The sequence below is a fragment of the Camelus ferus genome, chromosome 9 (assembly GCF_009834535.1).
Source record: "Camelus ferus isolate YT-003-E chromosome 9, BCGSAC_Cfer_1.0, whole genome shotgun sequence".
NCBI lineage: Eukaryota > Metazoa > Chordata > Mammalia > Artiodactyla > Camelidae > Camelus > Camelus ferus.
In genome coordinates this window covers 12,253,227-12,314,174 of record NC_045704.1, presented here as the reverse complement: position 1 = coordinate 12,314,174, position 60,948 = coordinate 12,253,227, and the positions used below count along the sequence as shown (strand labels likewise).

The window sequence follows — 60,948 nt, the reverse complement described above, 5'->3', positions numbered from 1 at the left end:
GCAGAGGAGAGGACACACTGGGAGTAGGCAGTGCAGGCAAATCACGGGGCACACAGGAGGCACATAGTTACTGCTTGTTCCCCTCCCCAAAGAAGGCCCAGAGAACACAGGGAAGGAGAAACTGGCAGAATGAAAGGGGCAGGGAGAAACAGGCAAGGGGAGATGAGGTGGGATGTTGATTGCCTGGCATACAGTAGGTGCTCCATAATTGCTTATTTTCTTTCCTGAGAAAGGGTGGATGGAGCAGAAGGAAGAAGTCAGAGATGAAGGAACAGGGAGAATTGAGGGAGAACGGGAGTGTGAGGAAATTGCCCAGCACACAGTAGGCACTCAATAAATGCCCATTTCCTTCCCTGGCAGAGAACAGAAAGGTGGAGGACAGCAGAGACCACAGGTCAGTGGAGACGGGAGGGTGAGAGGAGAGGAGAGAAAGCACAAGCCATTGCTTGGCATACCATAGGTGCTCAATAAATGTGTGTTCCTTGCCTTGGCAGAGAGCAGAGAGCCCAGAAAGATCAGGAGAGGACAGCGGAGAGACAGGGGAGAAGGAGGGTGTGGGGAAGGGGGAGAAGATGTGTAAACTGCTGGGCACACAGTAGGTGCTCAATATATGTCCACTTCCTCCCCTAGGAGGGAGCAGAGTCAGAAAGGAGAGAAAATGAATAAGGAAGGAAGAAAGGAATTGGGAAAGAAGAATGTAATAGAGGAGACAGTGTCTGTAAATTCCCTAGCACGCAATAGGTGTTCAATAAAGGCCCACTTCTTTCCAGGAGAGACCAGGCGGAGCAGCAAGAAGTAAAAGGAAACAGGAAGGGACTGGAGAGCAAAAAGAGTATAAGGTGCAGAAACAGTGTATGGAAATTGCCTGGCAAACACCAGGAACTTAATAAATGCCCCCTTCCAAGGAGGGGAGCCAGAAGTGTGGGAAGAACAAGCAGAGGGCACAAAGGGAGGGGGGAGACAAGAGAGTGTCAGGAGGGGTACAGAGACATTTCAGGTACATAGAGCAGGTGCTCTGTAAATGCCTGCCCCCTTCCCCAGCAGAGCAGAAAACAGGCTGGGAGCCGGCAGAGACCCGGGAAGGGAGGCCAGAAGGAGGAGGGTGAGGGAGGCAGGCGGGGTAGTGTGAGGGGAGAGGCAGCCGCCCGGCTTTTGGTGGCTGCCCCTCCCCCCGGACCTAGCCCATCCCCCAGCTGCCCCGTCGGAGCCAGGACAAGGGCCCCTTGTCCTGGGCCTGGCACAGCCTGGCAGGAGGGGGAGGGGGGCGCCCAGCCCTGTCGGCTGTGCCTGGGGGGATGCGGGCACTGCCTAATCTCTTGTCTTTCAGCCTCCGAGTCTCTGTGTCTCTGCATCTCTCTATCTCAGAGGTTACTCCCCCGTCCCCCAACTCACTCTCTGGGTCCTGCTGTCCCACTGGCTCTCCCGCCTGAGTCCATGCCCCCCACCCCACCCTACGCCATCCCGGTCTGTCTTTCTGTTTCTCTGCCACTGAGTCCCTGTCTCTTGCTGTCTCTGGATCTCCCTCTGCGTCCATTTCTCTGTCTTTCTACCCCATCTGTCTGTCTATCAGCCTCTGTTTCTTGTCCTCTCTGGGAGGGAGGAACCTCGACGCTGACCCCAGCCCCAGGTTCCCGACCCCCACCCAGCCGGGACCAGGGCGGGGATGCCGAGCTCAGAGGCAGAGGGGTGAGGAAGGAAAGGAGGCAAGAGGAGCAGAAGGGTCAGGACAGAAACAGCTTTATTCAGCAGAAACTGCAGCAGAGAGCCTGGTGGCCTCCGTCCAGGGAGCTGGAGAGGTCGGGTCAGAGATGGGGAGAAGGGGTGTGGGAGAGAGACAGAGAGAGAAAGTTAGGGAGAGAGAGGGAGAGACAGACAGGACAGGGAGAGATTGAGAGAGACCAAGAGAGAAGTAGGGGGAGAGACAGACACAGAGACAGGGGAGAAGGGAGAGGGTGGAAGGGTCAGAGATGGAGAGAGAGATGGGGAGGGAGAGAGGGAATAAGGGAGGGAGAAGTGGAAAGAAAGAGACAGGGAGAGAGAGAGAGCGAGAGAGGGGGAAAGACACAGAGAGATGAGAGAAATGATGGAAGAATAGAGGAAGAAGGAGGAACAGAGGCAGAGTTAGCAACGGGACAGGAAAAATGGACAGCAGAAGGGTCTGGGATGGGAAGAGACAGAGAAAGACAGATGGAGGAAGAGAGAGAGAGAGAGAGAGAGAGAGAGAGAGAGAGAGAGAGAGAGAGAGAGAGAGAGGGAGAGGGAGAGAGAGAGAGAGAGAGAGAGAGGAGAGGGAGAGAGAGAAACACAGAGAAACAGAGAAAAAGAAGCAGAGAGAGAGAAAAAAACAGAGTAAGAGATGGCAACAGAGAGAGAGAGAGACTGAGAGCCGGAGAGGCGAGCCGCGGTGCGGGCGGGACGGCGGGGAAGTCAGGAAGGAGCGCGGCCCCTCTCACCTGGCGTCGCCGGCGGCCGCCCCCCCTGAGCCCAACCGGCCGATTTAAAGGGCGCCTGTGGGGCGGGGTCGCTCCCCCAACTGCCTTATCTGGCCAGTCCCGGGCTCTGCGAGCTAAATCGGGCCTCAGCTGTCAGCACCCGGGGGGGCGCAGGACAGCTGTCACCTCCGCCGGCACCTGCCTCATGACCGCGGCCCCCTCCTCCCTGCCTGCCACGGGGTGGGCACTGAGAGGCCCCTGCGGCTCTGCATGGGGCGCCCTCAATGGGCAACTGGGGACCCCCAGGAACCCCTCATCCCCCAAAGCTCTCAGACCAGCCTGGCTCAGGTGTTGTGAGAAGTGGGGGCCCCAGCAGGTGGGGGCCAGCGAGGCTGCACGGGGTGGTCTGCACCCACCATTAGGGGCAAACAATAAGCGCTCGATCCGTGCACAGGTTTGGCCTGTTGGTGCTCCAGACTGTGCTAAGCGGGAGGGGTTAGCACAGGAGCGGGGCTGGGAGCAGGAGGGAGGCTGCTGGGACCCCCACACCAACCTCCCCTCCCCCCCTCGCCCTGTGGGCTCCACTCAGACCATATTAGGTCACAGCTGAGGCGGCACCTGGAGAGGTCACTCAGGCCCAGGAATAGAAACACTCAGGGAGCCCCGCCAGGCTGTCTGGGACAGGATGGGGCAGGCGATGGGCACAGGAGGGGGCCCCAGAGGGCTCAGGGAGACAGACTCAGAGACAGAAACTGAGAGAGACACGGACAGAGAGAAACACCCAGAAAGAGAGACCAAGAGGGGGACACAAAGGGAGAGACAGAGGGGGTCAGAGACTGGGGGTGGGGGCCGCCCCCAGAGTTGGGGTGTCCTGGGACCCTGACAATTTCCCCTCGTGTGCTGTTTGACTTCTCACCTTACAAGCTGCCCTTTGACCTCAGGAAGTCTTGGGAACCAGAACCCTCCAAGTCCAAGTACCCCCATCGCCACGGGCCACCGGGTCCTGCTGGTGTCCGCTCCCTGGCTACCTCTGGAGGCCCTGTGGGCTGTGGGGCCAGGATCCATCCTTGTGTCTTATCACCTCCTCAGACAGCTACCGGGAGGAATTACTCCCCCAGCATTCCAGGGCTAATTCCCGGTTGTTTCCAATTCTGGAATGCCCAGTCTCCCCTACCACTGGCTTCCTGGAGAGCCCCCCTCAGCCTTCTAGAGCCAGCCCAGCCCCATCACGTCCCCCCACCTTCCTGTGGTCCCCACATTGTCTCATGAGACCCCTGTGAAAGCCCCCACCACTGGGACCAGGGGTCTTCACATCCCCTGTGTTTTCCTCCCAGCCCAGGAGGGTGAGCACCCAGCTGCACAGGCCAGACCCAGAGCTGCGGCTCAGGGAGCTGGGTGTGAATGGCTGCCAGGACAAGGAAGCTGCAGGGAGGGACACTGGGCCCTGGGGAGGGCACAGAACAGGAGAGGGGCTGCTCAGGTGAGAATGTGGAGAGAGGACATCTAATGGGAGCCTGTCCTTCCTCTGCTCCAGTCCCACCGGGCACCATCTTCCCCCTCCATCACCTCTCTGCTCTCTCTCCCTACCTCCCTCTGCTCCAGCCATGCCGGCCTGCCTCAGGACCTTTGCACTGCCTGTTCTCTGCCTGGAATGCTCCCGCAGACCTCCCTGTGGCTCCCTCCGTCCCCTCTTTCCAGTCTTTGCACACTCCTTCTCAGTGACACCTTCCTCTGCCCTAAAGAATTCTAATGTTATATTAGTTTCCTCTGGCTACTCTAACAAACTTAGTGGCTTAAACACACACTGATTCTCTTATACTTCTGGAGAGGGGAGGTCCAAAATGAGTCTCACTGGGTTAGAGTCAGGATGTGGGCAGGTTGGTTCCTTCTTGGAACCTGGGGAATAATCTGTTTCCTTGCCTGGTCCAGCTCCCTGAGGCCACCTGCATTTCCTGGCTTCTGACCACCTCTTGTCTTCAAACCACCCTTCTGCCCCCTGCCCCCTGCCCCATGTAGCATCTCTCTGACCTGGCTTCCTTCCACATGTCTCTTTCTCCAACGTTCCTTCCCTGTTTCCTTCTCCACTTTTAAGGACCTCGGGATTACATTGGGCTGACCCGGACCAGGACAGTTTCCCGATTTTAAGGGCGGCACATTAGCAACCTTCGTTCCCCTTTGTCTGGTATTCAAACATATTCGCAGGTTCCAGGGAACCTCATGAAGGCAAGGATTTGTGTTTTCCCTTAGGGCCTCCACCCCCTCCTCATGAGGAAACTGAGGCCCTAAGAAGTGAGTGACTCCTGTGAGGTGGCCAGGCTGGGAGGTGGCAGAGGGCCCAGCTGCTGGCAAGGCCTGCCTGGGCCTCTTTGATAAACTAGAGTAACTGAAGGCAAGGGGCCCCACCCCGGTGCAAGGCGGGCCAGGCCAGGGGCAAATCATCAGGTTTATTGAGGCAGCCGTGGCACTGGGGAGCAGGGAATTTGGAGAAGGGCCTGGGGCCTCCACTAGGTCCATGAGCTGTGAGGCCTGGCCCCTTTCCCGGAGCTTGGGAGCCAGACGTGGACGTGCAGGGTCCATGCCAGGCTGGCAGCCGTGGTCCCCTCCTCCTCGGGGTCAGTCTGTCCGCAGCCAGGAGCCCTTCTCCTCCACCTCCTTGGTCACCACGAGCAGCACCTCGCACAGGCCCTGAGCCATCTCGGCCGCCAGGAAGGCCCTGGGAGGAGAGATGGGGAGACTGAGGCCTGGGGGAACTGGGGGTTGCCTCCCAGGGAGGGGGTTCTGGCGCCTGGCCCCACCCCAGAGTCACTCCCCCTCACCTGACGCCATCCTCGTCCCCCAGGATCTCGGGCGCCCGCAGCTTGGAGTCCAGATTGTAGTAGATGCCGTCCACCTGGCGCAGGGCCACCCAGTGCCGCCGGCGCAGTGGCAGGGACAGCAGCCCCAGCGACACGGGTGAGGGCAGGTTCAGGATCAGCCCCAGCACCTGGGGCAGGGCCAGCTGGGACAGGGGCCTGAGTGGCGGGGCAGAGACACCATGGTCAGGGCCCGGCCCTCAGTGTGTGCCTGCCGGCCTGACATTACAGGGTGTGTGGAGCCCAGGGACTCTCTTCCATCTGCCCACCCTTTGCTTCCTTCCACTCATCTGCCCCCCACCTCCCGAAGCCTTCCAGGCAGCCATCTACCCGACAGCTTACCCACCGTCCACCGCTGATTCTACCCATTAGCCATCCATTATACACTGCCCACCCATCAAACCCCTCAGCTGTCTAACAACCACTCACCGTCCAACTACCCATCTATTATTCACCCAAACATCATCCCCCTCACTGATGCAATCAACCATCAGCCAGCCAACCATCAACCCAACTTCTCCACCAGCCACCCAACTCCTCAGCCACCCTTTACTCATCCACCCATCCGTCCGTCCGTCTGTCCATCCATCCATCTACCCAACCACCTACTGGCTATCCACTGCCTATCAACTATCCATCCTTTATTCACTCAACCACTCATCCATTCATATATCCCATCACCCAATCACCACCTACCCAACACATCCAACCATCCATCCACCATCCACTTAGTCACCCAGTTCCCATCAATCTACCATCATCCATCCATCAATTCATCCCGTTGACCGTTTAATCATCCCTCTGCCATCTCCCAGCCATCCATCATCCACCCTTGCAAATCTTCCACTCATCTCCCCCTTCCTTCCTCCCTCTATCCACCCAGCCCCTCCTCTTGCTCTATCCCACCCTGACTGCCATCACACTGCACCCACTGTGCCAAGCTCAGCACACATGATGCAGCACTTTGGGTCACACCTCCTTCTGTCCCACCACACGGCAGCTAGGCCCTGTCCCTGCAGGGCGGCCATGATCACGTTGACGTCATAGTTGCCAGTGCCCAGGAGGCTGCGATGGGGGTTCAGCCGGGAGTCTGGAGCCAACCTGGTTGGGAGGTGGTCAGGTCCTGAGTTGGTGGGTCCTTGGAAAGGCCTCACCCTCCCACAAAGCCCCAGGGTCCGTAAGTCACCCAGCCTTTGGACTCTTCACCCTCTCTTCTGCCTCCATGACTCATCAGCCCCAAGCCCTGTTTCTCCTGTCCCCAGACTCTCTGCCCTGTCCTCCAGGATTGGTGCCCTGTCCTCCAACCACATCTCTCTGCTCAGGCCTTGCCCTCCTCTACCTGGACCCTCACTTGGCTTCCAATCTCCCCCCTCCAGTCCTTCTCCAACAGAGGCTGGGGGCTCTTGCTACACTCAGCACTGATGCTGCCCCACCGCTGCTCCCAGCCCTCCCTGGCACCCCCATCACCCCAGAATAGAGTCCCAGCCTCTCGGCCTGGCCTTTGAGGCCTTGCATGGTCTGGTCCCTGCTGGCCTTCTAGCTTCAGTCCCGTCACACCCCTCTGTAGTCACCTTGTCCCCAACCACATCTCCTGTGCTCCTGTCTCCCTGCCAGACTTTCCTCCAGCGGCCCCCCAGCCCAGAAGGCCCACCCTGCCACCACTCTGGGCCCCACCTTGTCTGGACAAGGGCACCTTTGTTCTGTCTTTGGGCCCTTGGTGGGCAGGGCAGGGGGAGGGGTGGGCGAGGGGAAAGTTGTGTATTCTTTTTCTGTGGATCTGTTTCCCTGGCTTCCCTTGGGACAGGGCTCATAGCAGACTCCTCTCTGGGTCTCCAGCCTGGCCTTACCATGAAAGAGTTGGTTGATCCCTGTTTTGAATGATAGGAGAGGAATAGATTCAAAAATAGTCAGAGGGGCTGGGGCTCTGCCTGAGGATGCTGGGGTTGGGGGCATGGGAGGGCTGTGAGTAAGAGATAGGGAGACAGGGTCATCTCTGGGTGTAGGATCAGCAAGGGACTGACTGCAGGGGAGGAACTGAAGGCTGAGGGGAGGGTCCAGGAGACGATGGGACCAGAGCTGTGGAGACGGAGAGGAGGGGATCGGGCAGAGAGATAATAAAGATGTAATGTTTGAAATCTTGAATAGTGAGGAGCAGCATTCCAGGCTGCCAAGAGCAGGAAGCTGTGCCAGGCAGATAGAACAGCCCGTGCAAACACCCAGAGGCACCATGAGGGGGTGCTCATTGAGGGACTGGAGAGGAATTAGTTTGAGGGGAGCAGTGAGATATGAAGCTGCAGGGGCAGGTGGGGATCAGAGCACATAGGGTTTTGGTATCAGAGTGAGGAGATTGGGGCTTCTCCCAGGGGTGCTGGGGAGCCACAGGAGAGCTGGGAGCAGGGGAGGAGCAGGGTCAGTGCTGGAGCTCTGTGTAGCATGGACTGAATGAGATAAACCAGAAGCTGAGAGGCCAGAGGAGAGTGGGGAGTAGGGCCCAGAAAACAGGATGAGGCCTGATCTAGGGGCCAGACCAGGGGGACGAACATGTGCAGGAGGCAACATCTCCGTCTCTGAGTCCCAGAGTCCAGCCCAGGCAGATGGGGCAGCAGAAAGGCCCGGGCTCTGCCCCTGCCTTGCTGTGCGGCCCAGGTGGATTGCTCCGCCTCTGTGAGCCCTGCTTCTCCAGGGGTTAGGGTGGGTGATGGTCACCTCTTGCAGATTTCATCAGCAGCCTCCTGGCTGAAGAGCCGCTGCTGCAGGACGTTGTTGAGGGCGTGGACGGCACAGAGCTCCAGGCGTTGCCGTTCGTGGTACACGGAAGGTTGGCTTGGCTGAGCTCCTGGGGCCTGGGACATGCCGTCCTCGGCTCCTGCTTGGGGGGTGGGGGAGAAGGTACTCAAGGGCCTGGGATCTGGAAGCCCAACCTACCAGCAGGCCCTGGGGGCACTGTCATTGACTGGGGGCTCGGGCAGCCTGAGGCGACCGTGGGCCCCTGACTCTGCTCTCCTGGCAACAGAGTACCTCCATCGCCTGTTTCTAGAAAACTAGCTCTCTCTTCTGCTCACTTAACAACAGAGGATCACTCCCGCCACATCTTTAAGTCAAAGGGTCCTTATGGTGGTCACCTAGCAACAGAACCCCCCCTCCCCTGTCCCTAGGTAACAGGCTTCCTTTCTGGTTACCTAGCAACAGAGGGCCACCTCACCCCCACCACACTAGGTAACCAGTTTCTCCTCTGGTTACTTAGCAATAAAGGAATCCTCCTCTCCTGTTTCTAGGTAACAGGGTCTCTTCTAGTCGCCTAGCAACAGGAGACTCTCCTCCCTTGTCGCTAAACAACAAGAGTTCTCTCCTCCTGTCACCTGGCAACAGGGCCCCCTCCCCCGACACCAAGTAACAGAGACGTTTCCCCGACCCGTACCCCAACCGCGGCGCTCGCCCGTTGCCTGGCAACGCCCCTCACCCCGCCTGACTCTCTGTTCTCCCGAACTGGGGGCTCCCGCATTCCCCTGGGCGGCGGCTCTGGGCTCCGAGAGCTAGGCGGGCGGCACCGCGCTGACTGGGCAGAGAGACGGACTACGGCTCCCGGCGCCGCCTGCGAGCCGGACTACGACTCCCGATGACCCTCGCGAGAGCGTTTGCTCCTCGCGGAACGCCGGGCAGCGTGGCCCGGAAGTCAGCTGTCGCCCTGAGAACGCGACTACAATTCCCGTCGGTCCCTGCGTTGAGTCCCGGCAATATGCACTACAGAGGCCTCTCCTTCGCACGCTACCACGCCCCCTGCTGCTCGGAGGATTCTGGGAAACCGAGTGAGTAGGCTCTCGCGATAGTTTCAGGCATGCTGCTTCCCATATGCCCGCTCCCATATATGCCCCCACCCGGTGGTGCTGTTATGCCTAGGGTGAAGACACAGCGTGACGTCACAGAGGCAAAGAAGTGATCAGACACCAAACCACTCGGGGAGAAGAGCCTCCAATATTTACTAGGACAGGAGGGAGGTCTGGGGACACTGAGGCCAGGGCAGCAGCAGGACCCTGGTGGTGGGGAGGTAAATGAGTTGAGGATGTCCTCTTGGGAATGAGGAAGCTTCTCAGCAGAGATGGATCCCCGGCTTGGAGGGGAGCTGGCAGCAGCCTGTTGGGGAGATATAGGGAATGAAAAACCAAGACAGAGAGATGAGGAGTGACAGATACCTGGAGGAAGGGACAGACCAAAGTGGAAATGGAGGAAGTCCTGGCCATGGGGGACAAAGACCCAGAGAGAGGAACCAAATCCCAGAGAGAGAGGGACAGAGACACACATGGTAGGGTCCCAGAGACAGGGGAAACAGAGGCTCAGAAAGAGGAGACTTGGACAATGATAGAGATCTATAAAGATTCAACGTCGTGGAGTAGGTGGTTAAGGAGACAGAAATAAAGATCAATCAATCAGTAGAGGCAGAATCAACCGCAGACTCCGACAGACCCTGAGACACAAGCTCTGCAGAGCACAAGAGCCCAGGGCTTGGGAAGAGAGGTCACTAGTACTGGGGAGGGGCCTGGCCGCACCCAGGAGGCTGCGCCAGAAGGTGGTGACAGTGGCAGAGCCAGTGACAGCGCCTGGCTCGGCAGGGTTCTCTCTGTGGGTGTGCACAGCAAATCTTCGGCCTGTGGGGCCCGGGGGTCCGCTCAGCTCCACATCCACCACGTGCATGTCCTTGAGGCTGGGGCAAGCAGAGTGGTTAGTCCTACTGGCCTGGCCCCGGCTGGGAACCCCTCCCAGCTTTGCTCACCTGAAATCAGCCACAAGCACCCCGATCACACGGTCGAAGCCCAGGCTGGGGGCGGCCAGGGCAGCAGCCGCCATGGTGTTGGAGTTTCGGGGGGCAAAAGGGCAGAGCCCACGGACAGGGCCTTCATAGAGCACAGTGCGAGGCCTGGTGCTGTGCGCTGTAGCCAGGGGTCCCTCGAGCCGGAAGCCATCGGGGTGTGTAGCCATGGTGACACGGAGGCTCTGAAAGTGAGAGCCTGAGTCAGGGAGACTGGGGGCTCTCTGTTGGCCCCCTCCCATTCCTGGGGAGCCCAGCAGGCCCTAACCTGGAGGCCCCCGGCTTCATCCAATCTGGTGATGTCCTCAGTGCCCCACAGGGCTCCCCGGGCCACAAACACAGCATGGCTCCAGCGATGCGAGGCCTCCAGGAGCTGCTGCTCTGTGGTCTGGTCAGCCAGGGCTGAGGGGGACCCCACCTGGGGCAGATGAAGGTGGAGAGGGGCTGAGGTCAGGGGACGAATCCCATTTTAGGGTGGGGTGGTGGTGCCAAAGCGGAAGAGGCAGGGCTTACCAGGAGATCGGCATAGCGCAGGATTTCTGCCCCAGATTCCTGGATTATTTTGGGATGGGCCACTTCCACCACAAGGTCAGGGTGCCTGGGAGAGGGGAGAGATGGGGGAGGGCCTTGGAGAGGTATTAGGCCTCCCCTCCTCAGATTCCCTGAGTCTCTGGAGGCCTGTCACTCTTCACCCTGGCCTGGGAGGGGAAAGGGGATGGAGGCTGGTCCTGTTTTATATTGGGGTGAACCCAGGCCCAGAGAAGGTACGGGACTCGCCTGAGAGCACACAGCACCTAAGGGAAACCAGAACAGGAGCTTCAGAAAGTCCTGCTCTCTCATGGCGAGGTCACTGACCTCTCCCCGAGGGCAGCAAGGCTCTGGAGCTGGAGGGAAGGGGGCACGCTCCCCGCCATTCGTCCTGGGTCACGATTCCAGACAAAAACAAGTTCTAGGCCCAGTTCTGGTCCTTGAGTCAGCAAGTGGGAGACAAGGGACTGTCCTGGGGAGAGGGAAAGAGATTCAGAGAGAGGGGGACGGAGAGAGACCCAGAGGAGGCCGGAGCCCTGCGGTGCGGAGTGGAAGATGCTTACGCAAAGACAGTCAGCCAGGCCACAGATAAAGATGTAGATGAAAAGTGTGTGGAGGACCCCGGGGCTCTGGAGGTTTCAGAAAGGGGCCTGGGGAAGAGGCCTCAGGGACTCACCAAGGCGGCCATAGCCCACTATCCCCACCTTCCTCGGGACCGTGCTGAGAGCCATGTCCTTCCGTTTGCTGGTCTGTGGTCTAACCTCCACTGGCTGCTCGCTGCCGCCCCCAACCCCAACAAGGTCTGGGCAGCGGCTGATCTTTGGACATTTGACCCTTGAGCCTCTCCTGAACCTTCCTCCTTTCCTGCAATGGCCCAGAGAGGCGGGTGTGGGTATGCTGCTTGGGGGCAGGATGAGAATCCTGGGGGCCGTGGGCAAGACGGTTTTGGATTCTGGTGCCCTGTGTGGCCCCCTTATACCCGGCCCATTCCTTCTCTGCATCACAGCGTCCTCCCTTCCTGCTGATGTGGAAAATTTCCTCTGCAGTCCCCTGCCCCCCTTTTCTGGCTGGCCAGGTTGTCATGGAAACTTCATCCTGCTTGGGGTGGGGTTAGAGAGGGTTGGGAGCAAGGGAGAAGAGATGGTGGCAGGGGATTCTGGGCTCTGTCTGTCCCCTTGCTCCTGTGTTTCCAATCGCCACCCTTGTGGCCACCCTCTCTGTGACTTGGCACATGTGTTTCTTGTCAACATTCATCCTCTGTATTTTTCTCCCTTGGTTCTCTGCCTCTGATCTCTTGTTCTCATCACGGTCTCTCCATCTCTCCTGGAGCTCCATCCCTCCAGCCCCCACCCTCACCTCCTCTGGGCTGGTTGCCATTCTGTCCCCAGCCAGGCCAGGCCCTCATCTCCTCCCTACCCCAGGGTTTGAGGGAAGCCTGGTCTGGCAATGCCTGTCTCCCCACAATACAGCAGGAGCTGGAGTTCAGCTCATCTAAGCCTCAGTGGCCCTTGTCTCCCCTGGCTTCCCCAAATCCAGTGGAAGGATCCCTTCCCCCAGCCCCTCTGGGTAACCTCCCTGATCATCTGATCATCCCTCAGTTCACCTTGACTTCTCACCTTTTATCCTCCCCTCCCCCAGCCATGATGCTACCAGCCTCTGCGCCCTCTCCCCCACTTTGTATTCTCACTCCCATGCCTATCCCTCCTCTCCTCCCACGGCCAAAGAGAAGCCTGTGAGGCCCCGAGTATCCCCCCAAATGAGCCCCAGCCACTGTGCCTCGCGGGTGCCTGGCATCGGAAATGGCGGAGGCTGCGGCAGTGTCGGCTCCCTGCCCCAGCCACCACCTGGTACCCGCTGCAGTGTTGCCATGGCAACCAGGATCGGGGGGGGGGGCCCTGAAAGAGGACGAGAGAGAAAGAGAGCATGAAAGAGGGAGCGAGGGGGAGCCAAGCATTGCTCAAGAGGAGAGTCCAGACTCGACAAGCCTCCAGAGCAGACAGGCCAGATAGATAGAGCCAGGGACCCCAGACATGTCCCAGAGGCCGCTGCCACGGCCGATAAAGGAACAATTTGCTTTAAGAGCCCTAAGTTGGGGAGAGATAAGATGCCGTGGTGCAGAAACAGCCTGGGAAGAGGCGCAGGGCCAGGCACAGGGACTCGGTCCAAGCCCTCTCAGAGCACCCAGAGCCTGAGTGGGGTCGTAGGGGATTCCTGCCTGCCCTGCCTTCCATGCGGGGACTCCACTGGACCTTGCTGTCCTGCACATGTGTCAGACCTGCTGTGTCTGCAGACTGGGCTGTGCCAGGAGCGGAAAGGAGGCTGGGACCTGTGCTGCTCTGCGGCTCTGTCTATCCAGAGCAGGGCCTCTTCCTGAGTGAGGAAGGTGCTGTAAGGTCACTCCTGCTTCCACGGGTCTCTGCCTGTCTAGACAGCTCTGGAGGGCCCCAGCCCTCTGGAGCCTGAAACGCCAGCCCCTTGGCCTTTCCCAGGCCCCCCAGCGGCTGCCCACTGTCCTGGCCGACCCCTGGCATTTGCTCCCACTCGCTAGCTCTGTCCCTCCGAGGGCTCTGCGTGCGTCCCCTGCCCTTCTGAGCTACAGTGTAGCCCCCTCCCCCTCTGTGGGCCTGGACTCTGCCTCCTGCGCCTGAGTTAACAAGACCGAAGTGCAGACCCTTGGTGCCCCGCCATCCCGGCTGCAGCTAGAGCATCCTTCACAACCCTTGCATACCCAGCTCACTCCTTCCCTCCCCTTCAGTGTGACCTGCTTTCTCCGTGGCAGTGTCTTGAACGGATTTGCAGTGGAGACAGACCCTCTCTGGTTTGGCTCTGTAATGGGTTGAATTGTCTCCCAGCAAAAGATATGTTGACATTCTCACCTCCATGACCTCTAAATGTGACCTTATTTGGAAATAGGGTCTTTGCAGGTGCTCAAGTTAAGATGAGGTCATACTGGAGTAGGGTGGTCCCTAATCCAACATGGCCAGTGTCCTTATGAAAAGGGGATATTTGGACACAGAGACATGCACAGAGGGGGATGATGTAGTGACACAGGGAGAATGCTTTGTGGAGATTGGGGTGACGCGGCCACAAACCAAGGAACATCTGGGGCAATCAGCAGCTGTACGAGGCAGGGAAGGATCCTCCCCTGCAGATTCCAGAGGGAGCACGGCTCTGCCTGCACCTTGATCTTGGACTCCAGAACTGAGACACTCAGTTTCTGTTGTTCTGAGCCACGCGGTCTGTGGGACCCTGGAACAGCAGTGCTAGGAAACCATAAAGGCCACCCTCGATTTCTGCCGTGAAGTGAGAGGCAGGGGGAGGGGACCCCCATACATGCCTCAGAAGGGATGCAGGGAGGTTAAGTATGAGTGCCAGGTGTGCTGGGTGACCGAGTCCCTCTCTGGGACCTCTGGGGTGAAGGGTCAGGGGCTTAAGACCACCCGAAGGTGCCAACTCCCTCAATGACCTTCCAGATGGAGCCTATGACACTTGGAATTTTCCATCCTCTTTCTTTGCTGCCCACCCTCATTCCCCCTGCTTTCTCTCTCCTCCATGCTTTCATGACCCCAAAGAAAAAATTTTTTTTTACTTTTTCCGTGTTTTTTTTTTTTTAAAGTAATTACAGAGCAGGTAGTCGTTGACGCAAACCTCCCTTCAGTATCAAAAGAGTCTGTGGGGCAGGAGAGGGCTGAGGGCGATGGTGCCAGGCGGGTTGAGGCCGCCCCGCCCGCAGCCGAGGGGGCCAGGGGCTGGGAGTGGACTCCCCCAGGGCAGGGCCAGGGTACTGGGAGGCTCTGACGTTGTGGCTGTCTCTTCAGTTTCAAGGGCGGAGGGATTGGGGGGGACAGGCGTCAAATTGCAAAAAAATGAACCGTAAAAGGGGGGCTGTTGGGGTTGAGGGGAGAGGACACCCCTCAAAAAAGCTCCTCTCTCCCCTAGAAGGCGGCGGAGGGCCGGGAGCAGTTGGTCGGGAGAGCGAGGAGGAAAAGCGGAGGGTTCCGGCCACTTCTCCTGCGTCACCTCCTGTCACCGGGGAGGAGAGTGAGGCCGGAACAACGGGGGCTCCATTGCCAGAACCCCACCCTGTCCTCGCTGGGGCCAGCCGCCCTGGGGTCCGGACACGGGTGGGGCTCCAAGCTGCCTGCCCCGACCTTCCCTGTGCCCGGGGGCTCGGGCTGTGGGGTGGGTCCCAGTCCGGCCCCAGCCCCGTGGTTCCCCCCACCCTGCCCCCGGGGCTTCAGATCTGCGTCTCTTGCACGTTCTCCTTGGAGCCGCTCTTGAAGAGCAGAGGTTCGTGGATGGAGTTGAGGCCCGGCGGGCCCTTGCCCCCGCAGCCCCCGCCGCTGGGGTTGCTGCTGTAGTGCGCCTTGAAGGCGGCCGCCACGTAGTGGTGGTGGTTGAGGTGGTCGCGCTCCAGGGCAGGCAGGGCCAGGTGGCTGTCCCCGCCCCCGCCGCCCCCGCCGGCCACGGCAGCGGCGGCGGCCACAGACACCGCAGAGGCGGCGGGCAGCTCGTCCTCCACGTTGATAATCTCCACCGTGCGCGTGGGCCCGTGGTGCTTGTGGAGCTGGTGCTGCTTGCGCAGCTTGTAGAAGGCCACGAGCATCACAGCGGCCATGAACGTGATGGCCACGAAGCAGCCGATGATGATCTTGGTGGTCTTCATGACGTCGTCCAGGTCCTTGAGGGCGTTCTCCGTCACGTCCGTGATGGGCACCGTGAACGCCTTCTCTGTGGGCCGCGAGGAGCGCGGGGCGGGCGCCGTGGTGGACGACGAGGCCGGGCCGGCCGCCTCCCCGGGCCGGCGCCCGCCCCAGACGCCATCTGTCGTGGGCCCCGGCGGCTCCTTCTCCGTCCCCCGCGGCTGCAGGGCCTCCTCTCCGGGCTGCGTCTCCAGGGTCTCCACCGTCACCGTGGTGAAGTAGGTGTAGCCGCCACTGCCCCCTCCGCCGCCCCCTCCGCCCCCGCCTCCACCGGCGCCGCCGGCCGCCACGGGGTCCACCGCCGAGACGTTGAGCGTGGCCGAGGCGGTGGTGTTGCCGGCCGAGTTCGTCACCATGCAGGTGTACTGGCCCGTGTCCTGCACGGTGACGTTGGTGAAGTTGAGCGTGCCGTCGTGCAGGACGGAGATGCGCACGCGGTAGGAGCCGTGGGTCATGAGGGTGCCGTTGGGCGTCAGCCAGTTTACGGAGGTCATGGAGGTGCCCGTGCGGCACTTGAGCTCGGCAGCCATGCCCTCGGTGACGTTGAGGTCCGTGGGAGGCTCCACGATGACCGGCGCGTAGCAAGTGAAGTGAGACTGGTCCAGCTCGCCGATGTAGCGCCCCTTGAGGCCAGCAGGCGCGTGGCAGCGCGCGCAGCACGTCGTGTTGCTGGGCACCGTCTCCTTGAGCCACCAGCTCAGCCAGAGCACGTCGCAGTTGCAGTGCCAGGGGTTGTGGTTGAGGTGGACGCGCTCGAGCCTGTGCAGGGGCGTGAAGAGGTCGTGGGGCAGCGACATCAGGTTGTTGTGGGACAGGTTGAGCTCCTCCAGCGACTTGAGGTCGTCGAAGGCGTTGCGCTCGATGGTGGCCACCTGGGCGTGCATCAGCCACAGCTTACGCAGGCTGGTAAGGCCCTGGAAGGAACCCGGGCGGATCAGGTCCAGCCGGTTGCCCGACAGCTCCAGCTCCTCTAGGCGCACCAGGGCCGTCAGGTTGGGGATGTCCTTGAGGTTGCACATGCCCAGGTTGAGGTAGCGCAGGTTCACCAGGCCCTCGAAGGCCGCCTCCGAGATGTATTCCAGCCGCTTGAGCTCGCCCAGGTCGAGGCGCCGCAGCGAGGGCACGCGGTTGAAGGCGTAGGAGGGGATGCTCTCGATGGGGTTGTTGCGCAGCCAGAGCTCGCGCAGCTTGGAGAGGTACTCAAAGGCCTGCGTGGGCACCGTCGTCAGCCGGTTGTCGAACAGCTCGAGCGTGTTGAGGCTGGGCAGCCCGTTGAAGGCGCCCACCTCGATCTTGCGCACCAGGTTCTTGCTCAGCTGCAGAATCTCCAGGTGCCGCAGGTGCTTGAAGGTGTCGGTCCGGATCACCTGGGGTGGGGGAGGGGAGACACCATCAGTGCCACTGATACTTGTAGGGAGGACCACAGAGTTTGGAGTGCTGGCAAAGGCGCCGAGCCTCCCTGACTCTCCATCTTTGCCGACGGGAGTGTGGAAAGCGGTTTGATGGTTTCTTAGAAAGCTAAATAGAGAGTTAGTTACCCAGGACCCAGCCACTCCACTCCAGGGTATTTCCCCAAGAGAAATGAAAGGGCATGTGCATCCAGCGGCCTGCGACGGGGGCTCCCAGCATCTGTGTTCATTACAGCCTAAGCTGGAAACCCAGTGTCCGCCAGCAGGTCAAGGACACACTCGGTGTCTGTACAATGGAACACTACAGCTCCCCAATGAAAAGGAACAAACTTCCAACATAACGACTTGGAGGGATGTACTGAGCAAAAGCAGCCGGACACAAAGGAGCACGTGCGGTAGAAGCCCATCCAGTCCTCCAGGGGTCCTCTGAGCCTGTGTGTGTTGGGGCAGGGAGAGGCAGGCTGGGAAGGGGTGTTAGGGAGGCTTCCGGGCTGATAGAAATGTCCCTAATTGGGGTGGTGGCTACAAGGGTGAATGCAACTGACAAAACTCCTCAAACTGTACCCGTAACACGGGGGCATATTATTCTATGTAAATTACACCTCAGTCACACAGATTAAAAATGGTTACACCAGCAGCTAACATGCACCGGGCACTTTTTCAGTGCCGGATCTCGTTCTCAAGGCTCCATAGCCAACAACTCAGTTAATCCACCAAACCGCCCTGGGAGACAGGTACTTATTCAACACCTGCAACCGTGAAATCCAGAGAGCTCCAAAAACCAGAAGGATTTTCGTAAGCTTGGCACCAAATTCCATTTGGTGGCAAAACCTGATCAGAACCCATGGGGAGCTGTTTAAAGCTTTTATTGATCCTACTCATGTGACTATTCAAACATTCCACCCTAGAAACAGTCCCACATTTGGTTAGGGTATATGATTCACTGGGTGCTGTAAAAATACATTCTGTATATTAATATTTTCCTTTTAAAATAATTTTAAAATTAAAGTAGAGTTGGTTTACAATGTGTTCGTTTCTGGTATACAGCGAAATGTTTCAGTTACACATACATATATTCTTTTTCATGATAGGTTATTTCAAGTTATTGAATGTAGTTCCCTGTGCTATACATTCGAACCTTGTTATTTATCTCTTTTATATATAGTAGTTTGTATCTGCAAATCCCAGACTCCCAATTTATCCCTCCACCCCCTCCTTATAAGTTTGCTTTTTATGTCTGCGAGTCTGTTTCCGTTTTGTAGATGGGTTCATTACTGTCTTCTTTTTTCTTTTTTTAGATTCCACATATGAGTGATATCATATGGTATTCTTCTTTCTTTTTCTTGCTTACTTAGTATGACAGTCTCCAGGTCCACTCATGTTACTGCAAATGGCATTATTTTATTCTTTTTTGTGGCTGAGTAGTATTCCATGGCGTATATATCTATATATCACAACTTATTTATCCAGTCACCTGTAGATGGACAATAGCTTTCTAATGTCAGATGCCCAAACACACTTAGCCTCAAGGGTTACACATGAGGGATTATGAATTATCTCCATCCAAGTGGGAGGAATTGGAGGTACAGAGAGGTGTAGTGACTTGCCCAGGGATGCGCAGGAGGGGATGGCAGACCTGGGATTGGACCAAGGTTGTCTAGCTTCAGAGTCCTGACTCTTAATTCCTGAACTTGGCTGCCACCTCTCAGGGCTGATGCTAACGGACCACAGAAGAAGCAGTGCTGGGCTGGCCATGAGAGGCAGAATCTTACTGGATTCTCCCCACTGATTACCATGCCAGGTACACTGAGGCACAGAAGACCATGCAACCATCAGATGGCATTTCTGATGCCTAGTTAATGCCTCAGAGAAATGCTTGCATTAATATTATTAAGGGGAGGAGAGAGGGTGTAGCTCAAGTGGTAGAGCACAGGCCTAGCATGCATGAGGTCCTAGGTTCAATCCCCAGTACCCCCTCCAAGAATAAATAAATAAACCTAATTACCCCCCAAATAATATCAAGGGAGAAATGGAGAGCAGCCTACTGTGTGCTTGTGACCTTGTAGATCTTTAAAAAGCAGCCGAGGAATCAGGACTCTGCGTACATGCACCAAGAAAAAACTGTAAGGAAATGCTCCAGACTCTTCTTAGGGGTAAACTCCAGCTGTTGGGAATTATGGGCAATTTTTATTCTTTAGTTTTTCTTTCTTGAATGAACAAAAATTACTTTTAAGTCAGAAGACACTTAAAAAATATAAAACAAACAAACAAACAAACAAATGAAAAAACCAAATCACTGCCTAGCATGTGCTTAGCATGCAGAAGTTCCTGGGTTCAATCCCCAGTACCACCATTGACAAAAAAAAGACTCTGTCTGAGAGGCATCCAGCACGAGGAACAATAATCTTCCTGGACGGTCATCCTGACGGCCACTATTTATGCCTGCGCTAGCCAACAGAAATACCTATTTAATTGTAAATTTCCTAGAGGCTGCATTAAAAAAACCAAAAAACAAGACAGGGGAAATCAGTTTTAATAATGTACTTATGTAGCCCAGTATGTCCAAAGTATTATGATTTCAACATATAATCAAGAGGAAGACGTACAAATGAGATATTTTACACTCTTTTCACATTAAGCCTTCCAGGTCCGGTGTGTGTTTGACAGTTCGTGCCCTTGGCAGCCGTCTCGGTGATGCCTTAGGAACACAATCGTGTCTTTTTAAAAAATATCTTTCTTTTCTATTGTCATTTAAAATACTAATTTTGTTTAGAGGGGGCAGGAGGTAATTAGGTTTATGTATTTTTTTTTTTTTTAATGGTGGTCCTGGGGGTTGAACCCAGGACCTCGTGTACCCTCTACCACTGAGCTAGACACCACCCACCATCACATTTTATTCTCCAGCTGCCTTGTGGTAGAGGGCTGTTGTTGCCCAGTTTCAGAAAGGAGGAAGTGGAAGCCTGTGGAGGTGGTGTGACTGGTGGGTCCCACCCCGCATGGCCGCCTTGTGCCTGCAGCATCTCTGTTACTATTCGGCAAATGCAGAAACTTGGGGTCGAGGGTGTGGCAGTGGAGACAGAGTCCCGCTCACCTCCAGTCTTCCCCTCCTGGCTTTGGGGCCTGTCACTTGAGCGCTGTGGGTCTCCAGGCCCACAACTGGGCTGGCCACGAAGGGAGAATGATGAAAACCACTTGGCAGGCAGTTAGGAAGATGAGAAGAGGTCACGGTGCGGGTGTTAAGGCGCTTAGAAACCCTCATCTTGCATCCTTATGATTATTGTTATTCTTGGCCCTGAGTAACCAGTGTGACACCGATGGGATTACAATCCTGAGCCTTTTAACCAAAGGCCACACCACTGCCACCTGCGGAGGGCAGCTCTACGGGGCAGGCAGAAAGCCTCTTACTGCACCTTCAGGCTGAAAATTGGGAGAAAGTCAGCCTGACACTCACTGGTGCCTGTCTGTCCCCCAGCCCGGCCCTCTGTCCTCTGTCTCCCTATTCTGTCCCCGCCTCTCCATCCCGCGGCCCCAGGCCCAGACTAGCCTCCTTCTCTCCCACCTGGATACTCAGCCTCAGAAGGTCTGTTTATACCCGCAGCTCCCTGGCACAGCCCCCTCGTTCCCAGCACAAGAGTCCCCTACTCCACACCATGCTGCAGACGGAGGGGCCAGTGACAGTGCCATCCCATAACGAGACATGTTCCCCGCCCTCCAGCAGCTCAGCAGGCCGGCAAGGCCTTCCTGCCTTCCTCTTCCACTGTCCTCCCCCTCATCTCCTGTTCTAGCAAGTCTCTGAACACAGCATGCATGCCCCTCCCTCTAGGCCTTCGCACTTGCTGTTCCCTCTGCCGGGACACCTTTCCTGCTTTTTTGTCTGGCTACTTCCCATCTGCCCTTCAACACCCAGCTGTAGGCACACCAGCTCTGGAGTATGTCCCAGCCCCATCTCCTCCCACCCCTGCCCCGTGGCCCCTCGCCCTGGGCTCCACTGCTGAGCTGTCTGTCTGCCTGTGTCTCACCCCAGAGACCAGAACCTTCCAGGAAGGAAGGGAGCTGGGCCTCAGCCACAGGCTTGGAGCATAGTGATGCATGCTCAGGTTTGGGGTTTGTTTGCTGCATTTTGTGATGGAGCGCATCTGAAAACAGCCCCTCTCAGAATCTCCTGTCTGGGGGCCCTTCCTGACCAGAATTAAGTCCCAATCTCTGCGCAGAAACCACATTTCCTGAAGATTCGTAAGACAACCCCGGGGTACCTTGCCTGATGAGGGTTCTTTGTGGCCTCAGGGTAAAAGGGACAGATGGGGAGATACTTTGGGGCTCTTAAAATGGTGGCATTCTTAGGGCACTTTGAATGGTTTTCAGGGACAATGGGATGGAACTGGGGTAACAGAGGAAATGCACAAAGCAATGCACAAGTGTCCCCTCCCGTCCTCCCCCTCTTCACCGTTAATAAACATTAACTGAAGTCTCCGGTGGGCCAGGCCCGCAGTGGGGACCACGTTAGATAGAATGACTTTCCACTCACAGTTGGCTCTCAGACAGTGTGGGTTTGAACTGCACAGGTCCACTTATACATGGATTTTTCTCTATAGTAAATACTACAGTAGTACATGGTCTGTGGTTCATTGAATCTGCGGATGTGGAACCGCGGATACGGAGGAACCGTGCACACTGAGGGTTGGCTCTAAGGTACACGGGATTTTCCGCCGCCGGGAGAGTCGGCGCCCCTAGCCCCTGCGCTATTCAGGAGTCCACTGTCCCTTTTGCCCTTCTGATAATAGTACTAGATACTCATTTTACAAATAATGTAAGAAGAAAAGAAAAATCAGCTATAGGGCCTGTCCCCAGAGTTAACAGTTTGGTACTCATTTTTCTGACCTTTTGTCTATGCATACCATGCAGCAATATATATTTTTTCCATCATCTTTTAAACATTTTTTTACAAAGTTGTGTTGATATAATATACTCTGAGTCGTGCGTTTCCCCTAAATAACATGGTATTGTGAGCATCTTCCCATATTGTGAATATGCTTCTAAAACATGACTTTTGTGGGCACCTAGCATCCCTTCCCAGGGCTACCTACCCCTCCTTTTGGACGTTGAGATGGAACTGACAGGGTTGATTCCTTATTTTCCTTACTGTGCTCCTCCCTCTTTCATTTCCTGCAGTGAACACGGCTAACCTTAAAACCTGGACCAGGATCACGGGGGTTCAGGAGGCCCTGGGCTGGCCTGGGGGTCTCGGCAGCCTGACGGCAGGGCGTCCGTGCTTGTGGGCAAGGCTGGGGGTGTGTGGGGGGTAGCGGCAGATGAAGAGGGGGCTGGAGAGCGTCTGGCCTGGCTGCCCTCGGGCCCTTGGGCCCCGGCTCCGCCACGTGGGCTGCTGCAGCCTCAGTTTCCTCCTCCCAAGGACCCCTGGGCCTCCCAGCCTGTCCTCTCGCAGGCCCATTCCCTGAAGTCCTGAACAGCAACACAGCAAGACGCTTCCCCGATCATGCCTTGGAGCCTGTGTGGCCCCTCTTGGAGACTCCAGTGTGCGGCGGGTTGGGTTCCAGGAATTCTTGTGGGGAAGGCCGTTTTGCTTTGTGTGACTCCCGGTTTCCCAGATATAATAACCACAGATCCCTTCTCACAGGGGTGCTTTTAATCACCGCCCAGGGAAACGCGGGAGGAGCCCAGAGTGGCTGTTTCTATTAATGATAGTAATAATAATAATAATAATAATAATAATAATAATAATAATAATAATAATAATAATAATAATAATAATAATAATAATAATAATAATGAGGAGAGTCGAGTCATCACTAATCACCAGGGAGAGAATGAGGTGGACCCTTCAAAGGTCAGACTTGAGGGTTTGGACTGAGAAATTGAGAACAAAGGGATAGCTGGCCCAGGTGCTGGCAAGAACTCCTGGGAGTCGCCCCCTTGCCTTGTCTTTTATTAAATTTAGTTCTGGGACCTCCCCAGTTCCCAGCAAACCCACCTGCGTGCCCCACCCTGCTCTTCCCTGCTTCCGGGGTCCCTGTTCTCATTGCGGCCCCTCCAGCCCACCTGCCCAGTCAGAAGTGGCTCTGCAGCCTTGAAACTCACACCACCCATGGCCTCACCTCATTAGGGTTAGGTCAGCCACGGCTTGCTGATCTGTCCCTTTGGGATGTCTTACAGCCATCTTCTCTCTCCCCACAGGGCCTTGCTACACCCAGAGCTGACTCTGCCCTGCTCTAGAGCCTTCCATGGCTCCTCAGTGCCCTCCGAGGAAATCCAGCCTGCCTTGGAAGCCCTGCTTGGCCTGGCCTGTAGGCCCCCTCACCTGCAGTCCTCACTCCAACTACAATTCAACCAGAATCAACTCTGGGAACCATCTCACAGCCACTCTACCTTTGTATATGCTGTTCCCTCTGCTCAGAATGCCCTTCCCTCTTCATCTACCTGGAAAACCCCTGCTCGCCCTTCTGGACCCAGCCCAGTGTCTGTCATCCATCCATTGCTTATCTATTGAACAGGGAAGAAGCAGTTCCGAAGGGGTAAACAGAGGAGGACCATTCTCTGTGAAAGGGCATCACAAGGTCAATCCTGCAGTTGTTTCAAGGACACAGGTAACAGGTAATATTTGCTCAGCACAGGGTGCCCGGGCTGGGTGTCCCCACTCATCAGCTCAGCTTGTCCCCACTACCCCAAGCCCTGCGGGACAGGTGTTGTTGCTTACTTTTCAGAGAAGGAACCACTCAGCGAGGTTCTGTGATGGGGAGGTTTGAACCTGGGCAGCATGTAGGTGACCAGGAGCTGAGGCAGCTCAGCAAAGGCCAAGCGACTCAGCAGCATTCCAGCCTGCGCCTCCCAGGTCCTCTGGACAAAGGGACTGAAACCACACCACGTCTGTCCATAAAGGGGTGTCCTGGCAAAGCTGGAGGCTGCTTCTGCTCTGTGAGTTTTGTCCCAGCAGCGATGGGAAGGGGATGTGTGAAGGGAGATGAAGGGGCACCCCCAAAGTGGGTGGGGTCCCCTGACAGTCACTTGAATGATGCATTCGTGGAGAAAAAGCAGGACGGGGGTGTTGCTGCGAAGGGAAGCCTGGTTTTATTGAGGATGTGCAGTAGGGTGGCTTTAAATAGTGAGTCCCTTTATTTTTAACAGGATTCTAGTCTTTTCTCCCTCCTCTTCTCTGCAGGGTGACTGGGAGCAGCCTAGTGAGGGGGCGGGGGAGTGGCGCTGGGCTCGATCTGAATCCAGGCGACCAGCTTTGTGAGCTTGGCTGAGTGTCCTAATGTCTCTGAGTCCACGTTCTCACAGGTCCCGCAGGGTTGTTGTGAGGCTTGGGGCCTGGCCAGCACACAATAATATGTATTTTTAAATTGCTGATTCAGCTGATAATGATCATTAACATTTGTCCCTCCTCTAGGCTTCCAGTTTCTTTCCCAGCCTCTTTCCTCTATGTCAGCCATCAGAATTGTCTAAAATGCAGTTCAGACCCTGCCACGTCCCTGCTCAAAGGCCTCACGTGGCTCCCTATGACCCTTGACCTGGTGTCAGAGGTCCTGCAGGAGAACCTGCCCCACTGGCCTCTCCTCTGCTCAGCCGCAGGGAGATGTCGGGGGTTCCTTATGCTCCTCACACTCTGCCCAGCTTCTCTGCCTTTGCATAGGTTGTGCCCTTTGCCTGGAACGCCGTCTTCCTCCTAGTGTCCTGGGACATTCTGACTGCTTCAGCTGGGAGGCCTTCTCTGGCCTCCTTCTCACTGACTCATCACCTGCATCTCTTATCAGACCCTTATCACCCTGGTTCAGTGCATTCGTCTCCTTGTCCAGGCTGTGAGGCTGTAGACGCTCCATCTGAATCATTTCTGCATTTCCTGCACTCAGGTCAAGGCCTAGTTCACGGTGGACTTCAGCCAAATTCTGTTGGGTAAACAGACTGGAATGGGCAAGGCTTATATTTGGAGAAGCACCCACAGTGTGAGATGATGTGTCTGCACAGCTCCTGGCCTGGGTGACAGCACCAAAAATGTTGAAACCCTTAGTGACAGAACTTGGGAGCTGAAAGGGCACCAGTATTCTGGTTTTGGTTCTGGTTTCAACTTATTCTTTTTGACTTAAAGTCCGTGTGTCTGATATTATTAAAGACACATCAGCTTTCTTTTGATTAGTGTTTGCCATCATTTTTGCTTTCATCCTTTCTGTCCTTACGTTTTAGGTAGGTCTTTTGGATTTTGTTTTTAATTCAGCCTGAAAATCTCTGTCTTTTAACTGGAGGTTTGGTGCATTTACATTTATTGCAATTACTAATCTATTTGGAATTATTCCTGTGTTATTTCATGCTTTCTATTTGTCCTAATTTTTTGAAGCCTATTCTTTCCTCTTTCCTATCATCTTTTGCTCTGACTAAGTTTCTTATTCCATTCTCCTATTTACTATTTTAGAATTTATGTATTTTCTCTTCTTTTAGTGGTTGCTCTTAAGATTTAACATGCATACCTAAAGACCAAAGCCAATCAATTCCTTTCCTCTCCTCCCAAACAGTACAAGGCTGATCCCACCTCTGTCTCTGACAAAGAGCCATCTGGGGCAGGTTCATTAGGAAAAGGGGGGAACCATTGTTTGTTAAGTGCCTAGTATGTACCAGACACTGTGCTAAATGCTCTGAGGTCATGATCTCCATTAATCCTTGTGGCAATCCTATCACCGGGAGATTATCAACCACATGTCCCTGCCTTCCCTCGTATTTGATGGTTTACAGCTGAGGAAATGAAGGTTCAGAGAGGTATAGTCACTTGCCCTCAGTCTTACAGCTCCAAAGTAGCAGAACTAGGACTCAAAAGTCTGCTTCTCCTGAAACGAAACAGCGGGTCTCCACCATGCCCACCCACCGAAACCGAGAGGGTTGGGCATTTGTGGGTTTTGATTTGTTTTTTGAGCTGCTGAGCCCGTTCGTTATTCAAACATTACCCATGTGTTGATCTGCTCACTTGACATATATTCTTTGAGTGCCTGCTCTGTGTCATGCAGGGCTCTGGGGATCCAGTGTAGACAAGATAGCCACGGCCATCTTCCCACAGCCTGACCTCTTGAGGGGAAGAGACACTAAACACAATAATTGTGCAAATGATCATTTAAGTGGTAATAGTGTAAACAGATCTCAGGAGCTGCCCTGCTCCCAGGTGGAGAGGCAGGCCTGTGGCCTCTCCACGGCACAATTTGAAACCCCCCAGCCCAGGTGATCTCAAACCTTCTCTGATGCTGTGGGCCAGGTCACCCTCATGGTCACTGACACAGTGTAGGGTGAACAAGGTGGGACTGGTTCTCAGAGCAGACAAATCCCCTTGCCCTCCCAGCCTGCCATCTTTGGCCTGATGGGATGCTGACATCCTGTGATACAGCAGAGGAACTGGGCGTGGGGTCCTAACCGCCCAAGTGCCCCAGTCCCCTCTCTCCTTTAGCCCACCTTTGCTGAGCCCTCCCCCACCTGCCTCGGTCAAGTGTCAAGGATACCAGTTCCACATGGGAAAGTGGCCCCATCAAGGACCACATCCCCACTCTGATGGGGGCTTCTCCCCGCTCCTTCCATCCTGTAACTTGGCCTATTATTTAAGGGACTTCCCACTTCCTTTGGGGGTAGGTAAACATTACTAACACTGAAAAAATCCCCACTGTGTTCTGTTGGGATTTTTAAGAAAATAAACTGTCAAGAAATCCTTTATTAAAAGTTTAACTGTGGTCGGAGAATGATTAAGTGAATTGTTCCTCTTAACACTATTAAGATAAATTGTTTTTATAGGTTTTGAATGTAATGAAGCAATAACACAAGTTTAGTAAGCTTACTGTTGGAGTTTTTTTCCCCGTTAATTATCTTATGTTCACAATTTAAAAAACATTTTTTTTTCCGTACCAACTGTTTTATGACAGCTCCTCCTATTTCTTCCTTCTCTGAGATCAAGGACTTGTGTCCCCCTCTTCAAGGAGGATTTCCCTGACCTTCAGGACATGGCCAGACCTGGGCAAGCATGGGGGTCCCTACTTTGCTTACTGAGCCCCTCAGGCCTAGACTTGGCCTCCCAGGGCCTCAGTCTCTCTGTAACGTGGGGACAAGCGACCTGAGGACTCGAGAACAAGCATGTACTTCGGCAACACAGCCCAGCCCAGGGGCAGCATGGCCACTGAGAACACAGCATCCTCCTCCTTCAGTGAAGTCCGTTATCCATCATCTCACCCCTCACCGCTGACAACAAATCCTAAACTTGCCCCTGCTAGGAGGTTCCAGGCCATGCCAGGTACAGCCCTCCACTGGGGTAGGCAGAGCCTGAAGGCTCCGTGCCCCACGCCCAAGGAGTAATCCTCTCAGCCTCCACCACAGGCCGGCCCTCCTTGGCAACCCAAGGCGGGCAGGGAAAGGCTCTGGCCAGAGTGGGAGAGGAGAGAGCCTGAACTCCGCGGGTCCTCAGCACCCCGGGACGACTGCTGTGCTCAGACCTGTCTCATCCCTGCCCCCCAGCCTCCCAGCCCCGCCCCCTGCCCGCCCAGGCTGAGCCCTGCGACCTGGTGATTAAGGCTCTGGGGTCAGACAGCCAGAGTCCTGATTTAGACTGCCCTTGACTGCTTCTGTGACTTGGGGCAAGTTTCAGACCTCTTTGGGCCGCTTCGTCATCTGTACAATGGGGCTTATAAGATCCACCTCCTAGGACTGGTGAGGATTAAATGCCTTTGCACATGCCGGGGGCTCAGTGCAGCGCCTGGCACCCTTTAAGTGCATCATTCATCCTCCACCTCCTCCTCCTCCATGCCTGAGCTCATGCCGGCCCATCACAGAACACCATCCCCACCTCTGCGCCTGGTCTGGGTCCTCATCACTCACGGCTGCTGAGAAAAGTCTTTTCACTAAGCCCACTTGCTCATCTCTGCCCGGTGACCTCTTCCTCCCAGATGCCCACTCCCTTCCTTTATGTGACCCTCCATCCATGCACCTGTCTGTCCTTCCTCCCTTCCCACTCCCCCAGCTCCTTCCGTTCCATCTAGGAGTTGCCTCCTGAGGCCTCCCAAGCCAAGCCAGGGTGCTGAGTCTGGCCTGATGCCCCCAACCCAGGCGCAAATAACGCAAGGGTAACATCTATACCAGAGGGACATGCCAGCAGCCAAGCGCACCCCAACTTGGCCTAAGACAGTGGGTGGGGCCCGTGGGGATGTGGGGTTAGGTTTAGGCTTAGGCCCCGCCCCTCTCCCTCAGCCCCGCCTCCATCCTGCTCGGCTGTATCCCTCAGCTCTCATCTCTGTCCATCGGGCATAGCAAGCATAGTGCGCACACACCTGTATTGTGCCGGGCGCCTCCTGTACTGTCTCCCTCACCCCAGCTCCGCCAGGGCAGGGACGTGAATCTGTCCTGCTCCCTGTGACCAGAGTAGCGCCTGGCACACAGTAGTTGCTCAAGAAATGAATCAGGTACGTGAACCGGGTGCTCCAGATGGATTAGCCAGGCTCCCCGCTCAGGGCCCGCTTTCAGGTGGCGACTTCATGGCAGCGTCGTGAGGACCAGACTCTCGATATCTGTGACCCGTGAGGGAGAGCACCTGCCTGGGCAAGTGGGGAGGGCACTATGGAAGTTCAGGGACAGTGTGTTTTCTGAAGGGCAGGAAGGGTGGGGCTGGGGCGCCCCTGAGTGAGGTCTGGCTGGGATGGGAGGGCCCAGTTCAGGAAGGGTCTGTGGTGACTCTGGCAAGGGGCGAAGGGGACAGACTGTGGCCAAGAGTCTGGGAGGAAGCTGGGACAAGTGTCCTGATGCAGGGATGGGCTGTGCGGACAGAGTCAGGACTCAGTTATAGTTACGTAACCAAGCCCGGGGTGTGGAGCCCAGGTATTAGGAAGGTAGCCAAGAATTAGGAAGCATCAGCGATAGCGCTGAAGAAACCCAGCTTCTCCCCCATCTTCGGCCTCTAGGGCCTCAGTCTGCTCAGCTGAGAGGTGGGGATGAGAGCTCCTGGGGCCGTCCTCGCGAGGTTCAAGGCCGCACGGCTCCGCAAAGATGGCAAGCTGTTCTCCGATTCGTTAATTTCATGGTTGTGTTTGGAGACCTCCAGTCTGTCAGGCTCTGGGCCGCGTGCTGGGGCCAGCGGCGACCACAAGGGTGATCAACAAATTCGGGTGCTGGAGGGACCCGTGGGCCTGGCTGGACTAGGGGCTCAGAGGAGATGCCTGTGAGGCCGAGATGTTTCTCTAAGTCAAGAAAAACGATGGTGACCAACCGTGATGACAGTCTCACCATCGACAGTCCCTGGACTTCTCTGCGCTGACCACTCACCAGGCCCTCGTCACACGTGTGCTACCTCGTCTGACCTGCTGAGGCTGCCCAGTGCCCAGGGCCTCCAAGAGCGCCGGGCATATGGTGGCGCTCAGTCCCTGCTTGTCCGAATGTTAAAGACATTGACTTTCTCGACAGCTCTGAGGTGGAAGGACTGTTATCCCCATTTTAATGATGAAAAAACAGATCCAGACCGATTCCACGATGTGCCCAAGGAGTTACAAGTCAAACCTCAATGGTCCCCCACAATCATAAGTGCTGGTGTTAACTAGGTGAGTGCGAGAGTGGATTCTGGAAAGAGGGAACAGCACGTGTGAAGACGCTGAGCTAGAAGGGAGCAGGAGAGGGCCAGTGTGATGGCCTGAGATGGAGGAGGCTGGAGAGGGAGGGGCGGGGCTGCGTCCTGAAGGACTCTGCCTCCCTCAGGGTGGTACCAGGTGGAACACCCAGGGTTCTGAAGTTCAAAGAAGCAGACAAGCTCGCTGGCATTGGACTTGCACCGTGAGGCATGCATCCTTTCCTGAGCCGGCGCACTGGACAGACTGGAGTCTGAGGCAGCCTTGGCGCCCCTCCCAGCCCAGCCTAGCTTCGAGGCACGCAGGCTACTCTTCTGGAATAAATGGCAGAGGGGCTCCACCTCCATCTCCTCCAGCTCAAAAAAAAAAAAAAAAAAAACCAAAACCAAAAACAAACAACAAACAAAAAAACCCCCAAATCTAAAACCAGGCAGAGTGAGAGCCCCAAACTGGAGACAATCCCAATGCCCATCAACAAGAAACACATAAAGAAATCGAGGTGTCTGCATTGGACAGAACGTCATCCAACAGGACGAAAGTAACAGAGGAAAAGCCACGGCTCCGGGAAACAATAAGGATGCATCCCAGCAGCCATGTGGACAGAAGAAGCTGGGCATGCAGAATGTAGGCACCTGATTCCGTTGGATTGAAGGTAAGACTCAGGGAAGGTGGTCTCTGGGGAGAAGGAGGAGGGAATGGGGGGAGGGCACGAGGTCTTCAGGGGCCTCTTTATGTTCCATTTCTTGCCCTGCTGGCATTTGTGTGGCCCTTCTCTTTATGATAATCATCTGAGTGGACATTCAGGTCCGTGTTGATCTCTGTGTGTTACACATCATAATAGTAAGTAAGGAAGAAACTGACAAGGTATCACCAGGGCTCCAGTCTGATCGCTGTGGAAACTGAGGGCCAGGAGGGCGACGGGATTATCCAGGGTCATGGGGGTGCTTCTGAGGGAAGGAAGGAAGAAACTGGAATTGGGATGGAAATCCGAGAGGGGGAATTAGGCATCCAGTCCTGGGGTCCTGGACATGGCCACTAAGGCTGGCGGCTCCCTCCTGTGCAGGTGACCCACTGGCCTGCAGGCAGGGCTGCCCTCACTGACCTCCAGAGAGGGCTGTTCCCCACCCTCTGTCCACCATTCCCTTCTTTCAAGGGCTCTGGCTGGGAAAAGTCTGGCTGTTCAAAAACTCCCTGTATCTCCTGATGCCAGCAGACTGGCCCTTGGAAATCGCCGTCAGGTCATTCAAAAGCCATTTCCGGTGTATTCCGCGGTGATGTACCATGGCGGGCTCTTCTCTGCAACAGACTGACTTTCCTGAGGCTGCACCCTGGCTGGCTGGGCTTCCTTCTCCATGCCGGCTCCTGGGGCTGAGGGCAAGCCACGGGGCCACCGCCGTCCAGGGGACCTTGGACCCGTGCCTCCGTTTCCACATGCGTAAAATGGGAGAAGCCATCCCACTGCCATCATGGGAACAAAAGAGTCAGGGCGAACCCTCCACAAATTGTAGTTTCTTCTCCCATCTCCAAGGGAAGGGTGAGCAAATCCCAGTGGAGACTTTTTTCTTAGGTTCCTGTCACATTTTGTACTTATTATTTTGAAGTTTTGTTTTTCCTGATTACACAGAGTCTTAGTATTTTATTTTATTCATTTATTTTTGTTTTTGTTTGGGGGGTAATTAGGTTTATTTATTTACTTATTTATTTTAATGGCCGTACTGGGGATTGAACCCAGGACCCCGTGCACACGCTAGGCATGTGCTGTCCCACTGAGGTCTACCCTGCCCCCTTACATAGAGTATTAGATGCCCTCTCCAAAGAAAATTGAGACTAAAAAGAAAACGTAAAGAAGAAATTAATAGCCTATGCAACACTAGTGCAACAGAGATATTGGGAACCTGTCTGGGGGGGTCTCTGGTTTTTGTTTTTGTTTTAAATGACATTTTAAAAAATTCTTATTTTTTACTGAAGTGTAGTCAGTTTACAATGTTAGTTTCAGGTGTACAGCAAAGTGATTCTCTTATGCATATTTTTTCAGATTCTTTTCCACTATGGCTCATTACAAGATATTGAATGTAGTTCCCTGTGCTATTCAGTAGTCCTTGTTCATCTATTTTATATATAGTAATGTGTATCTATCAATCCCAAAAAGACATTTTCAAAACACATTGGATGTACGACTTGCCTCCTTTGAAAGCTCAGTCTGATCTTCTAAGCATTTCTCTCTGTCATTCGAGATTCTTCGCAACTCCATCTTAATTGCTGTGCGATGTTCTGTCATAAGAACGTGCAGTGATTCACGTAACCGATGCCCTGATCACCAGGAACTGAGGCTGCTTCTACTTTCTGGCTGTTGGGCCATCCTTCCACACTGATGTCTGAAACCCTTCTGAGTATTTCTTTAGGATGGGTTGATTGGTTTCTTAGGGTGGAAACACACTTCATTGTCCTTCACACACATCGCCCACAGGACCTCACAGCCAACTCCCGGAGGGACCAGGGCAGCCCCCTAAGAGCCTGGGTGGGTACTTAACTTGGTGAGGTTAAGTACATCATGTCTTCTGATCCAGCAATTCCCCCGGGTGCATTCCAAAGCTATTAATCACACAGCCCCCAAAGGCCTCCTGAGGGAGGATTTGTGGTGAAGGCAGCTCAAAGCTTCCTGGGGGTGGGGGGCAGGAAGGGGGGGCGCCCACCAAGGGGAATTCTGTAGCAGTTAAAGTAACAGAGTAGACACACACACACACACACACACACACACATACACAGTGACCGGGATGGCGCTGAAACCCTCAGGCCAAGTGAAAACACTGAGACAAAGAGAGCCATCTACAACGCGGCTTCATTTCCATAAATTAGAAATACGTGGGCACCAAGCAACAACAAGCATTTTGCAAACACACACGAGTCGAAAGGTCCAGAGTAAGCGCTTGAGGATGGCTGGCTCTGCGGGGAGAGGGGGGCAGAGTGGGGACCCACAGACATGGCCATGACAGAGGAAGGAGGCCCAGGGAGGACCCGCACCGGGCTGAGGAGGAGTGAGCTGGCTGAGCCCAGCCTAGGGCACAACTTCTGCCCGGACCCAGAGGAGATGGAAGAGCAGGGGTGTCTCTGGGCCTGCCAGGTGGCGGCATGTGCCCGGCCTGAGCGGCATCGGGGCTGTGGGGCAGAGGGAAGGCGAGTCCTCCGGCCTTTGCTTAGAAAGCATCTCTGCAGGCTCAGCCCCTTTCCCCCGGGCCACTCGTGCACTTGGAGTCTCCATGCTGCCTGTGATCCTCGCCCTCACTGCACTGCAGGCCAGGGGCGAATGGGAACCTTAGGGCTGCCCCCTGTTTTCAATGTGGGCGCTGCAGGATTTGCCTCCTGCTCCCGCTCTTGGATGGTCCCTGGCCTCTGCTGGGTCCCCTGAGGCTGGCCTTCCATTCCTTCACAGACAAATATCTGCTAAGCACCTACTGTGCACCAGACTCTGGTCTAGGTGCTGGGGTACAGCAGGGAGTAGGGTGAAGTCCCTGCCCTCATGGGGTGACTGTCCATGCAGGAGCCAGAGGACAAGCAGGTGACCGTGGACAAGGAGGGGCTCTTGAATCTTCAGAATTCAGGCCATCTCTACGGAGCTTTGGGGCCAGGACTCGTGCGTGCTCAGGTGTGCGTGTGTGTGAATGCGTTTTGGGAGGTCATAGCTTCTGATCCACAATTCCACTTCTAGGAATTTATCCCAAGGGCAGAATCCAGAAAAATACAAAGAACAAATACCGAGGATGTTCACTGCAGTGTTATTCATATCAATTAAAACATTGGAAATAAGACGGGACTAGTTAATTACCAGGACACCCACCCACCGGAATCCTATGCCGTCGTTAAAATCCATATAATAGACAAGCATCAGAGCCAGGGAAAAAGATGTTCATGGTTAAACTCTGAGGTGCCAAAAGCCAGTCGCAAACCAGTATAAAACGGCATAATTCCTTTTTTTCCTTTAAAAAAAGGAACAAAGCAAAAAACCCGTTTACAGACCCGAGCCTATCACGGACACGCGTGTAGAGTATCTGAATGAAGACAGCAAAAGTTAAAGGGAGTTACCTGTGGCTGTCGGGTTACACTTGGCTTTTGTCCCTGTGTCTTATTTTGGTCTATTCTCTAGTTTTTCTCTATTAATTTATATTCATTCTCTAATACAGAATTTAAAAACCACACTTACACAGGCACAGTAAAGAATCGGGAAGTCTTTAAAACAAAATGTAAACAAGAGTTATTTATATCTAGGTGGTGGGGTAGGGGTGAGTTTTAAAATTTTTTTATCTGGATAATTAAAAAGTTATTTTGTAAGACACCTCTCATTGCTCCCGAGGTGGCCCCACTCCTCCCGATTTTTCAGAATCACCTGTTTTTAAAAAAAAATTTAAATTTATTATTGTATTATTTAATTATTTTATTTTGGCAGGAGGTGGCGGAGGTAATTAAATTTATCAATTTTTTTCTTTTTTGTGTTTTTAAATTTTTTAAATAAAATTTTTTTTTCTTTTTTTTTTTAGGTTTATTTATTTTTAGAGGAGGTACTGGGGATTCACCTGGGACCTCATGCATGCTAAGCCTGGGCTCTGCCACTGAGCTATACCCACCCCCCTCATGATGGCCATTTTGGGGTAAACTTTACAATATACACAATCCATGGATGCCTGAGACCTTTGCAAGACTTAGTAAATTTGTTTACTAAATAAATTTTTATTACTTATTTAGTAAATAAATTCACGTATGTCCACAGGGCACACGTGTATATTCTGACAAGGATGTCAGTCAAATGCTTTGCAGGCCAGTGGCCTGGGAGATGGGGTGACAGACACACCAGCAAACAGGTCGTACCAAGAGGCCAACTCAGACCTATAGAGTCATCATCTTCTGCCTTTCCCTGCATTGCTCTGCTGGAGAATCCTGTCATCTCCACCTTCAAAACAGACCCAGAACTGTCCACTTGTCACCACCTCCACTGCCACCAGCCTGGGCTGAGCTGGACCACCAGAATCTCTCTCCTGACTCTGCAGCAGCCTCTGAACAGGCCTCCCCACTGTCACCCTTACCCTGGCAGTACCCCACCAGGCCCCTTAGCCCCCTCTTTGCCCTCACCTCCCCCTTCTTCCCCGGCTCGCTCTGCTCCCGCCACACCAGTCAGCCTCCTGGCTGGTCCTCCTACACACCAATCAGTCTCCACCCCAGGGCCTTTGCACTTGCAGGCCTCTGCCTGGAATGCCCTTCCACAAGGCTCCCACTCTCACCCCTCCAAACCTTTGCTCAGATGTCACCTTCTCCACAAGGCCATCCTGGCCTCCATATCTTTATAGCTGCAGCCAGCAATTCCTCCCCTCAACCAGTTCCTTTCCCCACGACCCTTAGCATCTTTAATGCAGCACTGGTTACTTCTAGACAGAGATCTAGAATTGGGCTCAGGGAGGGTGGGGCTGGGTGTTCGGTATTTTTCACTGATGCATCCGAAGTGCCTGGACCACTGCCTCTTACACAGATGACAACCGAGAGATACTGAACAGACAGAAGCATCAAGGGCAAGGACAGGGGTGTTGTGGGTTAGGGGGCTAGGGGCCCAGAGAGGAAGGAGGTGAGGGGAAGGGAGGCTGGGGGACCCCAGGGCTGTAGAAAGGTGTGTTTGGGTCCCAGAGGGATGCTCTGAGCTGGGAGCTGGGGGCTCAGGGCTGGGAGAGTGACTGGTCATCCCAGTAGAGCTGTGGAGGGTTTAAGCCGAGGGCACCATGAAGCTTTTGTGGTGGTCCCTGGGAGGATGGGTCGGTCTAGGGTGATTATATGTCGGTGCCCTGCCCAGGTCCGTGGGCAAGGGAGCCTAGCGCGGGCTGGGCATTCAGTTGCTGTTGGTGAGACTGTGCACCCTCAAGAGAAACTGGTCACATTCCACCAAAGGGACGCTGCTGGCCTTGGGTGGCCGGTGGTGTGGACCCCGCATCTCCTTGTCACAGATGCACTCCCTGACGCTCGAACATCCCCACTTCTGGCTCCCATTCCCCAGTTATCCCAGCCTGGCGTGCTATCCCATTTTTTGGTTCATTGCGTCTTCTCTTCTAGAATGTAAGCCTCGCAGGGGCAGGGAAGGGCTTGGCGGTCTTGGTTATCACCTACAAAAGGGCTTGGCCCAGAGCTGGTGCTGACAGCATCTGTTGACTGTCACACGAATAAATGAAGGATGGATGGAGCCCAGGGAACAAGGGGGCAGGTGTGCGAAGAGAGTGACCTGAGAGAGTCACCCCTTTAAGGGACAGACAGTGCAGCTTGAGGGATGTGAGAGAGATTCAGAGTGCACTAGTAGAAAAGGTATCCGCCCTCGGGGGGAGGTGACTGGTGAGGAGGGCCTTAAGCCCGCAGACACAGCCTGCAGGAGCAGGGGTCAGGTGATGTGACCTCAACTCCGGCTTCAGTGGTCCTTGACCCATAGCCACCCAGGAAGGGACAGCCTTGCTTTTGGCAGCCCCTTGGCACTGCCCCCAAAAAGTTGCCCTCTCTCCCCTACAGAGGGGGGCCCTGGTCCCCAGGCTATCCCCAGGGGACCAGACCAGGATGTAGAGTTGGGGTGGGGAAGGTTAGCTCTGAGTCCTCTTCTCTCCTGCCTCTGCACGGGGGCAGGGGATTAACCTAATGCCTTTACAACAGTGGTTCTCAACCAGGGATGATTCCCCTCCTCCCCAGGGAATCTCTGGCAACATCTGGAGACATGTTGGAGCTGGGGGCGGGGCGCTATGGCATCTAGTGCCGGAGATGCTGCTCACCACCCTATAGCGCACAGGACAGCCCAACCCCCCCACACCAGGGATGATCCAGGCCAAAAGTCAACAGAGCAGAGGGGGAGAGACCCTGATTCAAAATAGCACAACTCTACCCCCAAAGCATAATTTATGGCCCATCTTAATCAGAATAGCCATCAGACGGCAACTGCTCCATCCATCCATCCATCCGAGCACCAGCCAGGTGGCCACGTGGCGCCAGGTACTAGGGCACACTCAGCTCTCACACCAGCCCAGTACCGCGCAGCAAATGAGTGCTCGTTAGGTGCCAAGATGACTCTAAAATCCTTGAAAAGTATGAGGCCCATCAGCCCTCGTGCCAACCCCTTGGGGTGGGGCTCTTATCATCCCCATTTTTCGGATGGGGAAACTGAGGCGCAGAGTCATGCCGCCACGTGCCCAATGCCACACTTGCAGGCAGCACAGGGGCCTTGGGGAAGGGTCACTCCCAGCACGACCTGTGGCTTAAGGACCAGGCTGAGGGCTAGCCTGTCCTGTGCCATGGGAGGCAGACAGGTGGTCCTGCCCTGGGGCCCCAACACGCTGGTGCTGGCACAGACACAGGGAGCCTTGTGCTGAGAAGACGCAGACAGCCTGGCTCAAGTTAACACGATGCAAACAGCATCCCATCAGTGCCCAGGGGACGGCGCGTGAAGAGCTGGTGGGAATGCCCAGGAGGCTTTCTCCAGCTCAGGGAGGAGGGACTGGCCACCACCTGTGCCCCTCCCCCAGTGCCACCTGTACCCCTCCACCCCCCACCAGCCGCCAGCCTGACTCACCTGGATGCTGTTCTCCTGCAGGTTCAGGTACCGCGTGTTGACGGGGATGCTGGCTGGGACCTCGGCCAGCTCTCTCCTTGTGCAGATCACCCGGCTGGCCTGGTTGCTGCAGGAGCAGGCCGAGGGGCAGGAGGTGGCTGGCGGGGAGCCCCCTCCAGCGGCAGATGTCATGGCCACGCCGCCCCCGCCGGCCCCCAGGGGTGGGGAGAAGAGCCAGAGGAAGAGCAGGGCCCCATGGGGCCAGGACATCCTACCAGGCGGCAGTGGGGGGCACAGGGAGCCGCGGGCGCGCGCCATCCTCAATGTTCATGCTCCGCGTGGGCACTGGGGGGCTGTCGGAGGGGAGGGGAGAGAGGGAGAGGCTCAGTGAGGGACCCTGAGTGGCCCAGCTCCTCCCTGACAACCAGGCAGCTCTGCCACTGCTGCCAGCACTGTGCCCTCCCCGCCCCATGCTCAGGCCCCTAGGGGGCCGGGCTCCTGAAGCCCCCCTGTGGAGGGAGAGGCAGCCGGGTGAGGACAGTCCAGGAGGCCTAGGGAGGCAGAGAAGGGGGCTGGCCCTGCTGGGCCTGCGCTCATTTCATCTTGTCCTCTCCAGTCCGGGAAGACTTTATGCCCATTTCGCAGAACAGAAAACTGAGTCTGGGGGGAGAGGAAGTGCTTGCCTGAGGGCGCTGGGCCAGCAAGGGGAGGAGTTGGCCAGATGAAAGCCTTTGTCTTTGTTACGAGGCAGACGGACAAAACACAAGCGACAGAGAGGGTGAAGGGCCAGGCCAGGAAGTCGGAGCAGGGATCTGGCCCGGCCCAGCATCGCCCAAGTCTCTTCACCACCTGCAAGCACCTCTGGTGGGGGATCCAGCCTCCTGGACCCCTCTCCCTCACCTCTCCCTCCCGGGAGTGTGTGCAGAGGCCAAGTTTCCCCAGTATCCTGAGCACCCATCACGCTCGGCCCAGCTGCCCAGACTCCTCTCTCCCGTCACCCTGGTCCAGGCCCTGTGGGCCTTGCTGCAGCAGCTGGAGGGACTTGAGTTAAACTCAAAGGGGGGATTGAAGGAGGGGAGGTGTCCGACAAGGCAAGTGTGGAGGGGCCGGCAGGTGAGGCCGGTGGGACAGGAGGAGACTGGAGGCAATGATGGGGAGGAGGTGGCCGAGGGTGGCCTGGGGTGGGCAGGTACTCGAGGCGGCAATGGCAGCTGATGGGCCCGTGCCAGCAGCTGCTGCAGGATGGTGCTGGGGAAGGGGCTGGTGGGCTGGGGGCCCCGAGCCTGAGCTCGGGGATGGGGGTAGGCAGCATGAGGTCAGGCTCTCCCCTCTCCTATTTCTACAGGATGAGATGGATAGGAGACTGGGCTCATGGTGACAGTAACAACGATAATAACAGCTCTGGAATTCAGAGTAAGCCCCTTCCATGCACCAGACTCTGCACATGCTGGTCTCCTTTAAGCCTCCCAGGAACCGTGGGAGGATGCTGTCAGGACGCCCAATTTACAGATGAGGACACTGAGGTGCTAGGAGGGAAAATGGCTTGTCTCAAACATGGAGCTGGCCGGGTCCTGGCAGAGGGGGATTGTGGTCCTGGCTTTACTCCGCGGGCTCCCCACCCTCCCTTCCACGCAGCGTCTCTTGTGTACACAAACGCACCCACGCGCACCCACGCTCGCCAGCTCTGCTCCAGTACGGCTGACCCCAGAGTTCCCCACTAGCGGGGAGGACAGGGGCACGGGGAGCCATCTGCACAGACACGCACACTGGCAGTGGTGACAGAGGCACCCCCTCACACAGTGCACTCTAAGACCCACGGACACAGGGCCACCTGCACCCTTCACAAGTGTGTGCGCGTGCAAAAACACACACGCATACTCACTCCCTCCTACAGTTTCCAGTATCATTTTAACTCAGATAAAAATGCATGTGCGTATGTCTGTGTGTTTGAGCTGAGAGACAAAGACACAGAGACAGAGACACAGAGACAGAGACGGAGATGGAGAGATGGGAGTGGGCTCCGGGGAGGGTTGACACTGTGTCTACATCCCAGACTCATTTTCCTACCTGGAGGGCTGGGGGCTGCATGTGCCTCTATCTGTGTGTCCTGTGAGGGCGGTGGGGCCTTTGCGTCCCCGTGTGTGACAGGGAGGTCTATGCTCCGTCCTTGTCCTCAGCCCACCATTCTGGTTCCCATCTCCCAAGACTGGCGATGACCCATCCCACACCCTCTAAGCCAAGGGGCCGGCGGCACAGCCCAACGGGACGAGGTCTTGAGGCTGGAGGACCCACAGGCCAGGATGCCCGCAGCGCCCACCCCAGGTCTGGACCCGCTGCTGTGTCTCTCTCTATTTCCACCACTGTCCCCATGTCGCCCGCTGCCAGCCCGCATTCCCCCCAACCTCCATGACGGCTTCTGCAGTGCCTGGGCCTCCCTCCCCTCCCCTCCTCGCCCTCCCTCCACCATCTCCGTCCTTGTCTCCCCCAACAGTGAGGGACACTCACCCCAGTGGCTCGGCTTCCGCTGGGCCTCTCCCTGTGCCCCAGGCCCCCCCTCCACATGCCTCCAGCCGCCTGGGGCTCTGCTTGCCCAGCTCTCCAGGGCTTCCTGTCGAGGTTGTGCTGGGGGGGGCGCAGGGGCTTCCTGGGTCTCCCCGCGCCCCCCCCTCGCCTGTCACCCTTCCCACCCCCCTGGGGGCTGTCGAGGCCACTGCAGCAACCGTCTCCTCCTCCCCTCCCTGCTCGCCTCCTCCTGTCTGTCTCCTACCCCCACCCCCACCCCCACCTCTACTCTCCCCACACCGCCAGCCTCTCCTCTTCACCCACTGACCCCAGCCCCCTTCTCTCTCCCAGCCCCTCTGCCTCTGGTCCCTGTCCACCTCCTCAGGCCCCAACCCCCTCCTCAGGCCCCCCCCTCACTCTCTCCCTGCCCTTGGGACCACCAGGCCCCCCTCTCCTTCGCCTCCATCTCCTCCTCACTCTCGCTCGCTCCCCATCACCCGCTTTATGTAGGTCGGGGAGCCCGTCTGGGTCAGATTCTCTGTCTCTCTGTCTGTCTGTCCGTCTGTCTTGGTCTCCCTCAGCCAGGCTCTGTCTGTTTCTCTCTCTTTCCCCGCGATTACAATTTCTAGTCACACGGCAGTGCAGAGCCAAGCAGTGTCTCAGCTCCCTCCCTCCCTCCCCACCCCCTCCCTTCTTTCTCTCCTCCCAAAGGGGGAGGGCACCTCTCCTCCCTCCTCCTCGGGCCCCCCTGCCTTGCTCCGGAGGCCTCCCCCTCCCCCGCTAATCAAAGGCTCTGTTATCTAATTAACCCATTGGTTCTGGGCAGCCAGGGAAGGTCGGGGAAGCAGGGGAGGAAGGTTGACGGCTGGGCAGCCCAGGGAGTAGGGGGGCTCTGGGCCGTGCCAAGCCTGGCCTTGTGGTTCAGACGGCCTCATCAGCTGCATAACCAGGGCTGGGCCACCACTGACCGCCCCCCACCGCTGGCCACACCCCCCCTCCTGCACCTGCCCCCTCCCTGCCCCAGGGCAGACAACCTAGCGCAGGCTCTGCTGCAGGTGTTCCCCCCCGACCCTGGGACCCCAGGAGCTCCCCAAAGCCCCCACCACGCCCCACAGCCCTTTACTCCGACCCCTACCTCTGACAGACCATTGACCCTGGGCCAGCACTACTGTCACACACCCCCCCCCCTCCCGTCCTTCAGCCGAGGGCCAACCCCTGTTTGTGCCACAAAGAAACCCACCCCCAGGTGCAGCCCTCTCCCCTTAGCCAGATCCTGCTCTCCGCCTCCAGATACACTTCTGCAAAGTGGGCTGGGCCGCCTCCTCCATTCATTGTATTCATCAGTCCATCCATCCATCCAACAGATATTTTCCGCATCCCTACTATGTGCAGACACTGGTATAGATGCTGATAAATGCTACCTCCACACTCCAAACCCAGGACATCCTCCAGCCACCCAGGGACAAGAAGCAATGGGAGAGCACACTGATTGAGAGCCAAGAGGCCTGGGTTGGAATCCTGGATCTGCTGTTTATTTGCTGTGTGACCTCAGGCCAGTGACTTCATTTTTCTGAGCTGCAGAAAAATGTTGTGTAGCCGGGAATAATGGGATCTATCTCACAGGGCAACTGGGGAACTGACCGTCTCAGTAGATGGCTCTGTCTTTACAACAAATGCAGACCCGACCACCTCTCATCCCCGCCACCATCTCTGACCTGGACCACTTCTCATCCCAGCCACCATCTCTGATCAGATTCGCCTCCTCGCTGGTCTCCCCACTTTAACCCTTGCTCTTCTTTCCCAGACTGTTCCCACAGGAAGCCAGAGGGGTCCTCTCAATGTCCAGGTCAGACCCCTACCTCCTCCCCTGCTCACTCACATTGGCCTCTGCACTGTTTCCAGTACAGGCTGCGTCCACTGCTGTCTCAGGGCCTTTGCACCTGCTCGCCTCAGTTGTCCCTATCTTCCCTTAGGTCTTTGCCCAGAGATCACCTTTTCAGCCAGGCCAGTCCGACCACCTTGAGTCACATAGCACCCCCGCCCACACCAGAAAAACTTAAAATGTCTCCCTCCCCAGTTTCCCTGCCGTCCCTGTTCAGTCATACAGAGACACCCGCTCAGCCACATGCCCAGCTCTGTACTCCCAGCCCAGGACATGCCCTGCCAGCTGCACATCTCACATCACAGACATCCCCAATCTGGGGTCCTCTCCCATCCCAGGAGGCCAGCCTGGCGGAGGCAGCACATCCATATGCCATAAACACAACAGCCTTCAGCTGGACATCTGTTGCCCATGTCATGGCGCTGCCTGGCTGGCTAGTTTCCAGATACTATACCTGAGGTCCCAAACAGCAGGTCCTCAGGGAAGCTGCACACACTCCACTAATTGCAGGCCCTGTGGGGAGCCATGCCTCAGTTGCCTCCTGTGTGGGCTACACTTCTGGACATGGCTGTGCGCCCAGGGGATTCCTAGCCCCACATAGATCCCTCCAACACAGCTAACAGGGGTGCTGGCTAACCATTCTCTCCTGAGAACTTTCCCAAAGCCAGGCTCGGTGTCCGTGTCTGACTCATACCAACTCCCTGAATCACGCCACCCTCAGGAATGGTAAGGTCCCCCTGCACTGGGCACTGACCAGGCGCCGTCCTGGGAGTCTGACTTGCATTCACTGTAGTTCTCCCAATGGCCCTATGAGAGGGGACTGCTCTTACCCCCACTTCACAGACAGGGAGGTTGAGGCACCCAGAGGCAAAGTTACTTGCCCAAGGCCAAAGACACAGCTGGGAAGTGGCCCCTTCCCGGTTAGCACCCCGAGAGCCAAGGGGTCCCAGAGACCCTCAAGATCCTTGTCCTGACAGCAGCGACAGTTCCCTGGGAGGTCTCCTGGGAGGGGATGTGGAACAAAGGCCTGCACTCTGTGGCCCCAACTGGCCGCGGCGCACCCCTGAGAGTGGCGAGAAGCCCTCCTTAGTCCTCACTACGGGCCCAGCACCAAGCTTAGTGCTGCCCTGGCCTCGAGACGCCGGCTTCTCCCCATGGCCCAGGGAAGAGGGGACTGTTCTCGTGTCCCTTTTCGCAGATGGAGGAGTAGATCTGGAGGGTTGAAGGCACTAGCCAAGGGTCACGCAGCCAGTGTGGACAGCCCCGGGACAGTGGGGAGCAGAATGTGGGGTCCAGCCCTGGGCCAGATCACCCGGCTGCTGCCGTCACCCCAGCGCCCCGGGAGAGGCTGCATCACGGGAGTTCTCCATCCCCACCAAGTGCAAGGAACCAAAGCAGACTCCGAGATGCAAGAGACCCTCAGAGAGAAGAGACACAGCGAGACAGAGGCCAGAGGCCAACAAGAGGGGACAGAAAGAGGGAGAGAGGCAGTAAGAGGGGTACACAGGAACAGAGAAACCCAGAGGGCGAGCCGGGATCCAGGGCAAGGTGGAGGCATGGAGGCGCAGGCCCCACCAGCTTCGCCATCCTCCCCAGCCCAAGTTCTGAGAGATCTCGGGCACCGTGCCTGAGAGGATCCAGCAGATGGCAGATCGGAAACTAAGGGGCTCAGGGGGAGGTGTGGCGAGAGGAGAAAAGGGAGGGAGGGAACATGTCTGTCCAGGCATACTCATTTTTTTCTGGGGTAAGTTCCAAAGGTGAGAGAAAAGATAGGAAATTACCATCACAGCAAGAGGGATGGAGGTTAGATCTAAAGAAGAACTTCCTGACTGTGAGGGACTAGGGTGGAAGTAGAGCCTGGAGCCAGGAGGGTGGAGAGACATCAAAGCCAGGGAGAGCTGAACCCTTCTCTCTCTGGATGCCTGTCCAATGGGCCAGGCCAGGAGCGGATAAGGTGGGGGAGGGGGTTGTGGGCAGCACAGGGTTCAGGGATGGATGAAATACTATACGTGTGTGTTTCTCTGAGCCAGTCCAGGTTCTGAATGCTTTAAAAAGAAAAGTAACCCCAAAGGCCTGAGAACTGACAATCCCCTAACTTTTGAGACAGAACAAAGCTGGAGAAAGGCAGCCCCGGCCTCTCATGACCCACAGGCCACCAGGCAGCAGAAGCAGGCTTGCAGGGGCGGGGTGTGTGTGTGTGTTTTGGGGCGTTGGGGGGATGGTGACTTGCTTGGAGGAGGGGCTGTCCTCTCCTGTCTTCCTGCAATTCCCCACCCAGAAGACTGAGGGGTGATTAACTGGGTTTCTTATGTTCCTTTAACAAGTATTTACTGAGCGGCTCCCTACACTGGCCTCTGAAGCTCCGCCTGCACACCAGGCGCGGCCCCACCTCAGGGCCTTTGCCCCTGCTGTTCCCTCTGCCTGGAGCGGTCCTCCCTGGGTCTGTGTGGCTCTGTCTCCATTCTAGCCTCTGTTCCAATGCCACCTATGGGAGGGTCTTTCCCTAAGCACCCCTCGGCCTGCCCCTTACAGTTTTCCCTTTTCTTCACCTCCCTCGTAGGTGATGGACATCACTGATGGATAACGACTAGTTCTGTTTATTGTCTCTCTCCCCACTAGAAGGTCAGCTCCCCAGGCAGAGAGTCTGGCTGGCTTGTTTACTGCTGCATCCTCGGTGCCTGGGACCCGTCTAGTGCCCACAGAGCCTCACCAGTACTTGTGGGATGAAGGGGCGAGTGAGCGCCCCCTACCGCCGGGTTCCCTGCGGGCGCCGGGTGCACAAGGGCTAAGGAGTCTGGGGAGTTACTGGTCCAGAGGGGAGACGTACAACGGCTGAGGGAGAGGGTCTGCATAGGGTGGAGGCTCTGGAACGTCTCAGACGGGGACCGCCCCCCACCCCCCGGCCCGGAGGAGGTGATAGCAAAGCTGAGAGCCGAAGGACCAGCAAGAGGCATGCGGATGAAAAAAGGCGCATCAGGCGGAGGGACCCCTGTGCGCAAAGTCCTGGGAGCCAGAGGGGCCAATGGGAGTGGGGAATGCAGAGTCCAGCTCAGTTACAAAGCCGTCCTCCCCTCACAGGGGGCTGAGACGCGGGGATGCTGGGGGCTGGGTTGGGCTGGGGGGTCAGTGACGGGAGGGGCAAGATCAGCTCTGAGTTGGAAAGACCCCTCTGAGTGGACTCTCAGGAGAGGCTGGAGGTTGGAGGAGCTGGACCAGAAGTCCGGGAGGAGAGAATGAGGCCATGGCTAGGGCCACAGGAATGGAGAGGAGAAAAAGAATAAAAAGATACAGCAAATTTATGAAAGTGGCAGAACTCGGAGATGTAGGAGGGGAGGCAGAGGGAGGAGCTAGGTTCTTTTTATAGATCTAGGGGTCAAATTCTTAAAACCAGGAAAGGGGAGAGGGCAGGGAAGGAGGCTGAGGGGAGGAGAATGGAGAGGTCCCTGGACACAGGACCTCCAACCCCAATCTTTGCTTGTAAGTGGTGAGCCCGCTCAGGCCAGCACCCCAGATGCTGTGGGAAGCAGTGGTGGAGAGACCCACAGCCTGGTTGCCATCAGCCACTGGCTGTGCAGCCTTGGGCCAGCCCCTCGCCCTCTCTGGGCTCCCGTTTCCTCCTCTAAACCAGGACACTGGTGACAGCACTGCGGCAAGGAGGTCCAGAAGAGGGTCTGGCACATTGCAAGTGACCAGCCAAGTGTAAGGTGGGACTTGAAGCCCGACTGGTAAGCAGGGAAAGGAGCAAACCCGGCTTGAGTCCCGGGCTGCTGCTGATTTTCTGCAACCATACCTGCTGTCCCGCAAGATGTTTCTGCATCTGAGAAATGGGAGTTGACAACGGGGATCATAGGACAAAGGGCTGGGAGGGCAGAGGGTGGGGGGAAAGCCGCCGCTGTTTGCCAGCTGGTGTGGAACTGTTTTCAATATTTGAATGGGTCTGCTGTCCCTCATCACTCCTGCCACCATGAAGCGCTCTCTCTGCACTGTCCAGGACGGTGGCCACCAGCGCACGTGGTCATCAAGTACTTGCCATGTGGTAAGTGCGACTGAGGAACTGAATTGTTGATTTAATTTAAATTAATCTAAATGTCAATGGCCACCCATGGCTGTGGCCTTCTTGGTTACTGTATTGGATGGCATGGTTCTAACCGCTGCTACGGCCACCCTAGGGCATCCCGGCTCAGCCTTGGTCCCACTTGGAGCCATTTCTGCCTGAGTCCCCAAAGCTGGGGCTCCTTCTGCTCAGACACCCTGCCCAGCAACTTCACGGGGTTCTCCCAGGACTCTTAGAGGAGCCACGGAGATCAAAGCCAGAGAAATGAATTTAACTGAGAGACCTGAGAGCCAGGCCTGCTGACATATGAGGCCAGCTCCAGGCCAGGCCTGTGTTGCGGGAGCTGCGGGCCCACAGGGAAGGATGACAGCAGCCCCACTTCACAGAAGGGCATACTGAGGCGCAGTGAGGTCCCGAGTCCTTGCCGTACCCATGGACGCCCGGATTCAGGCAGGAGCTAAGGTGGAAGGAAGTTGAACTTCTGGGCTCCCTATACTCAGTGTGACTCTAGGAGGTGGGGGTGGCCTAACTCCGCTGCTGAACTGAATCTACCCAGGAGAGAGCTCGGGCCTAGGCTGAGCCTGCTGCTGGTGGTTTTCAAAACAGCAGTCACCGCGGAGGCCACGCAGGGGAGCACAGGGTGAGTTTGCAGGCGGGGAGGGTGCGAACCAGCACTCACTCCTGCTCCCCTCGCTGTCCCTTGAGTGTCCCCAGGGAGGGCGATGCTGCCATCTATTTTCCATCTCAGGGGCCACAGAACTACTGTCTTTGTAAAAACATGGGTTCTACTAAAAGGAACCCAAAGTTGAAAACTCCTTGAACCAGAGCAGTGTTCCTTAGACATCAGCGTGCGTCCAGATCAGCAGGGACTTGGTGAAAGCGGAGATCCTGATTGAGTGGATCCAGGGGGAGGCTGAGAGCCCGCACTTCCTGGGGATGCGGGTTCTGGAGCAAGGGGCCGAGGATCCCTGAGGGCACGTCAGGCTCCTACATTCCATTTCCGGATGAATAAGGAACGCTCCCCTTCCCACCGCCCCGTATAAGGCTGTGCTCAGGGAGGGCAGACCCGGGTTAGAACCTCTGATTGTCACACTTCCTAGCCTTGGGAAAGGGGACACTGCCTTCCAGGGCTTCAGTTTGCTCATCGTAAAATGAGGAAAATAGCTAATCGACCTCCTAGGATGGTGGGAGTCAGTGATGGGCTGAGCGCACCGCCTCAGAGAAAGGTCCCAATAAAATTCTTCTATGACTGTGAGTACCCACCTCCTCTTGGATGTCATCACGCCATCACTTTAGGAAGGAGGGACAGGTGGAAAAGAAATAGCACAGGTGTCGGGGAAACCTGGGTTTCAACTCTGACCCGCCACTTTCTCTCTGTGTTCCCCCCTGGCCCCCAGGCTCCATCTGTGAAGGCGATGATGCTAGCTTGGTGGGGACTCATGATGACATGTCTGGTGCTGGGCACTTCAGTGACACTGTTGTCATTAATAAGTGTTAATACAAGTTATCATTTTTTTCTCTCACTGGGTCAAAAGAACAAATCTTTTCCTCCTTCTGTGACTCCACCCACCAGCCCTCATATGTCAATCCAGCATTTCTGGCTGGATCCAAAACATTCATTTATCACTGAGTGGAGGGCCCACAGAATCACCTGAGGGGTCTTTGTTCCACCCCTGCCAGTCCTAGCTGGACTTGGACTGGACACTCCCACGTCGGTGAGGAAAGCCTGCTGTGAGACTGGGCAGGATGTGTCCTCTTCCCTCGGGTTTGCAGGACATAAACAAGATCGAGAGGTCAGCAACCTCTGAGTTACTGGAACTCCAGGGTCTCTTTTAAAATCTAACCTTCTGAGTCTATTATTATTAACAATCTAGTTATTGTTATTATTAACAATCCCAGTTTCTACTTGGGCCAGCACATTGCCCTCTCTAGGCTTCCGCTTCCCTCTCTGGAAAGCAGTGGCCTTGGCTGGGGAGGCGGGCCGCAGAGTGGCCAGTGCCTGGGTTTGCAGCCCCAGCTCTGCCATTTCTAGCTTGGCGATCTTGCCGCAGTTCCCCCTTTTGTCAAACTAGGGATGATGATCATGCCTCCCTCGCAGGATTACTGCGAGAAGAAACAGAAGGAACCCACGTGGAATGGCCAGCCTAGAGCCTGGCCCGTGGTAAGCTCTCAATAATGTCAGCTCTTATCATCATTATCTCTGGCCCTGCGTTTGAGGGTTCCAGGCAAGAGGACTGCAAGTCTCCGCATTTACCGCCTGGGGTTGCTCCTCTGGGAGAACTGGGGCTGCTACTGCTTTCTGATCTTTATCGCAGTGTTTGAACGAAAGCTCCCTAAGTTCAACAGCTTGGATAGGAGTGTGGGCTGAGGCGTTCACAGGGACACAGCTGAGACAGAAAGGGAGTGGCCTGGGTCGCTGCTCCAGCCACACCTTGCCCCTTCTCTCCTCCTCATGTGGGTCACACACAGGCTTCTCAACTCCCCCACCAGGACCCAGTGTGCTCCCTCTCAGAGGACCCAGTAGCATCCTAGGATGGACTCCTGCCTGCAGGGCCCCTACCAGCCCATCTCCCAGGCCTCGGATGCAGCCCCTCCCCTCCACCTGCCATGACAACAGTTGCACGTAGGTTTCCAGGCAACAAGGGGGCATCCTGGCACACTTTTTACTCTCCTGCCACCCCCCTGTCTGGCAGAGCCACCCTACTCTCAGGGACTGGGAAGGGAAGGGAAAGGGGGCTTCTCCCCAGTAGGGATGGGGGGGGGGTCCCTAAACTCAGGGGTAAGGAGCTCCCTGCACCCTTCCAGAGAGGAAACACAAACACTAGCCCTTCTATACAAGGGTGATGGTGGAGGAGCTGACGCTGGGGCTGAGCACTGTCATGGCACAAAGGGGACCCGTGTCACCTGCACCCTGACCCAGAGGTAAGACTAAGTGAAGCCCCTCCCCTCCCGGAGCAGAGCTCCATGTCCTTCGAAACCTGCACTTGGACCAGACGAACTTCCAAATGTGTATCTGCTCCCCCCACCCTCCCCCACACAAAAGGAGACCTACCCCTGCCTGCAGGCTGCAACCTGACCACGGGGGACAAGTGCTGGGCGTCTGGGCCCACTCCGGCTGTCAGCCAGCCGAGGACGGGCTGCAGCATGGCGGCTTCATGCATGCTGACGCTAGATACCGTGAGGGGCTGTGGCCACGGAGAACTTGTGTGTACTCTGCAGCCTGGCGGTCTTAAGAGTCTTCCCGCCCTTCGGATGGCAGGGAGGTGGGTCCTGGTTCCAGGGAGGTTTGCAGCTGGGACCAAAATGCCCCAGAGAATGATGGAGCAAGAGGGGAGGGCAGAGAGAGCCCCGAGCAAAAGGGCTCAGATTCTGGAAGAAAATCAAAGGAAAGAGTGTGGAGAGAGTGTCAGGGGGGAAAAAGAGAGAGAGAGAAAAAAAGAGCCACTTGAAAAGAGAAGAGAAATTAGCAGAGGTGGAAAACTGAGCTGACTATAGCAGGTGATGCAGATGGAGGAAGCAGGTTAAAGCAGAGTAGGGGGTGGTGACTGGAGGTGTACTTGAGCACAGCCCACTAGTACCCCAGAGGGAGAATATTTTTTATAAAAGCCAATAATCTGGATTTTTTTTGAGATATAATTGACATATAACATTATCTTAGCTGCAGGTGTACAACAGAATGATTCAATATTTGCAAAATGATCGCCACAATAAGTCCAGCTACAAATCACCATGTGTTGTTACACATTTTTTTTCCCCTGGTGATGAGAATGGATTTTTATGTGAAATCACTAATTAAAAAAAAGTTGGCAACACATTAAACACTTTGAAAGCACTGGGGGGCTAACACTCGTGGTCCACCAGTGTAGGTGCTCAGGGATGTGGGGAGGATGAATGCAGGGAGAAAGCAGGTGGAAGCAGGCAGACAGACAGGCGGTGGAGACAGGCGGCTGGAGGTGAGGGAGAGTGACATGGGGACGAGAAAAAAGTGCAGGGAGCGTGGCTGAGCAGAGACGGAAATAGAGGCAGGTTTCACGGCTGATGAGTCTGAGGGTAGACTGAGGAGCGAAGACAAGAAGGCACTGGGCTGGGAGGGGAGGGGTGAAGAGTGAGCCCAGGGCAGAGGAAGAGAGATGGGAGATGGAGGTACAGAGACACGAGATCCACAGGACACATGCCCAGCCAGGGGAAGGGGTGAAAGATGGGGAGGAATGATGAAGAGAGGGGCCACCGTCCCAGCAAACGAGACAGGTGAGCCATGGGGGCCGGGAGGAGAGGAGGGGCGCTCGGCCAGGGGCCGGAAGAGGCCGAGAACTCAGCGCCTCCCCTCCCCCTCCCAGCACCTGCGCCTGGAGACCTGCCTCTCTCTCCACGTGGCCTCGGTGCGCGCGCTCGCCTGCGTGCGCTGGGCCCTGGCTCCATTTTCCAGAGATGTGACCATGGCCCTCTGATACCCGATGTCTTAATTCTGCTGGAGCCCTCGGACTCCAGAGTACTCTCCCAACTGCTTCTGGGTGGGATCCAGGGCAACTGCTGGGGTCCCTCCAGCCCAGACGTGTGCCCCTCACCCTGAGCTCGGGGTCTGATGGTGTGCGCGCATCTCCGCAGCTCTGAGGCCACCTCCTGTGCCTCTCGATTTGTGTCTCCCTGTGACTGTGAGGTCACAAGGCAATCCTGTGTGCGGGCCTTGTTGGCCATGCGTCTCTGTGTATCTCTGTGTCAGGGTTTGTCTCCCCGCCTCTGGCTGACACTGGGTATCCAAGCTGAGTCTGTAACTGGGTCTCTCTGATTCCACATCTGGGTCTCTGGCTGCCAGTGAATGATTGTGAGCGTTGACTGTGTGCGCGTGCGTGTGCACACAGGCGTGCACCTCTCCCTACACATACACACCTCTGTGTCTTTCCCACGCTCTTTCCCCCACTCCACCTATGCCTGACTCGGGTCTCTCTGGCAAGTTGGACCCGGCGCCTCTGTTCGCCCCCTGCACCTCTTTGGTGCTGGAGTGCCCTTTGGCTCCTTCTTGCTGGCACCCTAGGTCTGTCCCCACGATCCCTGAGTCTGTGGCTCCCTGTGTCTCTGCCTTGCCTGCTCCCTTGCTGTGTAATGTGAGGATGGTGTGTGTTCCCCTGTCTCCCTGACTCTTCTTTCTTTTGGAAACTAAGTGAGTAACTGTGTATGTCTGGCTCCGTGGTGATGCGCCCTACTTGTGTGTGTCTGTTTGGGAGTCGGGTCCCCCTCTCTCGATCCGGCTGTGCCCCCGCCTCTCTGGCTCCCACCCTCCCCTGCCTCGTCTGAGTGTCTCTCTCGCCTCTCTGCTGCTTTGCTCTCTGTCCCTCCTTTCTGAGTGTGCGTTTTGAACACTCAAGTGCCAGGATTAGAGGAGACCCAGGGAAGCGCAGGAAGGAGATGGGAAGGGGTAAAGGAGGCCTCAAGATGTAGGTTAGAAGGACCGAGATGCAGGTTAGAAGGAGGCAGGAAGATGGAGGGGCTGGCCAGGGTAGGGGGTGGGGAGGTGGGTAGTTTTTAGCGGGGAGAGGATGCTGCCGGCTGCCTGGACCAGGAGGGAAGCGACTCTGGCTACTCCCAGCTGCCGCTGGAGCCCGAGTTCCTGTCTGGCGGCTGCGCGGCTGGGACTTGAGATGTGAGGCGCATAGCAATGGGGCGCTGCGGAGGCTCGACTGCAGCTCCCAGCTGGGGAGGGGGTGGGGAGGGGGCTGAGGGGCAGCCCTGAGGCTCCCTCCCCCTCCCCCTTCCCAGCTGGGCTCTCCCCAGGGGATTTCCCCACCCTGAGAAATTCTCTCTGGGAAAGCGCTGCCCGAGGCTGCAGGGAGCAGGGCAGGGAGAAGGGGCTGGGGCTCTGGAGGAGCAGCAGAGAGGGGGTGGGGAGAGAGGGTGAAGATGGGAGTGGCAGAGAGAGGAGGATGGAGGGGCGAGGGGGCACGGGGGTACCAGGACCCAGAGCCCCAGAGAGAAACGGGCTGGGCCCCTGGCGGGAGGAAAGGAGGAGACCATGGGTGTAGGGGCTGGAAAACGTGGGCGGAACCCTGGACAGAGCCTGGGCCTCGGGCTCCCAGGGACTGATGGGGAGTTGGAAGAAGCCGAGGGTCGGAGACGAGGTTCCAGAGAGGAGGGTCTTAGGCCTGGGGCAGGTGGTCTGGGGTTGGGGGATCTCAGGAGGGGAGGAGACAAGGACTGGGGCTCTAAGTGAAGAGAGGTCACAGAACGGGGCCCTGGACAGAGAAGGATGCAGAGAAAGAGGCTGGGAGTTCTAAGGAGAAGGCTCACCCCACCCTGCCCAGGTGAGGATCCGAAGCAGAGAGAGGAAGAGATAAGGGCTCCCGAGATGAACAGGGTGGAGACTGGGGGCCAGAGGAGTGAGGTGCTGAAGTTGGGGTCTCCTGGAGAGGCGATCGAGGGAGGGGATATCTGAGGGGAGAGCGCCAGAGATGGGGGGAATGAGAGGCTCTTGAGGGGAAAGTGAGGTGCAGGCAGAAGGTCCTAGAAGAGCAGGTGTGAGGGTGGGAAGTCTTGGGAGGGTAGTAAATGGGGGAGGGGAGGTCCCTAAAAGGAGAGGGCTAAGGACACTAGCAGGGAGGTAGTGGTCCCAGAGAGACACGTGCCCAAGGATAGAAGGCCCCCAAGCAGAATAGGGTCAAGGAAGGGGGTCTTGGGAAAAGGGAGGGACGGAGGTTCGGTTACCTATCAGGAAGGGTTGGGGGACCCCAGAGAGAGGGGCTGAAGACTGGGGAGGGGGTTGTCTCGTTCCCTAGTCACCCCCTCCGTTTTTCCCATTCTCACTTCCCAAACTCCCCGGTTCTCCCCGGTTGCCACGGCAACCGCTCCTGCCAGGCGCGGTCACCAAGGAAACCCCGTGCCCGCCTCTCCCCCCCATCACTGGCATGCCCCCCCACCCCAAGCAGCAACGGTGTGGAGGGTGGGAGGGGCAATGGAGGGGGCCAAGACCCAGACTCCCTCCCCAGGAAGGGGGTGCCCAGACCTACACCGGGCGAGCTCCCCTCGCCCCACCTCAAGCCTGCATCCTCAACCCCACAGCTAGATACGCAGCGACCGCCGGACGTACACCACCCCCCATCCCCAGGCAGCGGCGACCCCCCAACACAGAACTAGCCTGGCTCGGAGCACCCCCCCGACTGCCTCCCCCACCCGTTTCTGCTCTCCATCAGGCCCCGCCCACTGTCCTCTGCCGCCGCCCCCCCCATCCCGGAGGAGGCCTAAGACCACTGTCCCCTAATTAGAGAATGCCCCCCACCCAGCCCCCGTGGTTCCTCCTCCCGCCCCCACTCGGGCCCTTTGGTGTCTACTTACAGCGAGGAAAGGGGCTCCTTCCGGGGGGCAGCATGCCCGGCCCGCGGGGGGAGGACCCCCCCAATGAGGCACAGGAATTTGGGGTGCGAGGCCGGTTGCGGGGAGGCACGGGGGGCGGGGCTGCGGCCGGGCCCGGGTCTCCGCGTTCTTCCCCTCCCCGGCTCCTGGGTGGGGAGGGGGCTTCCGCAGCGGCCGCGGTGGGGCTCGGGGGCCGCTCTGCCTCCTCGCTCGCCCGCCCGCCTGCCGCCCGGCCCGGCGCCCTCGTCCGCCGGCCCGCCGCCCGCCTTCCTTCTTGCCTTCCTTTCTTTCCTTCTTTCTTTCCTTGCTTCCTTCCTTCCAGCCTTCCTTACTTCCTTCCTTCCTCCCTCCTCGGGCCGCCGGCGCCGCTCTCCCCCCCCCCCCCCCCCCCCAGGCCCCGGCCCCGGCCCCGGCCCCCGCCTCGGACGGTGCGGCAGCGACCGAGAGCAGCCGAGAGCGGCAGAGACGGGAGCGGAATACTGATGATGGAGGGGGAGCGGGAGGGAGGGGAGGGAGGGCGCCGGGAGGGGGGAGGCTGCCCGGGAAGGAACGGAGGGGGGAGAGGAGAGAAGGAGAGGAAGAAAGGGGGGGGGAAGAAAGGGGAGGGAGGAAAAGGGAGAGGATGGGGAAGGGAGGGGAAGGGGGAGGGGCGAGAGAGGGAGGGTGGGGGAGGGGAAGAAAAAGAGGGAAAGAAAAGAGGGAAAGACAGAGGGGGAGGCAGGGCTGAGGGAAGAGTAGGGGAAGATGGAAAGAAGGGGAGAGGGAGGCCAGAGTGTCCTGGACAGGATGGGAGGCCAGGGGAGGAGAAACTCCTGGTCCACCTTTGGTAAATGTCTGCTGGGTGAATGCGGGAGGGCAGGAGAAGGCAGGCCAGAGAAATAGGGTGGAGGGGAAGCAGAGCTGGGGAGCAGGAGGGAGTAGGTAGAGGACGGGAAACAGGGGCTGGAAGGAGAGAGAGAGTTAGGGGGCAGGAGGAGGCCCAGGAGAAGGGACGTGGGGGAAGGGAGGAGGAGGAGAGAGATGGGAGAGGGCCTGGGAACCTTTGGGGTGAGGTGAGGAGAGGGAGGGAGCAGGGGGGAGGCGCTGGCCTGTTGGGGGAAACAAAGCTGGACAGAGATGAGAGGACTGAAGGGAGGGGGACCGCTGGAGGAGGTGGGGGAGAGGGGAGCCTGGGAGCTAGAGCTGTGAAGGTACAGGTGGGGCGATAGGAGCCTGAGGAGGGGACAGAGCAGAGGAAGAATCGCAGGGCATGCCTTGAACCCCCACTGTGTACCCTCTTCACCACCCCTCCCCCCACTTCAGCACCAAGAGAGAAGGATGCTCACACCCATTCTCCGGATAAGGACTCTGGGCTCTCAGGGGAGCAAGGGCAGGATCCAAATCCAGAGTCCAGGCTCCAGACAGGGTATCTTGAAGGAGCTACAGAAGAGGTCGGGCCCTGGTGAGGAGCCCCTGGCCCAGATCTGTCAGCTGGAGGCACCTGGGAGAGGGCAGAGGATGGGGCCGGCCCGCAGCCTCCCCAACTGAGTTCTCTCACCACCCCCAGGTGTTTGCAGCTGGTGTTGGGGATACATTTAGAGCTGTGAAGTCGGCACCACACCTTGGGTGCAGGGAGGTGGGGACAGGATGCAGGGGCCTCCAAGGGGTCACCTTGCCCTCCCCCTGCCCTATCAGCTCCCCTGTCCGCTACCCCCAGAGGCTCAGGCACCAAGGATGGGGGGCACTGGGAGTTAGGGAGCAAAGAAACCCAGAAGGGGGCTGAAAGGAGGCAGCCCCCTTCCAGGGAGCTGGATTTCCTTCCAGGCAGGAATCTCACCTCTTCCTTGTCCCCTCCAAAAAAGTCTGGCTACTAACTCTGGACATAGAGCAAAAAGAAAGATAAAGGGTTCCTTCCCTCAGTGCCAAGGTCCCAGACAGACTGACTCCCTCTGCCCTTCTTCTTAGAGCCCTGGGAAGGGGCACGTGTGGCCCCTGCACCCCCATGGGCAGAAATGGGGCCAAGCGGAGGCCAGGCTGGGGAATAAGGGGGCTGGGAGGCGAGGAAGGAAAATAAGTCACACTTGGGTGCATGAGGAGCAGCTGTGGGTGGGGGCTGGTTAACATGGAGATGGGAGAGCTACAGAGGGGGAAACTAAGGAAGGAGAGGGAGGTGAGGGCCTGAGAGCAACAGGTGGGTTGGGGAGTGCTGGGTCCCCAGGTGGGTGGTGCTAAAACCTGGTTCAGGAGAGAGGAGGTGTGAGCTCGTGCGCCCCAGAGCGCAGCTCATTGTGGGTGCAAGGTCGGGGTAACGAGGGTAAGACAATAATAGTAATAACAGCCCGCGTGGCCCGCGTGCCTGCTGCGGTCAGCGCCGCGCCAAGCACTGCATGAACTGATTCCTCACAACCAGCCTGAACTGGACTTTGAGGGGCGGGAGCACCAGGGTGGGCTCCAGCAGAGTAGGAGCTTGGAGGCCCCTGCTGTACCCAGCATTCACTCTTTAGTTTCTAGAGGGTTCCTGGGGAGAGGCCAGGGCAGAAGTAGAGAATTTTGATATCTTACTAACCCGAGGGCCTTCTTGGTCTGAACCTTTTGTTTCAGAGAAACAAAAGAGCACTAGGGAGGCAGGGGCTGGCGGAGGCTTGAGGCGATGGGGAGGCCTCAGGGAGGAAGTGGCTTTTGAAGCCAGACCTAACTGAAGAAGAGGCAGCCAGGTGGGTGTGCAGGCAAGAGCCTCAGGGCAGAGGGGTGTGGAGAGCAGAGGCCCTAGGAGGGCAACAGGCTCGGCCTGTTTGAGAGAGGAAATAAGACAAGTGTGGTGGGAGCAGGGCGAGACACAGGTTAGTACAAACGCAAAACCAAACCCCTACGCTACCCTAAACTTTGCTCTAAAGCTTAACTCAAGTGGCAGTCCTTAGCAACCTAAACCCTGCTCCCTGATTTTCATTCACTCACACTTTCAACACTGATGAGGGCCTATGATGGGTAAGAAAGCTTATTGCCTAAGAAGGGGTGGCAGTGATCTGGGGACCCCCTCCTTCATAGTAATGGAGACTCAAAAGGTATGTTTACTATTTCAAAAAAAACCAAAAAAACCAAAAAACCCAATGTAAAGTATACGTTTCCTTTGGGATGGCATTTCAAAGGTTAACCCGAACGTCAAATTTCTCTGCTTCAGGCTGTAAAAAAAAAAAAATTTTATTTTTAAATCCACTCAATGTGTTAACTGCTCATCGCACCCTGATCAGAAGTTCTGATGGATAGTTAGGTTTACCTTTGATAAATAAAATATGGGCAAAGGAAGGAAATTTTCACTTATGGTAGTTTGGTTTGCTCAGAAAATCCTTTCAAAGTAGGATCCATGGGGGACGACTGGCTAAAAGTATCACCCCTCCTCTGCTGCTGTGTTCATGTATTTTGTTCAATCCACTTACACTGAGCAGCTACGGTGGGCCTCGACCTCTGCTGGTAAATAAACAAGATAGTCACTAACGGTGGAGAGTTCCAGGGACATCATGGTGGGTGTTCAGCTCTCTACCCCCTAGGACTTACCCCCAGTTCTGACCTTCAATCTGCCTCCAACCTCAACCCTAACTCCCGGAGAGATGGTGACTGCTGACTGAGGAACACAGAGATGGATGCAGGGCCACATCCCTGAGGGCTGCTGGTCTAATTTCCAAAACATCTGTCCCTGTCCTGAGTCAGTGTGGCCAACCATTTTTCCCAAAGGTGACTGCAGCACCGTTCCCCACCCTGCATGCTCTGACACTCCTCCATGTGCACCTGCCTCAAAACTGGGAGGGCTTTTGTGACTTTCTCCACCCACAGAGTGTGGCAGAAGTGGCGCTGTGCGACTTCCAGGGCTCGGCCAGAGAAGGGACGCAGCTCCCACTTCACTGGCTGCGATACTCGCTCTTGAGCCTTTGGCGGCTCTGTAAGCCGACTGACGGCCCCGCGCCGCCGTGCTGGGAGGATGCTCAAACAAGCCCACGTGGAGAGGCCACACCGAGCAGCCCTGTCACCGCCCGAAGAGGGAGAGATGCCTGGCCAGCACACCACTGCGTTAGCTCTCCAAGAGCCAGAGCTCTGGTTACAACTTTAGTCACAGTCTCACCGTATCCAATTGAGAGACCCAGAGCCAGGACGACCAGCTGACTCCCTCCGAAACCCTTGACTCATAGAAACCAGAAGGCATAATAAAATGATTTCGTTGTTTTCAGTCACTAAGTATCGGAGGGGATTGACTTTACAGCAGCAGATAACTGCAACAGAAGCAGCACGGAGCAAGACACTCCAGTTCTTTGCCAGACAGAGCACTCCCAAACCATCGACATCCATCAGCGATTGAAGGTTTGCCTGGAATAAACGGTGCACCACCCTGGTCTTGGTTTCTAGATTATTATTCCCTCTAAAATGAACCAGACTCCTTGGAAAAGTAGCTGCTTGCAGCTTTTGGGCAGGGTGATTATAAACTAAAACTGGGACATCTTTTGTGCCAAAAAGGCAAGAAAGTGCTCAGAGACTAATGGGGTCAGGTCAAAAGGACACAGGAGCCAACATGAAGGGGCTCCCATTGGCAGAAGATGGGATAATTTGAGCATCAAAAGGAATGATTATGATGCTGGTAATGTGTGTGTGAGGTAGTTCACAGTTTCAACATTAGATTTGTGCTACATTTTTTGAGACGATATGTCTTTACAAATTTGGGTGTTTGGCAGTTCTGTGCTTAAAAACTGGCACTGCTTTGAAAATCTTTATGGAATCTTTGTGGAATGAGGGTAGTGGTGTCTAATATGATTCTGAAGTTTGAGAGGTTGTGCAGTGCCTAACAGGTGCACACATCCCATTAGTGAGCAATTAGAATGAAATGAAATATTTTTTATTTCAATTTATTACTTTTTCAACTGGTGCTAACTTGTTAGAATATAAATACTTCTTACGTTGTATGGATCTAACTACTGAATAAATGGAACAGTTAGGGATTTCTTTTAGGCCTTAGGAACACCATGAAAAAATTACTGAGACACTGAAGACACTTTGAAGTGAGAATGTTTGGGAACCTCTGCTCCAGACTTAATTTTCATCTTACAGAAAATAGGACAGAGGAACAAGTCAAAAGACACCATGAAGCAACAATCAGACAAATCTGGAATGTGAGGTATTCTACAAGGCAATTGGCCCGGTCTCTTTAAAAAGTCGACATCATGAGGGAGGAAGAGAGAGTGGAGTAGTTGCTTTAGATTAAAAAAGATTAAAGAGATACAAACACCAAATGCAACTGCATGAACCTTGCTTAGATCCTGGTTTGAAAGAATGTCTATGGGCAATTGGGAAAACGTGAATTTGGCCTCGATCTTGAAAACATTAGGGAACTAATGTTAATTTTCTCTGGTGTGATAGCAATGTGATATTGTAGTTATTTAAGAGAATGTTCTTATTCTTAGGAGATTCGGGCTGAGGCATTTACACCTGTAATTTACTTTCGAATAATTTGGCATTTGAGATGTTAACAATTATGGAATCTAAATGGTGGGCGTATGAATGCTTATTAAGATTTTTTTTCAATTTTCTGTATATTTGACATTTTTCATTAAAAAATTGGGGGGCATTCCGCTGAGAGAAGTAACATTTAGGGTGGGTTGTCACTTGCAACAGACCCCGTCCCCCTCCTGCATGAGTAGTTCCTGCCTCTCAGCACCTGCATTTAAGATTGCCCTCGTATCTCTCATCTTAAAAAAGTCACCCCAAAGCTCCCTCCTTTGACAACACATCTCCCTGCACTTCATTCTTTGTTCTTTTCAACAAAACTTCTGAGACAGATGGAAAGACTCACTATCTCCACTTCTTCCTGTTCTGTTCTCTTTTCTGCTCCCCACTCCACTAAGCTGCCCTTGTCAAGGTCACCAACGACTCCCATCTTGCAATTCCAGGGGCTACTTCTTGACCCTCATCCTACTTATCCACTTAGCAGCACTTGACATAGTACCTCCTTGAAACCACTTCTTTTGGCTTTAGTGACTCCAAACCCTCCACTTCCACCTCCCCCACCAGACCCCTTTGTCGGTCTCTGGATGTGGGAGGGGAGCCACGGGGGCCAGGCTCACTCTGTGCTCTGTGCTCTCTCCCTAGGTGATCTCATCCAGTTCACGGCTTTAAACCCGCAGTCAGCTGATGACTCCCCACTGTGGGTCTCCAGCCTTGACTCTCCCTGTGTGCACACAAAGGACCACTTGACATCCCCACTTCTCACATGCAATGTGTCCAAAACAGAGGTCTGCTCTCCACTCCTACCCCATGCCCACACACCTGTTTTGCCGCTGGTCTCCCTTATCTCAGCAGGCTGTACCACTCTCCACTGAGTTGTTGACAGCGAATGTAGACATTGTTCTCCGTGGTGCTCTTTTCCTCACTCCTCACCCCAAATCCAATCCACCATCCAGTCCTGTGGCTCTGCTTCTAAGCAGATGGCAAACAGTCCCTTCTTTGCATCTCTTCTGCCACCATGGTAGCCAAAGCCACCATCCTCTTTCCCAGTTGGGCTGGAGGGCTCCTCATCAGCCTTGTTGCTGCCACTCCTGCCTCCCTACAGTCCATCCTCCACACAGAAGCCAGAGTGATCTTGTTAAAATGTATATTAGGTCATATTATCCTTCAACTTGAACTGTCCACCCTACTTTGAGTTAAATCTGCACTCCTTATTGAGGCCTTTAGAACCCTGCATGGTCTGGGCTCTGATGCCACTTGGGCCTCACCTCTTGCCATTCTTCCCTTCACTCACAGCTTCTTCCTCTACAGAGAGCTTGTTCCTACCTCAGGGCCTTTGCACTAGCTACTCTGCCTGGAAAACTCTTCTCCCAGATCTTTACACGGCTGGTTACCCCTGGTTTTTGGTTCAAATACCACCTCATTAAAGAGGCCTTCCTTGTCCACCTTATTTAAGGGCACCTTCCTAAAGCAGGGAGGGTATAGCTCAGTGGTAGAGTGTAGTTCTTGGCATGCATGAGGTCCTGAGTTCAATCCCCAGCACCTTCATTAAAATGAATAGATAAATAAACCTAATTGCCTCCCCCACCCCCTAAAAATGCCAAATAAATGAAAGCACCTTCCCACCCATTCCTGGTCAGCCCCTATGACACCACCCTGCCTGTTTTGTGCATAGCGTTTATTGATAACTGAACTCTTCTTATTTGTTTACCTGCTACTCACTGGCTAGTCTTCTTTCACTAGAAGGCAGATTCCATGAGGACAGAGATTTGCTCTATTCTCAGTGATTATTACACTCCCAGTGTCTAAAACATGTCAGGAAGACTGCTATTTTCATTAAATTTGTTAAATACCATACATAATCCACCCAGTCTTCTAACTACTTCAAATGCTCTTCCTGAAACAAAATCATCCCTCAACATAACAAAACAGTGACTGTTTTTGTTGAGTCTAGTAAGCATTGAACAGGCACTGGAGTCATCTCTAGCCCTTCCAACAATCTCCTGAGGAAGGTGCTATCATCCTCCCCAATTTACAGAGAAAACTCAAGTTCAAAGAGGTGAGTATTGATACAAGACCGACCACACAGAGAGGAAGTGATAGATATGGATTCCACATCTGCTCTATTTGACTCCAAAGCACATGTCCTTCCTACTCTGCCATATTGTTTGGGACATAATTGAATCACAGTTTCTTTTCATTATAAATGTAATACACTGGGAACTCCTGCTTATGGCCATGATGGGGCAACTGGTGTCAGAATTGCTCTCCAACAATCAACAACTATAAAACTGGACAAAATACATGCAGCCATTATTTTTAGGCATTAAACAGATAGGAAGAGAACTGTCGTCCTGTAACCTCTTTTATAGCCCAGGAATTTCCCTCTTTGGTAGAAGAAATGAAAACATATGTCCGTACAGTCCACACAAAGACTTAGGTCAGACTGTTTGGAGCATCTTTATTAATAATAACAAAAAATTGGAAATAACCCCAACTTTCATCAACAATGGAACAGATAAACCAATTGTAGTATATTCATAACATAGAATACTCTTTAGCAACAGAAAGGAATACACTGTTGATAGATTCAACAACATGGATGACTCTCATAGAGATTATGTTAAGCAAAAAAAAAAAAAAAAAACAAAAAACAAACAAACCACAAAACAAACAAACAAACAAGACACAAAAGGGTCCATACTAAATGATTCCATTTATATAAAGTTCAAGAAAAGGCAAAATTAATCTTAGTAATAGAAATCAGAGCAGTAGTTGCCTATGAGGGTTGGAGGGTAGTTGGAAGAGGGCAGAAAGGAACTTCGTGGATTGATGG

General features: G+C 55.6%; 3 protein-coding genes and 2 long non-coding RNA genes across 11 annotated transcripts; 2 read left to right on the top strand and 3 right to left on the bottom strand.

Moving 5' to 3' along the window:
* Nucleotides 1-4,857: 4,857 nt before the first annotated feature.
* JOSD2 (Josephin domain containing 2) lies at nucleotides 4,858-8,889 on the bottom strand. Of its 5 annotated transcripts, none has more exons than XM_006174293.3 (5): nucleotides 8,745-8,889; nucleotides 7,991-8,150; nucleotides 6,260-6,385; nucleotides 5,249-5,443; nucleotides 4,858-5,145 (listed from the first exon to the last, which is right to left on the bottom strand). In XM_006174293.3, the coding sequence occupies exons 2-5, from the start codon at nucleotides 8,134-8,136 to the stop codon at nucleotides 5,046-5,048; spliced, it is 567 nt and encodes a 188-aa protein (XP_006174355.1). In that variant the 5' UTR covers nucleotides 8,137-8,150; nucleotides 8,745-8,889; the 3' UTR covers nucleotides 4,858-5,045. The 5 variants fall into 5 exon arrangements, with proteins under 5 accessions (XP_006174355.1, XP_032343837.1, XP_006174354.1 ...); XM_032487946.1 differs by having other exon boundaries at nucleotides 7,991-8,153; nucleotides 8,745-8,871; XM_006174292.3 differs by having other exon boundaries at nucleotides 8,703-8,845.
* Nucleotides 8,890-8,972: 83 nt separating this feature from the next.
* On the top strand, nucleotides 8,973-26,509 carry LOC116666037. Its single transcript, XR_004322891.1, has 3 exons — nucleotides 8,973-9,090; nucleotides 22,921-23,337; nucleotides 23,448-26,509. It is a non-coding gene; the product is annotated as an uncharacterized LOC116666037 (long non-coding RNA).
* On the bottom strand, nucleotides 9,246-11,480 carry ASPDH (aspartate dehydrogenase domain containing). 2 transcript variants are annotated; one of them, XM_006174289.3, is made up of 7 exons: nucleotides 11,293-11,480; nucleotides 10,944-11,088; nucleotides 10,602-10,686; nucleotides 10,357-10,506; nucleotides 10,053-10,273; nucleotides 9,829-9,983; nucleotides 9,246-9,415 (listed from the first exon to the last, which is right to left on the bottom strand). In XM_006174289.3, the coding sequence occupies exons 1-7, from the start codon at nucleotides 11,345-11,347 to the stop codon at nucleotides 9,372-9,374; spliced, it is 855 nt and encodes a 284-aa protein (XP_006174351.1). In that variant the 5' UTR covers nucleotides 11,348-11,480; the 3' UTR covers nucleotides 9,246-9,371. The 2 variants fall into 2 exon arrangements, with proteins under 2 accessions (XP_006174351.1, XP_032343714.1); XM_032487823.1 differs by having other exon boundaries at nucleotides 11,321-11,480.
* Nucleotides 14,206-53,172, bottom strand: LRRC4B (leucine rich repeat containing 4B). 2 transcript variants are annotated; one of them, XM_032487707.1, is made up of 3 exons: nucleotides 52,632-53,172; nucleotides 36,892-37,223; nucleotides 14,206-16,686 (listed from the first exon to the last, which is right to left on the bottom strand). In XM_032487707.1, the coding sequence occupies exons 2-3, from the start codon at nucleotides 37,186-37,188 to the stop codon at nucleotides 14,854-14,856; spliced, it is 2,130 nt and encodes a 709-aa protein (XP_032343598.1). In that variant the 5' UTR covers nucleotides 37,189-37,223; nucleotides 52,632-53,172; the 3' UTR covers nucleotides 14,206-14,853. The 2 variants fall into 2 exon arrangements, with proteins under 2 accessions (XP_032343598.1, XP_032343599.1); XM_032487708.1 differs by lacking the exon at nucleotides 52,632-53,172 and adding an exon at nucleotides 39,376-39,604.
* LOC116666039 lies at nucleotides 26,574-51,923 on the top strand. Its single transcript, XR_004322893.1, has 3 exons — nucleotides 26,574-30,025; nucleotides 38,876-38,883; nucleotides 51,914-51,923. It is a non-coding gene; the product is annotated as an uncharacterized LOC116666039 (long non-coding RNA).
* Nucleotides 53,173-60,948: the final 7,776 nt, after the last annotated feature.

Bases quoted from the DNA above. Each gene is read 5' to 3' on its own strand.
- JOSD2 (XM_032487945.1), bottom strand. From the start codon at position 7,134: ATGGTAAGGCCAGGCTGGAGACCCAGAGAGGAGTCTGCTATGAGCCCT. The intron at 6,386-6,958 runs GTGGGGCCCAGA...CCTCCCAACCAG, and splicing joins GGTGCCCTTGTCCAGACAAG to GTTGGCTCCAGACTCCCGGC. The intron at 5,146-5,248 runs GTGAGGGGGAGT...CTCTCCTCCCAG, and splicing joins GGGGACGAGGATGGCGTCAG to GGCCTTCCTGGCGGCCGAGA.
- ASPDH (XM_006174289.3), bottom strand. From the start codon at position 11,347: ATGGCTCTCAGCACGGTCCCGAGGAAGGTGGGGATAGTGGGCTATGGC. The intron at 10,274-10,356 runs GTTAGGGCCTGC...TCTCACTTTCAG, and splicing joins ATGAAGCCGGGGGCCTCCAG to AGCCTCCGTGTCACCATGGC. The intron at 9,984-10,052 runs GTGAGCAAAGCT...TGCTTGCCCCAG, and splicing joins GTGCTTGTGGCTGATTTCAG to CCTCAAGGACATGCACGTGG.
- LRRC4B (XM_032487707.1), bottom strand. From the start codon at position 37,188: ATGGCGCGCGCCCGCGGCTCCCTGTGCCCCCCACTGCCGCCTGGTAGG. The intron at 16,687-36,891 runs GTGAGTCAGGCT...CCCCCACCCCAG, and splicing joins TGCAGGAGAACAGCATCCAG to GTGATCCGGACCGACACCTT.